This window comes from Lutjanus erythropterus, chromosome 7 (genome assembly GCF_056507025.1).
Source record: "Lutjanus erythropterus isolate fLutEry1 chromosome 7, fLutEry1.hap2, whole genome shotgun sequence".
Lineage (NCBI taxonomy): Eukaryota > Metazoa > Chordata > Actinopteri > Lutjaniformes > Lutjanidae > Lutjanus > Lutjanus erythropterus.
This window is the reverse complement of record NC_139323.1, coordinates 25,754,354-25,826,442: the sequence shown is the minus strand read 5'-3', so window position 1 is coordinate 25,826,442 and position 72,089 is coordinate 25,754,354. Positions and strand designations below refer to the sequence as shown.

The 72,089-nt window shown below is 37.6% G+C and overlaps 2 protein-coding genes and 1 long non-coding RNA gene across 4 annotated transcripts in view; 2 read left to right on the top strand and 1 right to left on the bottom strand.

The window, feature by feature from the left end:
* The window catches only part of LOC146324075 (uncharacterized), a 92,757-nt gene extending 72,554 nt beyond the window's left edge, over positions 1-20,203 (bottom strand). Inside the window, exons 1-3 of one of the 2 annotated variants that reach the window (XR_014771183.1) lie at positions 20,063-20,203; positions 19,338-19,398; positions 6,604-6,743 (exon numbers count right to left, since the gene is read on the bottom strand). This is a non-coding gene — a long non-coding RNA (uncharacterized LOC146324075). The remainder of the gene's footprint in view (positions 1-6,603; positions 6,744-19,337; positions 19,399-20,062) is intronic. The other variant, XR_014771182.1, reaches the window with a different exon arrangement.
* Positions 20,204-26,155: 5,952 nt separating this feature from the next.
* On the top strand, positions 26,156-46,273 carry adgrl4 (adhesion G protein-coupled receptor L4). Its single transcript, XM_084723315.1, has 16 exons — positions 26,156-26,267; positions 26,726-26,875; positions 31,216-31,365; positions 32,819-32,968; positions 33,371-33,441; positions 35,215-35,394; positions 36,280-36,463; positions 36,631-36,747; positions 38,243-38,442; positions 40,335-40,514; positions 42,130-42,333; positions 43,937-44,157; positions 44,708-44,774; positions 44,912-45,003; positions 45,184-45,352; positions 46,125-46,273. Exons 1-16 carry the CDS (start codon positions 26,222-26,224, stop codon positions 46,185-46,187), a joined length of 2,244 nt encoding a protein of 747 aa, XP_084579441.1. The 5' UTR covers positions 26,156-26,221; the 3' UTR covers positions 46,188-46,273.
* A 3,624-nt stretch (positions 46,274-49,897) lies between these two features.
* Positions 49,898-66,763, top strand: vtg3 (vitellogenin 3, phosvitinless). Its single transcript, XM_084722246.1, has 27 exons — positions 49,898-49,937; positions 50,516-50,536; positions 50,631-50,782; positions 51,703-51,954; positions 52,069-52,230; positions 52,329-52,477; positions 52,570-52,720; positions 52,878-53,035; positions 55,523-55,688; positions 55,796-55,921; positions 57,411-57,629; positions 58,429-58,646; positions 58,754-58,851; positions 58,932-59,056; positions 59,173-59,262; positions 60,425-60,544; positions 60,683-60,872; positions 60,996-61,083; positions 61,253-61,438; positions 61,796-61,934; positions 62,032-62,200; positions 63,937-64,046; positions 64,138-64,224; positions 64,445-64,651; positions 65,437-65,582; positions 65,787-65,925; positions 66,034-66,763. The coding sequence occupies exons 1-27, from the start codon at positions 49,898-49,900 to the stop codon at positions 66,139-66,141; spliced, it is 3,816 nt and encodes a 1,271-aa protein (XP_084578372.1). The 3' UTR covers positions 66,142-66,763.
* The last annotated feature ends 5,326 nt before the right edge of the window (positions 66,764-72,089 follow it).

Sequence of the window (72,089 nt, the reverse complement as noted above, 5' to 3'; positions counted from 1 at the left end):
TCTGGATAACTTATCCCGATAGAGATCACATTTTAATACCAGGTGTAAATGGAGTGCAATGAACCCCATGTGATAGATTTAATGAGTAAACCAAATGGGTCTGAAATGGTAAATATTCTCTCTGTGTGCTTGAATGGCTATGTGGAAAATTCAAAATACGAATACAAAAACTTCTTAGTAACCTACTCTGCTTGAAGACATTGGCACAGAGTGGACAATGTCCCTCTAATTCATGCTTGTGCTTATTAAATAATTCACAACCCCTCATGTAATTGCACTTTTTAAAATCATTAATTCATAATAATTGATGACCTGAAGGGCCATGTCTGACACTATTAGCCCGGTGAATTCAAACACCTTGGCTGCCTAGCCTAGTGCAGCTTCATGGACCACTTTTTTTTTCTTCATGCCAAATTATTACTTTTGCTTTCCACACAGCACCCACATGCACTGAGAAGCTGTAGAACTGTCTAAAACACAACATCTTGTTTATGAAAACTCCTCATAACCTCACGTTCACCTCTGAAACTGAATTATTTGCCATCCAAAGTAATAAGTTGAATATTAAGCTTACTCTTTTAAACACATAATGCTGCACAATCAATTATTTCACAAAAATCTGGTTGGATCTCTCCTTTAGGAAAGAGACTGTTCTGTTGAAGAAGACAAGCCAAATACAGTACATTACTTACTGGAGGGAGCTGCAGCTCATTGCATGAGTAGACCTGAGGTAATAGTTTTTCTTTTCCTCATTTGCCAAAACAGATACAGACATTTTGGAACAGAATCCTACATTTCATTATTCAGATCTAGATCTGGATAAAGACAAAGAACAGCTAACCAGATGCATGCAGAGAATAAAACTATCCATCTATACAAATGTATACTGTTGTTTAAAATGTGGAAAACCCCCAAAAACGCTGGAGGTGAGGGGATTTCCTGTTTTTTATTGAAGCTCTTGCCCCCTCAGTTGACTCTGTGTGTCCCTACTGAGATGGGTTTATGAGTTTTACTTTGGGCCATAAATGTTCTGGCCAAAGCATTAATAATACATCATACTGTACACACTAGTTATACTTTATATGACAGAAAAAGAGTACAGTGGCAGTGGCAAAATCAGAACTGTCTGAATATGTTACGGGCATCATTTTACAGTCATTCAGAAAATAGATGAATTTTCAGCTGCTCTACATTTCTTGTTACAGCGATTTAATATTTATAATCGAAAGTGTGTCACTTTCGAGGGTTTTACTATCACTGTTGATACGCAGAACAGACAATTTGTTATTCTGAGATAATGCTTTTACCATGCCAATACCCACCTTGATACATCTCAGCAGATCTTTTCACAAGATACTGTAAAATATGCCCTTTGGTATAGCCTGACGTGCTCGCATGGTGGATGGAATCTATGGTGTTTTGAGTACCTCTCCTCGCTTCCTTAGGGGAACGATTTATACATCACACAATGCCAGAACCAGGAGAAGGCCTGACAGCCACAGAAATGGGAATGTCAGATATCTGACTGAGGTTTTTATGCCAGTTTTCTGGTTGTATTGAGTTCTGTGGTTTGGGCCAGGGAATACTGAGGCCTTGGAGAGATTCAATACAGACATTTTGTTGATGTTCTCAGAGATGGTCCGCTTGACATTTTGACACTACTTCTATTAGCTTAGACTATTTCCACCACTGGCCTGTCAGTCAAAATGAGAGAGATGCCAGAATCTCAAGTCTGAATATATAATAACGGTTGATTAATCATGCGTGAAGGTCCGTCAATTAATCACTATGGACCTTTATCAAATAACTAATTTTCATAAAATAATGCTAGAGTCAAATGAAAAATCTTAACACAATAGCTGTGTTCTGTATGACTAGAATTGGCATTTATGTTAGGGTAAACTGCCTCAGATAAGTAAGTGGGGGAACTGTAGCTCAAGAGGTAAAGCGGGTCGTTTACTTATCACAGGGTTGGCAGTTCAATCTCCTCTCCACATGTCAAAGTGTCCTTGGGCAAGACACTGAACCCTGAGCTGCTTCCCAGCCAATGGAGATGCACAAACCAGTGCATTCCTAATTGCCGGTCCCAAGCCTGGATAAAATGAGGAGGTTTGCATCAGAAGAGCATCCAGCGTAAAAAGCCTATGCCAAATCAAATATGCGGTTCATAAAATGATGCTTTGCTGTGGCTCCCCCTAATGGAGAGATGCCAAAAGAAGAAGAAACAATAGTCAGTAAGTCAGTATGACGCAAATGAGTGACATCCTTTTGCAACCATTGGCATTAAATTGGGTGAAAATGACAAATATGTGAGCAGGGACCAAAATTACCACCAGACACAAGCCAAATATAGCATGCATTAAGTTTTAAGTTTCAAACACCTGACCTGATGAAGACCAAGTCGCAGGACTCAACAATAAGGATTACCTGATTTGGGCCAGCGAAATGCCATGTTGGGTTAGTAAAATTGTTGGCATATCCATGAATTAATAAAGCATTTTACATTTACTAACTTACATTTACATTTACTGCAATCACTAACAATAAGCTTGACTATCTTTTATTTTTCCATCTAATTACTACCTCTATCCTTGAACACCACATTATTTTTTCCTTTTTGAATTACCATCGCTATTTTTTGACCAAGTGCACTTCTTAATTTGGCACCCTGTGTTTGAGGTGAAATTACATCTTTAAGGAGAAGTTCTGTGACACACAAAAAGGTAAAGACGGATTTGTATATCACAATAACTATTCCGTCATATTATCCAAAAGGACTGAAGTAAAGAAAAGGATTATGCTATGGGCTCTCAAGAGGTCTCATTTAAAACATTCCCACATAACTTAAGTGCATTCGTACTCCTAGTGATGCCTCTACAGTACATGCCTCTGCAGAACAACCCTGCAGTCTGTGGAAGCCAGTTCAGGGGATGGGGGATGGTGGCCATGGTGGTGTATACATAGGGGCTGGAATTATATGCAAGACCACCATTCTAAAGCATTTAACAAAAGGGCCCATCTAGTGGCGTAGCATGGCATTGAAATGGCAGTCTTGGCCTTGCATTGTTTGACACGTCACAAGATGGCAACACAGTATCTCTTTAGCTCCTAGAGGTCACGGAGGATGGATGCACCACTAATCTCTGACACTCACTCTGGGATGGGGAGGGGGGAATCGACACAAACTGGGGCTTTAGATAACTTTGCTATCCACCAGTGACCTCAAATGCAGAGACATCTCTGGGCCCACTGTGCTCTGTCAACCAAATCCTTCTTACTGCTTGGTGGCTTCAGACAAGGAGACGTTGCCCGCCCCACAAGGATAAATCCCGGCCAAGAACAGACTATATATTAATCTGATATTGTCTTTTTATTGTTTGGGGAATAATGCAGTGGAAAGCAATGATTGATCGGAGGGCTTGAGAGACTTTTATATTGTCAAATCGGTCCACTTAGAGATCCGAGGATGTTTCTCCGGGGGTATGATCTCACAAATCCGAAGAACAAAAGTGTCATCATGTACAAGTGTTCCTGAGTGTTTCCTCTCAACACAGAACAAAAAGTAGTAACACTGAAACCTGTCCATTCACTGTTAATGTATTATTATCGATGATTCCATCAATAAAATACATTGATCTTTTTAGGTGGGTTAGTCAATTTTGTTCATATAGCTTCATTTATTAGTGGTTATCAAATAAAAACCAAGACTTAAGTTAATTGTAATCTAGCTCTTTCAATTTAACGTTTTCTTGTTGTCTTAAATCCAAAGATATTCAGTTTACTATGATAATAAATGAAAAAAAGCTGGAAATCTCCTTATTTAAGAGGCTGACAAGAGCAAATAAAAATACTTTTACTTAACATATTTTGATAGTTTAATTCTTTGTTACCACTTGCCACTCTAGCAACCAAGGCAAGTGAGTTGCTAGATTTATTTGCCCATCATGGCATTTACCTCACCGTGGGCCCTGTGATATCAGAAAATGTTTCTTTCTGTGCTGCTCATACACCTTTGGTTATTATGCAGATTTAGGCATCAAATTAGTGAGTAGAGTTCACAAACTGAGCCCACGAATGTCCCCAGTACAGACTCCAGTGGATGGATAAATAGTGACCCAGCTGTATCTGCTACTGCACCCCATGAGGGAATATTATCAGAGAGGTTTGTGGTTTCATTGATTTCAAGACTGCAATCATCCCCATCTGATGTAGTGGGCTGTGGGAGGATAAGTGAGACCAAAGTCTGTGGACCAGCTCTGATTGACAGTGGGACAACTTTGGGAACTTCAGCAACAACAATCTACCAAGTGAGTTTAGAGAGTTATTTCCTGTAACCACAGGACACCAAATCATTGCTGATTTGTTCTAAACAATTGCCTAAAACTGTGTCTAATTACACTGTGTGTGAGGCAAAAAGTGCCCTCCAGATGTCCCTATTTGGTCTATTTATTTGTCTTTTATCTTTAAATGTATGTTTTTTCTTTGCTTTTGGTTTCTAAAAGCTGTTGTTTTGTAATTAGTATTCTGTTTTTAAACTGGTTTACATTTTCTTTCTCACTTTTGTCCAACCGAGCACATTCATGGGATGACCCCATTTCAATACTCTTCAGCATGCAACAAAAATGCATAAAGTACAAAACATCTCTAATGGCCCTCACTGGAAATTATCTCTGTACAAGTCTCTAATGGTGCTGTCAGGAGTGAGTTTCAAACCATTAAGCAATTTGCGGTGAATCAGGGCACACAAAAATAAATTGAATTCACACTTGCTGTGGTTGAAAGTTCTCAAGACAGATGGAGGGGAATATGCTTGTGCTGTTTTTCTGAAAGAATAGGCTCAGGGAAACGAAAGCACTACCATATATGGTTTTGAAAAAAGTCTTAATGAATGATGATGTTAACTGCAATGCCCTTTCCTCTTTTTAACCCACCATGACAGCATAGACATTTCAATCGACTATGTGAATACTAAAAGCAAAAAAAGGGAAAAAATCCATTGTCTCTCTTCATCCTTCATTCATCATGTGCGTATTTAGGTTTTAGGTCAAATTTAATACTGAAAATATGCCACAAAAGCCCTCAAAACTTTTGGCGCCTTGACGTCTTTATGATTACAGAGGGAGTTTATATATAGAGTACATGACATCCACCATGAAAATAAACATGATGAATTAATCAGTTGTGCTTTAATGGGTAAGTATTTATGGAACTGGATTCCAAAGCTTACTACGCCTGTGTGCTGTGTTGTGCCAGACCTCAATCCACAAACCTCTGGGAGCAGCGATGAGGATCCTTATTTGTGTCCTCTGGCATTGTTGTACTATTCTTACCGCATGTCACTAGCACAAAGAGAAAAGGCTTTGGAACTTTCTCTACAGCCTAATTTTCATTCAGAATAATTACTATATCAAATGTTGCTACAAAAGCTGACCACACAAAATACTTATTCTATGAAACTGTAAAAGAGATGACATGTTTAATTTTCCTGATGCAGGTTTTTTTTAGATACATTTCCCCTCCAACTGAGCTACTCTATCAACCTTATTATTTTTGCTATCAATATTAAACCGTATTCCTAGATGTCAAATTAAATGTTGTTCGAGAGAGGATATTGTTAATAATAAATTATAATAATAATAATGCAACAATTGATTCATTATTTATCACTCAAAATACAGTCTATTATTGTGTTAAACAAAAATACAGATTTAAATGTCTCGTAGCAGCACATGCATTTTTTAAATTTATGCTTTTTAGGTGGGAATTATTTTAACACTGCAATTATGACAAAAAATTGCTCTGTAATTTTAATTATTAATTTAAATAAAATGAAATAATATTTCAAGTTATTATTAATATAAGAGTAAGACCACATAATACGGTTAAAATTTCATACTGTTATTATTGTGACAGATTGAGACATAATTAAAAATTTTAGTGAGGATGCCCATTCCATTTTTGCATCACAATTTACATTTTCACTCAAAAGAATCACCTTAAAATCATCATGATGTGAGATTTGTTGGGGTCTGTAGCTAACAAACATGTTTTCTTACATCTGGAGAACAAGATTTAGGCCAGACCATCTCTGCAAACATTTTCCTTTATCAAAAAAATTGCAGCTTATGAGATTTGGGTATTGTAATTGGCCATATAGCGATTTCGATTAATTGTGCAGCCCAATATAATAGAAATAAATATCAGAAAAAACACTATGGAGGACAGTGAAAAATGAAACACATGGTAGCCTTTTTTGCAAAAAATATTATGTCAAGGTGCCCATCCCTTTTCCAAAATCGCATGCATGCACACACGCATGCACGTACACACAGCTAAGAGCAGAACACATTTCACCACCATCCCCTTTAACAACACAGCACAACAGGAGCAGCCCAAACGTCCTGCCTGCATTTTATCTCCCTATTAAAGACTCTGCCAGCAGCTCCTCACTAGTAATGAACTTCCTAAACTAACAGCAGTCACCCAGCTATGTGACAATATCACCAGTCAACACAAACAATCAATCGCGTCTGCTGCAATAACATTGAAAGGAAGTGCCTCCAATTTATCTTTATTAAATCAATAGGGATTTGATAGCCTTACCTGCAGTGGAGTGCTTTGCCCAGTGTTGGAGCTGTAAGTGTCTAGTGCATTGGGACAGGGGGAGATCTCTGGTTCACTTGTTGTTTGTCGGGGATGGGGTAGTTTGCTGTGTGGCTGGAAGCGACACTCCTAAGGGCCCACTGTGAATAGAGGTCAGGATAATAGACACAGTCACACAACAAAGACTGATAATCCTGTCTCGCCCCACAGCTCCCGTGTTGCAATCAGACATTTTAAGGGCAGTTAAGTTGCAGCGAGGGGCGGCTGAATGAACCGCGGTTAGGAAAGACTCCCAAGCTCCCATTATGGACAGTAACCGGTGTCAATTCGCAGCAATTAGACCACTCAGATGTGTCAGTAGACAGGCCTCAAATTAATAAATAAATAACGTCGACCACAAGTGCTCGCTGATATAGCCTTTTGAGTCATTTGAGTCTCCCAGTGGTCTATTTCAGTGCAGAACACTTAGTCCTTCAAAAAGTGACGAGGTGTACCTCCTCCTCCCCACTTATCCTGCATGACCTTTGAGTGAAAATAGTCCTTAGTGAGCAAGATGCTTAAATCTGCTTCCATTGGTCATCAGAAACATTTGTTTAAGGTGGCACAGATTCTTCTAACATAACAGCAACCAAGACCACTCAAGGACAAGGACTTCATTTGCAAAAACAGATAAACACGTCTTCCTCTTAAAATGAATAAACCAAAACCAGTTTCATTGATATTGCCTTGAGTCCACAATAAAAAAAGACGTGAGTTATGAAAATTAAACATTTGAGATATCTTTTCAAAAGAACCCAACACCTGTTTGATTGGTATTCCTTAGCGAGGAAAATAAATAAAAACTGAGATATCTGTTTTTGCGAATGAACCCTTGACTTCTTAATTCCTGCAGTTCATGAGTCGAATCTGACATGATCATTAGCTATAACTTGAAGCACTTATAATGCAACATTGAAGATAATCAATAAATGATGGCACAAGATACATATATCTCCCATTTGATATCGAAAGCTGTTGAAATGTTATGGACCAAGGTTGTTGCCTTAGGCCTGAGAGTAAAGGGGAGCAAAAGAGTAGCCTCAGGCTCACCACTGTGTTGCCTCTACAAAACAATGTTTTGTATGGGTTTTTTTTTTTTTTTTTTTTGAGGATCATCACAGTCTGGGGGACTGTGTCACTATTTGTTTTGTCTGAAGTCTTGTGAGGTCAACACAAGATGGAAGAGTTATTTCTTTAAGTGTTTCACTTTTTGGTTATAAAGTATATTACAAAAGTCAACAGCTCCTAAACAATTTGGTAGGGAGAATATGGTGACAACTTTGCTCTATTCTAGTTTGTTGGTTTAACAAGATGCTTGAAATTTACTGATGCTACTTGTTTTTGCAAAAAAGAAGCCACAATACTGTTTATGGATACTTTTTCCTCCTGTGTCTCATACAGACCAAAGCAAAAGGACACAAAGGAGAGCTTCTGAATTTGACTGGGAGCACTCAATCAAGAGGAAGTCATTACTTGGGAATAAGGGGTAGCTATGCTTTGCTGCCCGACTTCTGCTGAATACCTCACCTTTCAGCAATGCATAAATAATGTGCCAACTGTCTTTGATCTGTTGAGGGTGATAACTTCACAAGCACACGGACACCTTCCACTGATAGATGAGGCTCTGCCCTGTCCAAATATGTGTCAACAAGCATCACTCTCACACAAATGTACTGAGGAGGAAAATGAGAACAAAGGGAGTGCTCAAGATGGACAGAGGCTTTACAATGGCAGCGGACAAGAAAAACATGTGCACTGAAATTTCAGAAATGAAAACTAAGAATTTAAATGAAGAAACTAAACTGGTGATTTTAGACTGGGATTCTTCTCATGTACCACTGATTATTTTCATTATCAATTACTATAAGGAAGAAGTGCAATTAATTTTCTTTTGAATGTCAAACATTTGCTTGCTCCAGCTTCTTACATGTAAGGATTTGCTGCTTTTCTTTGTCATTAATATTGGTAGGCAAGGTGAAGAGGCTTTGGGTTTTGGACTGTTGGACAAAAGAAGCAATCTGTAGACATCCCTTTGGGCTCTGGAACATTTTGGTGCACATTTTATAGACTAAACAATAAATCATGAAAATATTCAGCAGATTAAGCAATAATGATAATAATCATTAGATGCAGCCCTGATATGAAGATTATTTTCTTGAACAGTCGTTCATCTGTTAGTCTTTAAAATGTCTGGGAATAGTGAAAATCGTCCAAAACAAAACATTGCAAAACCCAAAACTATTCAGTTTATAGTACGTAGAAGATCAAGCACTTATTTACATTTGAGAAACTGAAACTGGGACATTTAACCTTTGTCCTTAATGGACTTGGAATGTCTGGCAGAACTGATGATCAACTATTTGGCAATTAACTTTTTCAATGAACAGTTTATATTTCAACTTTTGTATTTATTTTTTAAAAATAGTATCAAGATCCTTGGGGAGTAATACCATTATTGATATATTTGAGTGAAATGTGTGGTTAATTGTCTTCTTTTCTCTGAGCAGAAACAAATCACATTAATGGCAGCCGTCACTTGCCTCAGTGGCCGTAGAGGACACTTCAGACTGTGATTCCCCCCAAGAAATCACAGAAGGCTGTAAAAGCCTTCTTCTGGGTTAGCAGGACAGATTGTGTGACTGTTCCTGGACAGTCAGACACCCTGACACAGCTGAAAAAGGAAGAAAAAAATAACATAGTAAAGTGAGCACACAAAGCTCTCCTCTGAGAGGTCAAAGCGAAGAAAAGTCCCCCTTTCAGACAGAAAGAAAAACAAAAGCCTGTGTGACTTTCAACACGCCTGCCTGCTTTAACCAAAGTGCCCAAACTGTGTGAAATGAAGGGTCACCATGGAATAATGGTGATATTAAAAACTGTTATAATTGCCTCTCATTTCCATTTCAGATTTAGGCTGTGAAAATATGACCATTAATGGCCCAGCCCTCACTGAGGCAATTTATTTAATCCTTATTCACCGCTGTGAAGTGGTGAGGAAAGTGAAAGTCACAAAGAGACTGAAAGTCTGTTTTTGCCTCATACGTTTTTTTTATATTTCATGATACAAATACTCCATTTTTTAAGTCCAAAACTATGCAGCAGAATATTTTGTACAACCAGTCCATTAGGAGCTCTACTGCAAAGTCCACAAGAGCAAATGCATCTTTAGTTCTCTCTACATAGCAGGGAATGAGGCTGAAAACAGGTTGGGTTTAGCCCAGGGAACTTATTAGCAGAGCCTCCCTGGTGGGTGAACTTCCAGGGAAAAAGGGAGAGAGGCTCTTCTTCTTCAGAGTTGGCTGTAATGCCATGAGCATCCTCTGCTGGTAAAGAAACACTTCAAACGCCCAGCCCCTAATGAAACACACCAGAGAGGCAGTATACTAATTAATACACAACCTGCATGAATAACCCATATGTGTGTTTATTCTCAGTGTTCAATCTTACATTATAATCATATCTTACACTGCAGATTACACTAATGAACACATACATTAACTCAGGGGAATAGTTGGTTCAATTCTACTCAATATTGTGATGTATGCAGATGACAGTGTGTAAAACATCTATTTTTATGCAGTTTTCTTTTCCTCTAATGTAGACTGCATCTGCAGAGGCGGGGGAAATAAAACCAAGCATTATGTATGAGCACTTTAGTTTGAATGTGCTAACAGAGTAAATAAAGTAAGTGGTCGAGATTGCATTGCCATATTCAGGTAAAAACCTTGTAACGCCAATCCCAGGGCTTCCTTCATGACTGCAGTTAACAATGACTTTATTATTGATTAATCTGGCAATAATTTTTCTATGCAATGAATCACTTGGTCTCAGAAATTTGCTTGGATCAATTTACTATCACAACCTGCTTTGCAATGATGCTTTCATTTTTTCGTGTGTTATAAAGTTCTGCTCAAAATGACAGAAATAGCTTTCTGTCTTTGGGTCAACAAGAAGGATAAAACTAATTTAGCTGTTAGACAGACAAATGGCATGCAGATGCGCACATCAAGAGCACATACACTTATATACAGTGAACTTAAGTTGGGACAGCAGGGAGGGACAATCGTTATGCACTATGGTCCCACAACCCTGACAAATAAGTTAGATGAGAGCCTAAGCATATAACAGCTCACAGCATATAATGACTGTGTGCACAACATGACCAGAGCTGACAGTGTCGCTGTTCACCAAGTATGTTCAATACTAGGGCTGCGACTAATGATTATTTTCGTTACTGGTTAATCTCTGTTATTTTCTGGATTAATCAATTAGTTGTTTTGGTTCAGAAAACATCAGAAAATGGTGAAAAATGTTGATCAAGTCATATCCTCACATAGCTTGTTTTGTTCACAACCCAAAGATACTCAGTTTACTGTCATAAAGGACTTAAGAAGCCAAAAAATATTAACATTTAAGAAACTGAATTTGGACTTTTTTTCTTTAAAAAAAAAAAAAAAAGAAACCTCAAAACAATTAATTGATTATCAAAATAGTTGATGATTAACAGTTGACAACTAATCAATTAATTGACTTATCATTGCAACTCTATTCAATACTGAAGAAAACTCAGACACATCACACAGATACATAGAACCAAATACAAGGAGAAGCTCATGATACCACCATACATAGTACATTTTTTGTTGTTGTTGTTTTTCAGTTTTTTTATATTTAAAGTTCAACAAAATCTGCTGTTCAAAATGTTTTTTTGGTTTATGGTGTTTCCTAAGTCAATGAGTAATCATGTTAAATAATCTTGATCAACATTGAGCACAATAATCGTGATTATGATTTTTGCACTAATCAAGCGGCCCTGCACAAAATAGTTGCTGAATCACCTTCTGTTAATCAATCACTGCAGATCTAGTGTCCTTGAAATATATGGATCTCTGGCATATATTGATCACATAACCCGCAGTTCTGAGTAACTCTGCACCACTGTCTAATCAACAAACATGTTTGTCAATCCAAAATTTTGATTTATTCTGATCATCCACAATACATGGTACATTGTCACATTATTATGATTATAATGTTTTTCTCCGAGAGAATGAACAAGCATGAATCAATGATCATTGATCATCATGATCATTACTACTTATTGTGAATCATATCACTATTGTAATATCTATGAAAATAATAAATATTTTTTATCATATTTTTCAGCCCTATTTAAAAATATCTCAAAATTCTATTTTTTGTTGGGCTATAATTTGTAGAATTAACCCAACACTGGCAAGATGTGGCAAAATATTTTCAGCAATGCCAGGCAGTAAGCGGTCAGCTTTCCAAACAAACCAAATGTCTTGCCTGAGGGTCCAAAACTGTTCAAAGCAGAATCACATTACTGCTCTCACTCAGTGTCAAGTCCCAGCTCACAACAGCTTTGTAAAAAGAAGTCATAACTTTGGCAAAATATTCCCAAAACAATCCTGCTTAATAGACAGAGAATAGTTCCAAAACTTTTAGTTTTAATATTTCATTTAAAAAGTATTGAACAAAGATATTCCAAACTACAAAGAAAATATTACTTGTGGTGTTTTGGTAAAGAATAGATGATATCTGTCTGTACACCAAAAACAAGAACAAGACAGACTTGGAGTTTTGCAGCTGTTGTAACATGTACTGTATTCCCAAGATCCATGGCAGAAAAGCAGCTTGAGCCATAAAATAGATTGCTGGGCCGATGAAAAACCACCATGCGGGTACAATAATAACTCATTGTCCACAGATACATGGGTTGTAGTGGTAATCTTCAGATCTCCTCAGTGAGGAAATATAGATATTTGTAAAAGCACTGAAGGGATTAGGCAGGGTTTTCTACCTCCTGCGGTACATGGCCTGAGTCATGCTGGGAGCACCAGGAGCTCTGTGGAAGTCTGTTAAGGATGGAGAGGATTTGACCTAGCTGCTGCATTATTCTGATATGACCCAAACAAAGCCATCAGCATGAGACCGGTGTAGGGGGTGCAGTCTGTTTCTGTCTCCTACCCTTCCTTTTTACAATGAAGATGAATATATTGACAGAGAACTTACAAGGAAATCTCAGTTATGTTTAGCAATGATTTGAGAATCATAATGAAACTGTATTGCACAATAAGTATATTATTAATATTTTATATACAGCATAATTTAGAGTACACATGAGGACTGTAATTTACTTATAAAGACTATGAGATGAGAGTTATTTTAAAAAAAAGTACAGCAGTGTTTTGAACAGGCTTTTCTCAAACCTATTAGTTCACACTGCTGATGTACACATACAGCTATTAACCCTCTCAGTGATTCTCATGAGTTAATTCCTAATGAAAAATAAATTGAGTTGCTCCCTACACTTTCATAACATTTCCTCCTCAGAATAAATGGGCTCCTTTATGAGAAAAGACACACTGTTGTTAATGATTTTATAAGCAGGGAGCCCACCTGACATCCTGTTTTCTATTACTGTTCTTTATTCAATTTGCAGGGCGCGCTGCAGGTGACCTAACCTATAAAAGGGCACTCCAAATTAAATTATCAGAGCTTCTTGAAATTTTATAAATTCAGAATCGGCCTCACAGAGGGATCTCATACCAGAAACTAATGGCTTCACCTTTAGCTTTGCATAAATCAATTGCACCAAAGGTTAGAACACATCATGCCAGAATGTATCAATGCAGTTTTTAACATCATAACATGTAGTAATTTTGGAAGTGTGAATGGCAGGTGAATGAGGTCATATGTAGGAAAGTTTGCAGAATTGTGTGTCCTTCTACACACGTATGACCACTGAGTCTGTCTTGTAACTAAGACTATCATTATTAGGGCTGAAACTTATTTTTATTTTTATTGTTAATTAATCTTTGATTAATTTCTCAATTAATCGCCTAGTTGTTTGGTCTATAAAATGGCAAAAAAAAAGTTGATCACAAGCCAAAGATTACATCCTAAAATGTCCTGTCCCATTAATTTAACAATCTATTCATAATTACTTAATTGTTGCAGCTCTGATGACAATTCACAGCTTAAAAAGCTGTTGCATTATCAATATTAATTAAAAAATGATCGTAATGAGCTTTTAGTTTTAATGATAGATATTCAAGTCAGAATCTGAAATTCTCTCTATGTTTTTTTTTTTTTAACTCTCCACCTCTGTCTAATTGTGGCATCCTGCGTGTGCGCAAAGAAAAACAAACACTGACATTTGTCAGGGCATTAAATTAATGATCCGTTGATCACGAGTTAAGATTCAGTAGTCTAATAATGGCAATAGTCATGAGTGCTAAAAAAAAATATTAAAATCAAACTGAATACTGATCTTCAAGTCAAACCATTAATTTAAACAACTGTGACACCCCTATTCAAAACTGATACAGGCTTTGAAGTCAAAACATGTACACAAAACAAATAATTATAAAGAAAATATAAACATGCTTATAATGCAGACTTAAACAAATTAAATAGAATGCAGAAATAAAGCTGAAAATAAATAAGTGTGTCAATTAAGCAGGAAAATAACCATTTGCAAAGAAAAGAGAATATAAAAGTGGATTTTTCATATTATTTAGATGCAATTTACTGTTATGAATCTCCACTACAATTGGACTAAATGCATTTGCCAAAATTGGTTTTGATTATATGATTTTGATGTTTATTCAGCAATTATTTCAACTCGAATGCTGTTGAAAAACTAAATATAAAAGCAATACTGATCATTTTATTTGGTGCAGCTGTGAAAAGTGACAGAGTAAAGCTTTGTCACCTCAATAGGATCCCCTTTATCCTTGAAAGAACACGAGTTCCTTCCAGTGTCATTTGGTTCCAGTCGGTAACCTAACAAGAGGTTGGTGGCAGGAAAAAAAGGCCCAATCAGTAACACTTGTTGCACCTGAGAACATGGAAATTTTAGACTTCTGTGTTTGAGAAAATGGAAAACATTGTCTTGTAAAGAAGTCGGGAATATGGATAGGATCATTCAACTGTGTTCAATCTGAGTCAGGACAAATTCTTTTATGAAGCAGTCAAGCGTGAAGGAAATTCATTTGTAAATTGCACCCGATCTTTGGAGAAATTGCTCCTTTTTCAAATTCAAGTCCAGATGCAGAATTGACACAGAACGAAGTCTATTTCATATGTACATCTGCACATTGACTTCTGAGTAAAGTATAGAGCATTTCAATGTTAGCCAATAGTGCAGTGAGCACAAAAATCAACTGTTAACAAGTAACTTTCCACTTTAGTAATATACTTCCCTTCTTAAAAATCATGCCAATCATTAGGACATATTGATCGTAATGTTCGGGACAGAGGGAGGAGAAACAGGCATCACCAAAAAAAATGTGTCAGCAGTATTTTTATTTTGCCTAATGGGTATGTACATTTTAAAAAGCATATTTTATGTCTACCAGTAGGCCATCATTATAAAATAAGACATAATAATATTATAATTCCACTACAGCAGTGACTTGAAGTTCTCTAGGTGGAAAAAAAATTACCAGTTAATCATTGACCATAAATTAAAGCTAAGCCTTGCACTGTTTGCTGATCCTCAGCCATACCTTCACCAGCAACAGTGACACCATTGGGGGTTTCCTACATCAATCGTGGCTTCACTACCCTCTTGTACATAATGATGTCACAAGGGGTCTAATCACCAAAGACTTTACACATTTCTTATCCAGATTGTGCACACGTCAATTAAAAATATTTTGCACACTCAGAATGAAGTCTCACCTGATTGAATTGACGTTAGGACCCCCTCAAAAATGAGATGCTACATGTCAAGGGGCTATCCTTCAATAAATTCAAATATGATGCTATGTCCATTTCATGAGCACAATCTACACCTTTACTTGAGTCCACTGATTCAAGCAAGCAAATAACAACATAAATGATATGATATTTCACACACGAATAGAACAGGTGGCTATCTATAATAGAGTGAAGCTGTTGTCAGTAGGGAGAATGACTCATGCTGATTAACAAGACATTCATTCCCTTCAGTCAATAAGCTTGTTACCTCGTTAGACCTTCTCCTCCTCCTGTAAAATTAGACATCACTGCAATATAGAAAAGCAGCCTCCAGACAGAAGTGAACAGTTGGCTATTGAGTTTCCTGAATTCCCATTAAGAAGTTAAGAAGTGTACATCAATGTTTAACCTTAAAGAGAAAACCGCGATGCACTGATTACTATTCCCACCTCTAATTAAGTGGGGCATTTACTTTTTCCACCCCCACTCCCGCAAAAATTACACACCTGACAACAAAGGGCAGACGTGACCCCTGATCACCCTTAGTAATTATGCAGTTTGCCTCTTTTAATTGTAGAACATCATTTGCAACAAGTTCTCATCCCAGTTCGTCAAATACCGACCCTGCTTAAGGTACCCTTCAGCAACTGTAGATGCTGCCAGAAAGCCTTTTTAACACGTGGTTAACATTGTAAAATGGTTCCATTTTAGTCAGGTTGAGGCAACAAAACTATTTGGTTAGATGTGTGAAAAGATTGTGGTTTGAGTTAAAATAATGATGTTATGTTATATACAAACGTCTTAGGCTGCAGGTAATGATTATTTTCATTATTATTTAATCTGCTGATTATTTTCCAAATTAATTGCGAATTATTTAGTCTACAAAATGTCAAAAAAATATTCCTAACAACTTCCCAGAGCCCAAAGTGACCTCTTCAAAATTGCTTCCCTTGTCTAATTCACAGTCCAAAACCCAAAGACTCCTCATTTATTGTCACAAATGACAAAGAAAAGCAGCAAACCCTTACATTTAAGAAACAGGAACCAGAAACTGGCTGACATTTTTGCTTGAAAAATTACTGAAATTATTAACCAATTATAAAAAATGTTGACAAATTGAAAATTTAAATTAGTCAATCAAAATTTTATTTCAATTACTGATCAATTAAGTGTTGCAGTTCTATGTGATGCAAGAGATCCTAGTCACAAGATGAAAGTCTCATGACACAAATCATGTGATGGTGGAAATTCTGGCTCTTTTTCTACATTGAAGCAATGTGTCTCATACAGTCTCCAAAGGGTACCTTGTGAGTCCGTATGAGTTGCCAAAGGGCATAACAAACATTTGGTATCTGACAACTTGGGAATGAGAAGAGACTGTCATTTGTTAATTATTGGCATGTATACCAGCAGATGAATATTCTATGTGAAAGAGGTTCCTTTATAAGACAGGACAGTGAAACAGAAGGTTAAACATTCAAGAAACACAGCAGTGTTTCCTCTACATTCATTTAGGAGTGGCGGCCCGCCACTCCTTCAAATTTCTTTCTTTTTTTTTTTTTTTTTTTTTATTGTTGACGCAAATACACCACCGCGGCATCTCTCCACCTTCAAAACAGACTCCTGTCGGGTACTTGCGAGCACTAAGGTAAACTGCAGATAACTATCTTGCTCAGTATGGAAATATACTTGTGCGTGCTCATTTGCATGATGCTAGCGTTGTTTGGGGGGCGCGGTCGTCAAGCACGTCAAGCACCTAGGCGACAGGGCAGAGTCAGACAAACGAATTCCCGAATTACAAATAAACAATAAAGCAGTGAATTACCGGCCGGAGAAGAGGTAGACGTAAGTTATTAGCTTGAGATAACTCGACATAGATTTTACAAGTTAAACAGACGTTCACAATATGTTGACGACCAGCTAACGTTACGTAACTTATTGGTATTTTAAGTTAATTTGGCCTGGTGCCAACTCAGTGTCGCTAATGTGAGTAAACTAATTGATAGTATTAGGCTAACGTTAATATCTACACACCATTATGTAACAACTGACTGCATTTTTCAGATGAGTTTATTGAAATATTTCTCTAAGAAGAGAAACGGAATGCCTGCCCCCGCTGCTGAAAAAAATCCTAGAGGAAACACTGCACAGAATTCGGAAAAAAACACCCTCTGTGTGACTGTACTTGCAAAGCCTACCAGTGTTATTAACTCAGTACCAACTTGAGTTTGACCCTGTGAAACTAATCTAAGGGGCATCAAGCAATATAAGAAAAAAAAATAACATTGAGCCACATTCTTTTTTTTTTCTTATAAAAGAACTGCAGTCCTCAGCTGAGTGTTAGCTTTTCATTATGGATTTTGTGTTGGTCATTTGCACAGTACACCAAGTCCAAACCGCAGACCGAGACAACTGACCCCATTCCACTCCAACATAATCACACACAGGAACTTTGATCTGACGACCCATCCAATTACTCTTACAATTACGACGAGTGGTTTCAAGCGTGTTATCAAAACCTGACAGATATTTCCAGGGACATCCACTTTGACTCGAGAAACAATTTAGCAAATAGTAGCTTCACTGGCCTTGAATGCTCCCAAGTAACAAATGGAAATGCATGGCCTCGAAAAAACCTTGCATCTCTTAAGCTTAACTTGGTTGAAGAACGACTGCTTGTATGCTGGCTGACTGTTTCTGATATTACTCTGTAAACAGTATGAAGGCTTTTGGACACTTGTGGCTCAAAAGCTATTTGAAAAATCAGTGAATCAAAGTTTTGAAAGTCCAGCTACTTCCACCAAATCATCCATACACTACAAAGGTATATTTCAGAACTGCTGAATATTTGATTTATTATTACTCTGTAAGTGCTGAATGACATTTGCCCATCATGTCCTTGGTGGCAATGCATGGGAAAAAGGCTAAGCTTACAGACTTTCTATGTCATTTCAGTCTAGTCAAATGCCTTTAAACTACCGTTGCAGCAACATTTAAATTAGGACTTTAACAAAAAAAGATAGTTCAACAAGGTCAACAAATGGTAAAACTGCTTATTTAGAGTGAGCTATAAAACATTAGGCCCTTCCCAGTACCAATGAAATATAACAGCTGTGTTGCACATTTAGAGGCTGAAGAGGAAAATGCTGTCTGCTGCTCCATTCCGAATGTCCGGATGTGAGAGGAAGCAGACCCTAACCTGTCACCTGACTAAATCTAAGGGAACAATACAGTGTGTGGGTGGTGAAGACACACTTACTGCAAAACAACACGTTAACATCGCGAGTTGTGATGGACTTCCTGTCTGCCTGCACATCAACAGTAGAGACAACAACAAGGCAAAACTAAACTAAAGGTAAAACTAGACAGCTTAACTATGTCATGTTAGAAAAAAATGCTGTTTCACGTTATATGCTAAATGCCATATGAAATCAAATAGAAAATATCACTAATTTGTTCACTTACATAACATGTTCTTATCTTCTAAATTTCATGAATTGTAACGTGTATCTGAAATTACTCACTCGTTCACTCATTCACTATAAACACTTGGGCTGCAACTAAAGATTACTTTCATTAACAATTAATCTGCAGATCATTTTCACAACTGATCAATAAATCATATAGTCTGTAAAATGTGAAATGTGAGAGCCTAAAGTAATGTTTCCAAATTGCTTCTTTTCAACAAACAACAGTCCAAAACACATTACACTTAATTTACTATCATAAATGACAGAGAAAAGCAGCAAGTTCTTACATTCAAGAACCAGAACCAGCAAATGTTTGACATTTTTGCTTGAAAAATGACAACAAAGGATTAAATCATTAGCAAAATGTTGGCAATTAATTTTCTTTCAATTGACTTATTGAGTAATCAACTAATGGTTGTAACTCTGATAGACAATAGCGTAATGGGATAGTTCAGATTGTTTGAAGTGGGGTTGCATGAGGTGTATTAAAGTACTTACAGCAGATGGCAGTCATCACACCTGTAGTTCAAAGAGGCAGCGAGAGTGTCCATGGAGGAAGCTAACAATACAAAACAAAACAATATATTTTAGCCACCAACAAAAAGGCCCACCTAAAAGAATTAATATGAGTTCACTTGTATGCTTAATCTACAATACAGCTATACTGATATGAAATAGTGGTGTAAACACAGGTGTTACCAGTGATATTAAAGTAATTAAGGTCCTGTTCAATAACAGCAGCACCTTGGCTCTCTGACCTGAATGAAACTGAACTTTAATTACTATCCCATGTAACACCTGTGTTTACCCAATTATTTCATGTCAAAATGATTGCTGTGAAAAAGGTCTCTTGATTAAACAGATAAATACCCCTTGAGCCAAGCCTCACTATTCCTGTCATAATGTGAAATCTAATACTAGCAACATTATTTTTGACAAACAAGCATCTGTTTGTTGTGTGTGGTTATACTGTCTGCTTACTGAATTTACAGTGGCCATGTTACACTGTTAACTTAATTGAAATTAAGTTAATTGAAATTAAGTTAACATGACTAACTGCATGGGTCTAATCCTGTTTTACCATCACAAAGAGCATTAACCTTAACCAGTGGATTTTGGCAAAGTAATCTAACTACATTACCTCACTCCTTTTTTAGTCGTACAAGTTATTCACACACAGAAACACTGGTCAAGTTAGCTTTTACAGAGTGTTTTAGATTTACCACCTTCTAACACGATGTTCAAACGTTTCTATTCGGTCCGTTTCTGCTGTTAAAACAACAACAACAAAAAACATCCCTTGATGTTCTCCACTTCATTTCCTCTGTGGCAGGAAAACACACGACAAAACAAACAAACAAACAAACTCAAAACTCCCAAGCCCTGGATTTTGTGGCTACATTTCTCTCATACTAGTATCCGGTTGCATTTTTTTACAGTCCGGGTTACGCCAGAAAGTGGAGCACTTAAAAGCCGTGTCTTGGCGCAACAGTCGTAACTAGTTATCTTGGTGACATGGCTCCTCCTCACAGCTAGCTAGCTAGCTGATTAGTAAACGGCTGTAACGGCTAAAATGATTGCAAGCAGAGCACATTCTGGCATTAGACAGCCACAAATAACGTTAGCTCTCCAAGTTCCTAGTTTCACTGTACTGTACTGCTACTGGGACTAAAAGGTAAAAAATATTTTTTTCAAAACCTTACCTCTGTCTCCTGGTTACTAACTGCAAACAATTCCTATATGGTGGAGCAGTATGTACTTTCACAAGGAGATGAAGGTTAAATTAAAGTGGACGTCCTAGCACTTTTAATAATGCTGCGTTTGGACAACGGGAAAGGTCGGAATTTTCACGAAACTTAGAAACTTCCCATCTCAAAGCATTCCAGGTGCACAACGCCAAAATAAAAATCACGGATGACTGAAAAATTGATGAGCTTCTTAGTCAAATGTAAACTCACTTGAGCCCTCAGCAGTGCAGTCTTCTTGCATAAACGGCACAGGGGAGGTAAAATAACACGTGAGGTAATTATACGCTATTTTACACCACATAATAACTCTGGCGACATATGCTGGCGTCAGTTTGCGTGCAGAACATGGTATGTAGGCTATTATGTTGGGCTTCCGTAGACGGATTTAAGTTAAAAAGTTAAAACTGTGACATTATAATGTGTTTTTTCTTGTAAGAGGATGGAAAAATCCGACCTCCGAGTTGACCAGAACGCAGCATTCTGTAAACTGTTAACACTGTGGACTGTCCCTCATCTAAAACGGTCATGGTTCTGCAAAGGCAGAGCACTATTGGTCAGCAGCTACAAAATCCACCAAACTTGAACTCAATGCAAAAACATTTGCAAGGATTTAATTGTTACTAAATCATTTTGCTGCAATTTTTTTTAATGTATGTGTGACGCATGTGTGCAATATTTAATACTTGCGGTTATGCATGTGGGTCCCTGTATGACCCCTACAGAATCTTCAATTTTGCAATTGAAAATGCTCTTATAGTTTATTTGGACTGATATGCATTTTTACGCAGTGCACAAATTTCTGTCTAGGCAGTAACAAATACTATCAATTAAATCCTTCCAGTGGGTGAGTTTTCATCTCACTTTCTTTAATGTTGCAAAAATATTGCTATATTTGCAAGAAAATTATAAAACAACTGGAGTAATTATATTTACAATCTATCATCTTACTGGCTGAAATTGTTGCTTTTGAACTACAAAGCAAAAATTAGACAAAATTACATGGTTAACCTGTCCCTTTCATTTCTTTATTTATTTGTGTTATCTTATTAATAATTAGGTAATAAAAGACTTATCATGTCTCTTATTTCCTAGGGTGCAAAGCTTTGGTAAACACATATTACTGTTCACACAGATTGGTCAGCTACTGTACTGTATGTTGTTAGCTGTTGTTTGATTTACACTGCAGTAGGCCTATGAGTATTGTTACATAAAAGCAGCTTTAAAGGACTTTAAAGGAGGTATATAATCACCTGAAAATAATAATTGTTGTTTTGATTTCCTTAGAATGAGCCGTCTGGGGCACAGGTCATGCATGTATTAAAGGAGAACTGGATTGGAGATGGCCCTGCGTTCCTTCCTATGACAGCTGCTCAGTGACGTCAGGTTCCAGGTATAAAATTACCAAGATCTTCAGTATAAGCTTTTGCATCTTGCAGACCACAGAGTAAGTGCTAGACTCTGCTAGGCATACTGGCTAACTTTGAATGATTTGATTGTTCAGCTCATCTAGGCTTTCCAAACATTCCTAGATGGAATGGATCCGATCCTGATATTGAAATTAGTCATTTTGCAGGGGTTTTGACCCTCAAAAAAATCTATCCACTGTTTTACAGTTGTTTATTTCACAGTGTAAGCTTATGGGAAAATATCTTTTTGGTATGACCACTACGTCAAATTAATTTTTAAGCCCGTCACTCTTCTTGGGGTCTTGGTGCAAGTCCTCTTCTATGAAGTCCACCATGTTGCAGCCCTGAATGAACAGACAAACCAGACAGTAGCTCTAGATATGGACTATTGTGTTTTGCGTGAGTTTTGCAGCCACTGTAGGTTCTCCTACATGTGTGGACGGGGAAAGTGAAGTGAGCTGTTTCCAATCTACAAGCTAACTGCTAAATTCCACTAAATCCTACACAATGGCCCTTTAAATGTATGTAAGAGAGAATCTGAGGTCTCTGAAAGTGCAGTTCAAAACACCAAAACAGACAAAAAAATGCCTTTAAGGTTTCTTTTTTACTGGTCAGCCAAATAGCTTGTAAAAGACTTCTGAAATTGCTGTGTTTTGTTGACTTTATAAGAGGATATTCTTGATCCTCTTATCTCCCCCTGACCAAATGCTGACAAATAAAAATGACAAAATCTAATTTTCAACCAAAATTGAAGTTACTGCCTTTTACTCTTGCAATGCCTCACAGGTGTTATTTCAGTTTTGGTGAGAATATTTCCACTGAATGAAGCGCAGGCTGTTTTGTCAAAGCGGCGTCACCTATACTTAAGTGTAATGTAAATGTTGTAGGGTTCTCCACTCCCACAGCAGCTGGCATCTCTGAACCTGAGCAGACAGTGTGCTTTGTCTCTTCAACCTTGTGTACTGAAATATTCAAGAGCTCCAAGTTTATGAGACAGTTGCTGCCATCTGTGCCCCACCGTTCAGTCCTCCCATCATGGCTGAACATAAGGCCAACATCAGAGCAGATATGTGTGAGAAGTGTCAAAATAGATTCTCCAGTGTAGTCTTGTATTGCAAATCTCAATATCGCCTGAATAGCATAAACAACACTCTTCGTTTGCTCACACACACACACAGAAACCCACGCAAAATTCTGCGACTGCAGAGTCAAAATTTCCATATCCATGAGAGAGGAAAGGAAAAGAGGAAACATTTACACAAGACTGCCTCCACACAGTTGCAGCGATCTTTTCTCTTAGGTGTCTTTTTTACAATGTCATTGTGGAGCAAGCAAGCTCCTGAGAGAGCTTTACGAATTTCTCCCTAAATGAGAGATTTCCTGAGACAAAAAAGCGGAGGAGGAAGGGTGCAATCAGTCCAGGTTTGTTCTAGACAACATCACTTCCTTCCTTACTATTAGGAGAGTGTCAGAGCGAGACATTCAGATGTGGTTTTCACCGAGCACTTTCCCAGGACAGTAATGCAGCAATTCTAATGGTGTCATTCAAAGCAGCTGCCTTTCTCAGCAATAAACTAAACGCCTTGCCTAAGCAATTCAAACCGCCTCCACAGATTGCAATACAGTCAACAAAGAACTTATCTTCCAAGAGAAACTATTCATCAATGAATGTGTTTGTGTGCCAAAAAGTAGAGGGTGCTTTGAAAAGACCTCAGTTACACCTGAATGGCTACTTCTTTTTTTGGACTATTGTCGCTGTTTCACATTTGAATTCACCTGTTTCCTAACTGCCACTGCCGGTTAAATTTCAACTTAAAACATTAATTCTGAGTGTTGATATTCCTGGGCGTGGCGGATTAGTGAAATTATAAATATCTGCACTTGAAATGGAGATTTTTGAGGCTTTGAAGATGGATGAAAATCTTAAAAACTGACATGTGCCATTAGGTAAGCTGCTCCTCACAGCTCTGTTTTGTGTGGGTCAGTAACCCAGCAACTAAAATGAAACTAGCGCCCAGCCCTGCTCATTTCCCACCCAGAGAATGGGGTCATTAGTCCATGACAGGTGTCAAAGAAACAGAAATAAAACACGTTGGTTTACCTCTTATCTTCAAAGGCACACTCAGTATATAACTGCAGCACAAAGGGTGTTAAAAGTCTTTTTATATAGCCATTTTTGTACTGTGTATCAGTTACTTCAGCCATGCTGATAGAAATACACTGTCTTTTAAGGCACTGTGCGTAGAAATGTGAAACAATAGCAAACTGTATGATATTTCAGCAACTTTATAAATGGCACATGGTATCTTCTGTAGGCCACTGTTTCAGACGGGGTTTCTGCAGGTTTCAACAAGTTAAATTTAAGACTTTTAAAGAAAAATACATAATTTTCCCCAGGCCTACAGTGCTATTTATCCATATAGATTTTTTGTTGTTAGTTGCAGAGTTTTGGAGATATCGACCATAGAGTCGTCTGCCTTCTCTCCAGTATAACAGGGCTAAATGGCGCTCAGCATGTGTTGCTCAAAGCACTGAAAATACATTTTAAAAATTCAAAACCAGTGTCTCTTTCCAAAAAAAAAAACTCGGACCAAAAACATCTAGGTCTATACAAAGCACTACAAGCCAGAGGTAAAATAGGTATCTTTGATTTCGGTGTAAACTGTCTCTTTAAGACCATTATGAATGCAATTTAAGACCTATTTCACACCCATAGTGACAAAAAGTACATGCACAGTTTGCATTAGTGGTTTAATGTTTGTTTCATTGTCTAATTATTACAGAATGATCAATAACCTACAATTCTTTTCCCAAAACACATTTACAAGCGAGACTGGTGTTAAAGCCAACTTTATTACAGTAATGTTAACATCATAAATCAATTTCTAAGGCATTTTAAGGCGTGAAAAATTCAACTTATTGGAGTTTAGACTTTGTGAGCACCTGTAGAGACCCTGTTTAGAGGATGTTTAAAAGAAAATCAGAGAACAAATGCCATTGTTAAGGCTGGACTCGATCCATTGACTATTTTCTTTCACTTTCGTTTCTTTTCATTTGTGACTCATAAGGCAAAATTTAGTCGTTAGAAATACTAAAAACAGCATTGTAAGTACACAGCGAACACTACACTAAAGAATCTCATTACATTTTTTAAAATATAAACTTAAATTCAAAGGCTTCAGTCAGTTTGGCTCAGTAGCAAAGGCCTGGGAGAATTACAGCTAGGCATGGGTGGATCTATTCCCAAAGTATCAATACTACCGACACTAACCTTTATTTGTAATACCGATAGCGCCAATAAGATAGAAACAAAAAAAAATGCATCCATCAGATGACACATTGAGCATGTGAATGTTTGTCTTAGTGCTGCAATATTTACATCTCTGCTGCTGATTTGTGCATGCGTGCATAATGAACATTTCTTCATTTTCCATAAAAAACAGTTTTGTGTTAAAATGTGATTAAGTAATTTACAGAGAATGGTAGAAATAAATGCCTTGTGTTGGGCAAATTATTTATTGGTAACATAACAGTACTACAGTAGTTAATTATAACATATTTAACTCCCTTTACATGATACAGTTGCACATCAGCTGCTTTCACACTAAAAAATATCAATATCAGTGCAGATATCAGTGATTCTGACTCTGGTATCATGTGATATTGGATCTAAACCAAATTTTGTGACATTGCCCATTTCTTATTGCAGGTATTTAGACCTGTCTGTCTGTGATGAACAATGAGACGGTCATTAGAAGACACACGGCACTGGAATATGTGCATGAATTTGTGTATAGTTCTTTGCGGAAGGGAGGGGGTCGTCCTTCCGTGTTGGTTAGCCGGTGTTGTTTTGGCCTGTGTTTACATAACCCACTGTACGTGTTCAAGTGAGAACAATGGCATGGAGGCTCCCAAAATGGCGACATAAATCACAGTGTCAACCACACAGCAGAAAAGTGACTGAATGCTGCTAAAAAACCTCTTTTATATCAGGTGTACTATATAGAGGAGGCAAATGACAAAGTGTGCTGCTGGGTGCTTTGTGTTGGAGCGGTTGGTGAAGAAGGGAGGGTGAAGGCTGGCTGTGTGTTTTTGAAAGCAGATTAAAGATCAAGACAGGAAGGGCCAGGTTTAGGGAAACAGGAAAACTGATGCAAGGAAATGGACTACGTCACCAGCCAGCCCACCACAGTCTGTGCTAAAAGTAAAATCCAGACCCAGCGCAAGTATGGAGTCTTTGCTCAAGTCGCCAATGAAACTTGTACTTTTGACAGGTACGTGGGCTTATGTACCCTCTAGCATGTTAGCAGGTGTCATACAGGGAGACAACAGTGGATGTTTCTGTTTTTATGGGCTGTCCATTTTAACGTTGGTGGGTTTAGGCTGTGTGATTGGCCCACATTCGAGGCTGGTATAAGATTTGTAAATGATTTTAAAAATTATTCACATTGTTTTGTCATTTACAACAGAATTTTTGTTGCTGTATTCTCAAATTGTGTCCGCTCAGTTCAATGGATTAGTTCAATGGACTGTGTGTGGTTACATGAGTGGCAGGTTTAACACAGCCAGAGATAAAGACACAATTTTTACTGGAGCACACACTAAAAGTAGCAGCAGTGGCGTCACAAAATGGTTTGAAATATGACTTATTTTAAGTATTCTGACACTTGTATTTGGTACTTTTAATATAACTATTTTAACACTCTTTTGTTTGGTTCTTGTGTCGACGCAGCATGGCTCTCCAGTCTGATGGATCCATGCAGCCTCTCTGACATTTGTGATTCTTGTCACCAACTTGCAACATGCAAGTCCCTGAATGGATCAAACGACGCCTGCTTCTGCAACCACGGATATACTGGAGATGGAACGACGTTTTGCAATGGTGAATATACACATACAAAGCCACCCGTATGTTACTGAGTATTTTCAATGATGCAAGAGTGCAACCAGCCTTGTGTGTAGCTGTCATGGAAGCCTTGACTATTTTAGGAGGCCTTTGTTGTTTCTGGCTGTTCAGCATGAGCAGACAGAAGCATTAAGCCAACATGGGACAAATGTGGGTTAATTTAATATTTTTAGAGTGTGGGGGTTGACTGTGCAGTGCAAAATAACTTGGATGTAAGAAGTTAAAAATATCTCAGGCATTAGATGTGGTAAAGCTTCTTAAGATGCCTGTTTGTGCCACAGTTTACTCTTGTTTCTAATCAAAATCTAAGAAGGGATACATATAAATGCAAATAAAACAGTGTCTGAGATGATCTGATCAACACAATCAGTATGTTCAGGACAGGGTTGCTCTTTTGCAACTGCTTGTCTATTGATGTGGTTAACCTCAAAAAGTTAAACAATTTTTAAAACATCATGTTGACTCACATAATGACCACACTCACTTTACATTATGCCACTTGTTACATGGCTGTTTACTAAAAAAATATATAATTTGACACAAAATATTGATTTTAAAATGACTTAACAGATTAAAAATGATTTCATTACCTCTGCTAAGACTGGCTTTGTACAGTTAAGCTTTCACACAACTACTTGCAGGTTGTAAATAGCATTAAACAGAATTTCCATGCAATGCGATGGTTATGTTAAGAAATTTTAAAATAATCAAATTCTGATGCAACACAGTTTAAGTTAATTTCACTAAAATTAGCCAGTTAGATTGTTTTTTTCTTTTTAATAATAATTGTTTTCTTGTTACATTTATTTGAAGCGAGAAGTGTCATTCTAATTCTATTATTAATTAATTGTAGTCCTCCAAAATCTACAATCAGAACTGCATCTCAAGCAACAGTCTGTTTTTCATAGCAGAGGTCTGCTATTCAGAAATAACGTAGGATGACGCAAATGACCAATCGGCACAGAATATTCGCAGAGGCTATGTAATAATATTCCAACAATTAAATCATAGTCGATAAATATCAGATTATGTTAAAGTCTTTAACTTAAATTCTTGGGCAAATCACACATAAAAGCCAGAGTATGTTTGTGAAGTTTTTTGATATACTAGGTATCGTTCAGTCGGACCTACGAAATATTAAATCATCCATCTTTGCTCACTACATCTTAACCTTTTCATAGAATATAAGCTTATATACTATAGCAGCCGTGAGAAGCAGGTAATTATCAGTTATCATATTGGTTGATGTAGAAACTGAATTTTTCCCATCTAATTTTGGCTTGAATCATTATACTGAAATGTAATAATTAATTTGTCCATTTCAAAATATAAAGGCACCATCTGTGTCAGTAATTTGAACAACTTTGTGTGTTTGAGTTTGTATTTGTTGCTGTGGTGGTTTGGAATTTGCTATTTTTGTATTCTCTATAGTTGGCAGCTAACCTCATTGAGAGCTAATTAAATGTTGCGGCGTGAAAAAAATATCTCCTCGATGCAGCTTTATTCGTAACATTTTTAATGGCCAGCGTTGCCTCTCAGTCAGCATTGTTGCTCATGTTTTGTTTCTGGGCTGTTTAGAATTCCTGGAACCCTTTTTGTTTCCTGACCAAACATGATCACAATCACATTTTCCAAGGGCCAAAAAGTAAATCAAAATGTGAGGAGTACAAACTTTGTTGCGAATGATTTTAAAACAAAAGGGCACAATGAAGTTCAGGGTTAATGGATGTGGTAGTGGTTTTAAAAGTAATTGCTTTCATTTGGTGTGTGACTTAATTTAATGCAAAAAACATTAAATAAAGTGACATAAATGAGTTAATGCTGTGTTACCTTAACACTGAACTTCTTATCAAAGTTGCTCATTGAAAAAAACTAAAAAATTAAAAATTTAACTCATAGAAGTGTCAAGCTGATCCCTTCAGAGTTTTTAAACATTTTTTGAACAACAAAGTGACAAATTGTGTCAACTGAATACTTGAGGATAAAAGTGAGACATCAAAGTGAATCATAAAATATGTGGATGCAATGTTTGTGCAACAGTGTCGGTTTATGCATCCCGTATGTTTTGGAGGTATTTCCCCTTTGGATGCAGTCGCCTCCCTCATCAGAGCAAAGGATTTCCCTTCCCGGACAGCTTTTGTGCAAAAGGTACAGAGGGGAGGAAGAACGCAGCGTCCATCATACCCTCACAAATGAGAACAACAGTGGAAAGTCTCACCAGGTCATTTCCAAAAAACTGGGAGAGCAGAGGCGGAAGGTGTGTTTGAAAATGCAGCTGGAACAGCACTTTCTGTAACATGTGGGCCACTGCCACATCCTCCCAGCAAACCGCTCTGTGTCTGCTGCTTTTTAAACTTGGGCAACAAAGTGAAAAATATTTAAAGTAATTTGAGTTTCTCAAAATCAAATGCAGACAGAAAAAAAACAGGAAGCCAGGACTTTAATCAACTAACTTAGTGGAGTCTGAGACACAAAATCAAGTTCAAATCAACACCAGGACCCAGGAATAGGATCAAGTTTTTTTGTAAATCGTAATTTAACTGTGAAGGACGAAAATCCCCTGTTTGACTGAATGCAGAAATATGCTGCGATGGTGTTACTTTTCTTGGCATTAATACATGGATTAATATAAGAAACCCCCATAGTTACACGAGAAATAATCCTACCAATCGCTCCAGAATATATGGTTAAATACTTGGTTTCTGTTTTTGGAAAACGGTTGCCCTTGTTAAGAACTCCTGCCACCATGTCCTAAGCATGCCAAGGCAGTTTTGGTGTTCTGTGGTGTTATAACTCAAGCAGATATAACTTATTGCTCTATTTTAAGTTAAAGGATTAAGATGAGTTTTTTGCTGTCAAAAAAGAAAGGGCTTTCTGATAGTCCAGCCATTTTGCATAATGTTCAGCGGGCAAAGAAGAAGACATTTGTTGTTGAAGAGGCAGAGCAGAGATGTCAATTTCTTAACCAACGGCAAACCAAAATGCAAATCAGCCACAAGACTTGCAGCTTTTTAAGTAACTGCCGAGGCAGAGTTTCTGGCACGACTTCACCTTCTTCTGAGGTGCCAAGAGGTCAAAACTCCAGCAGAACTTATAGTATAGAACAACTTTATTGTTAGACCAGCGCATTTCAAGTTGTGGTCGTCATCAGGGTCAGCATAAAGCACATTACAAATAACATTTAACTAGGGCATTGATTAGTTGTCTTTTATATATGTATGTTTTAGTTGTTTGATTTTTTTCCTGCTTTATAACTACCCTGTTTAAAAATTGTTTGAAGGCTAAAACGCATCGCTGGAGTTTTGACCTCATTAGCTTTTTTTCAGATTTTTTTTTTTTGGCCTTTTTGCCTTTATTGACAGTGACAGCTGAAGAGTTAAGAGGAAAGGGGGTAGAGAGAGGGGATGACGCGCAGCAAAGGGCCTCAGCCGAGTGTCGAACCAGCGGCCGCTGCCGAGGACTGATAGCCACAGTACATGAGGTGCAGCGCTACCAACTGAGCTAAAGGGGCGCCACAAACCTTTTAGCTATTTGTGTAATGAAACATAGATTTTTGATAAACTTGCACTTTTTTGTGTAATTACTCAACCACAATTATCTCCAAATATCTTCAAAATAAACTTGCTACATGTTGAGGCATCTTTCTATATTTTACATAAGGGCCTAATGGAAAATGTAGGAAATTAAGAAGAAGGACGTGGTAGACTGAACAAAAGTAAGAAGAAAACTATTACAGAAACTTCCTACATGTTCAGGCGTTTTTCTAGGGTATATTGAGAAGCCTTATGGGAATTGTAGGAAATGAGGGATACATGATAGACTCAACAGAAGTAAAAAAAAATACAGAAATAAAACAAAAACATTACAGTACAATTAATACTGTAATTACTGTAGAAACTGTAATAAAGAATAAGAATACTTTAAATAAAGCAAATAATATCATTGATTGATTGTCACAGTCCAGAAGTGTCCAAAGATGAAAAAAAAAAAACATAGATCCTTGCTGAGTTAGTTATTTTTTGTAGAGCTAAATAATTTTTCATGAATTTTTGTTTATGACGGCTCATTTTGTCAATATGTTGAAGTTTATATACATCTAAGTTTTTAGTCATTAGCCTCAGTTGGTATAAATCACTGCAAATCACAGCAACATGAAAACAGCCAGTCAAAATCTATAAATGTTTTATTTTCTTTGCTCATCCAATTAGCTTTTTTCAAAGGAGCCAACAAAAATTTAAGCCTTAAGCCTTAAGTTTTACTTCACTGTCTCTTGCAACTAACCCAGTTTACTTTCTATCCTCGTCTTTTCACCACAGATGACAACGAGTGCCAGAATGTGACTAATATCTGCGGGGACAGGGGGAACTGCACCAACACAGCGGGCAGTTACCACTGCACATGTGTGTCTGGATACACGTCGACAGGATTGGGCAAGTTCCAACCCAACGATGGCACAGAATGCATCGGTAATGTCTGATTCATCTGCTTGCTTATAAATGTGCAAAAATTGGTTTTGGTCGCACACTGTAATGATCAGAAACATATTATAAACTGCACTGACAGAGGAGCTCACGTGCAACTGGGCAGGATATCACGTACGTGAGTGTGAAAGCAGTAACTACACAGCTGTGAGAGCATCAGGACTGTGTATGTGTGAATGTTTTTTTCCTTTCACTGTACTGAGGAGGATAAACATGTTGCAGAGATGATTTTTTTCCCCCCCTTCGGCTTTTCACTTCCTTCCCATCTGCTGTTCTAAGTAACCACCTGAGATCTTTTGCTCCATTTGCAACAGAAGAACAGCACCTTTAACCCATGCTGTCGCGTAAACTATTCCTGCAGATTTCCAACTGGGTGGCACACACTATTTCATACAGCGCAGAGGCATGTAGCTGATTTTAGAAGCTGATTTATGAATATTCAAATGTGTAATATGCATGCAAGAATAGCAGTTTCTCTCCCAAAATCGATTATGCAGTGTATTAAATGTAATGAGTGGGAACTACTTATGCCACATTCTGTATTTTTATGATGATAAATCATTTCACTTCACTTTCAGTATCATTTTCACTCATTTTGAGGTGGAAAAATTTTGGAGACATGTCTGTTTACATCTATATTTAGTCTTCAATTAGTTATGTTGAGAGTGTCACTTCATTCATATTCACTGGGTCACATCAAGAAAGATTAATTTAATCTAAGAGTAGTTCTAAAAAGAGTTTAGCAAAATTAGGTTTGAAATAAAGAAATCCGGAATTAAAATTAAGCAGAACTCTGGTGCATTCAGTTTTCAATGTCGTAAATACATAAGTTCAACTGAAATTAAATAGTTTAATCAATATGGAAATACCCAAATTAAAATAGATACATAAAAAATAAGTTTGAGTGCTTTTGGGACCTAGTAAGTACAAAACAGGGTGATACCATTAACTTCCCCCTGCTCTGTATTACTTAACATAACATTGCATTGTTTGTTAGCCAGCTAAATAGCAAAATAAATAAACAAATAAATAAAACATGATGTAGTTTGCTAGCTAGCTAAAAACTTAACAAAACATTATATTGTTTGCTAAAGGTGGTTAGCCTAGTTAGCCTACTTATGATAACCCAGCAGAGAATTATTTTGCTCAATCCGTCTCAAAAATGAAGCCATTTAAATTTAATACTGGATCACATTTTAAACTTGAGTTTAAAGCTTTGGTGAAACAAACAAAAAATATCTTAGTTAAGTGTAAAAACTAACCTGCTGTTTAGCGAGAGGTTTAAATTTCATTTTTAATTAATTTAGTTTAAAAGTTTGGTGCAACATGATTTAAAATTCAACCATAATTTAAGGTTTAAAAATGAATCCCCGGTGCTGCAGCCAAGCCATTGTGTTTACCTCTAATCTGAGCCGAAGTCTTCATTTGCATCTTTCAGATATTGATGAATGCGAGTCTGGACAGGTCTGTGGACCAAACTCACACTGCCATAATACGAATGGATCTTTCTATTGCACCTGTCAGCGTGATTACATCCCAACTTCAGGCACTAAGCACTTTCATCCAGAGAGAGGTGTAAGATGTAAAGGTCGGTATGAGGATGGAAGAGCACACACATCCATAAGCACACACACTCCTGCACTGATACTTACATCCAAGGACATACATCTTTCTTCATCTCTCTCACACATGAACACGCGCACACACGCACACGCACACGCACACACAGCACAGAACTCAAATATTTAAAACATTTTTTTTTTTTTACAGAATCTATTATGCAATACATCACATAAATGGTGCAATCTTCAATTTTCTGATGTTTTGAGCAATGTCGATCACAAAGACATCCATGTGATGTTATGCCTGTGCAAGTTTTATGAGTTTTATGCAATTCAGACTTCGCTCTAACAGGCTGTTTCCTGGTGAAATTATGGAGATAAATTAAGCAATCAAAGAGAGAGTTTAGGTAATTGTTGTTGTTTTTCAGAGCATCCCCAAAAATACTGCCATGACAACATCGGCTGCATCACACAGACTGTCAACAAAACACTTGAATATGTAAGTACCCCCTCCTAAGGATTTCAACCAAATAAGATGGATATAGATGTGATGACACTGCCCTCTGTTGGAGAGAAATGACACAAACATGAGGTGAGACAGGCAGGAACTGCATTGTAGTTAGGTCACATATCATCCGACTGCCACTTGCACGATCAGCCGTTTCAGACCTGCAGTTCTGGGCCCTCCATTGCGCCACCTACAGACAAGAAAAGTAACAGCAGCAGTGGTGTAGGACTGACATACCAATGTGCACCATCTACAGGCAAAGAAAGTAATAGTTTTAAAGACTTTTACTTATAGGACACCTGCAGGCAATGGGTGTTACAGTTATAGAAATATGTAGGTGGATGCTGAGTCACATCATTGCCATAATGGACTGGCTTGTAAACAAATACATGTACGTTGGGGGATAAAAAGCACTGTAACATTTATGAACTCAATTCAATGCATCAAAGATTTAGGATCTACATGGAGCAGGAAAAAGTTGCTGTTTTTCTGTTTTACTCCATGTTGAACCTTTGAATATTAAAACTCCTCTGTTGAGAAATACAATGTTGTAACGCTTTTTATCCAGAAAGACTGCAGCTTTATTCACTTTAATTTGTTCACTGGTCATTCTTGCCCCAAACAATTTGACAACGATGTTGATATACGATCCAGAGGCCTACATCAGTTTGATCACAGAATTTTTTTTTATAACTAGAACAGAGTCAAGCATCTTATTTTCTCCAGGATTATTCTCCTGGTTACTTCAGAATGAATGAAATTTAACACCAGTTAGGTGACATTTGTACAGACAGTTAACTCACTGGCTCAGCAGCCGTAAACTGAAAGTTAATCTCAGTTCATTGATATTTAGTCAGGGAAACAAACATTGCACTTTATTTTACTGTACATTAACAAGTTATACCAAACTATACTTTGTATTAAAATAGACAAAACTAGAAATAATGTGTTAATTATTTGACAGCATTAGACCCTTTATTAGATTTTCTTAGAGGGTAATTGGGGACACATTACAACAAAACTGTACTGTGTACTGAAGTGTATTATCTCTCGTTGTCAACCACAGACAAAATATTCCTCTACCTCTATAATTTTGTCCTTTAGATCTGGTTCACATGTTTTTAAATGTGAAAGTAGCAGATATGGCATTTCACTTTAGGTTACAGTTCTGTTGTAATGTGTCCCTAATTACCTCCTACAAAGTACAGCTTGTCACAACTTATTAGTGTACTTTAAAGTAAAGTGCGACCAAAAAAACATTTGCTGCTTTGCAGCCTCAGATCGCACGTGTAGAAGAGTAATTTCAGGTTATGTATAGTGCGTGAAAGTGATGTTCCATTCCTAATTTAGTTAACAAAAACAACAAAACAGCAGCTGTGAAAAAAAGAAAAGAAAAGAAACTGCAACTCTCATTGCCAGCAGGTTGCACAAGTGTTAAAATTTCATTATCTGTTTCTTTCATTATATGTAAGAGGTGATATGAACGTGTCTAAACTGCTCCTATAACCTTTCTGCCCTGGTCTGAGAATGACCAAACAGCTCCTCCTTGTGGAATCTCCAACTTGCTAAACATGTATGTGCACAATATGGAGGCTGTCAGTGAGCTATGTACCAGATCCATCTAAAGACAACGAAAAGAAACCTACAGTACATCAGTACATTTATAAGAAATCATGAAGGACTTGATGTAATATGAGATCATTGCAAGAATGTCATATCATTAAGCAGTCTCTGAGCACAGATGCTTTTTTTGCTTCCTCCTAGATGAGCAACCTCACCGAGCCCCAGAGTGTGCTGAAGGAAATTGCCAAGCAGACGTCCGGTGAGCTCACCTCGGTGGAAGTGATCGCATATGTTGAGGCCCTGAGTCGATCCGCATCAACACTGGCTGCAGGAGAAAAGGATTATGCTGTCAAACCATCCGTCATCAACTCAACTCTTACAGTAAACTTTGTTTACCATTCTTGTTTTTCACTCAACGTTTGGAGTTCTGCCTGAACTGCAGTCATGCTTTGAATCGGTTTAGGAGAAAAACAGCACTGCATACAATCTATTTCCTTTTTTTCATGTGCTGTGCAGTCCTGTCAAGACAATTAGAGACTGTTGTACTGGAGTAGATAAATATCTGTGATTGGTTACTATGTGCACATCAGCAGCAGTTATTTCAACATCAAAAGAGACAAACATATATTAACCTAATGTTTTAACCATTAGGGATGCACCTGAAACCAAATTTGCTATTCAGGAAAGCACAAATAATGTCATGGAAACAGATATTTCTTCTGTTCAGATTTGCTCATTATTATTCTGGAAACAATCATGTCCGAAGTGTAAGTCAGTAACTTCAGAGTAGTGCTTTTTACTTTTATCACCAAGTTTCTATTTTCAATGCAAATCAGAATCTTTCCAGTTAAAGGAGGGTTGGTGAGGTTCAGTTCATAAAACTTTATTTTAGTTTATTTTTTTACTTGGAGAGAGAGAGAGAAAGAGATGAGAAGTACTGCATGAGGATGTGGAAATACATTTCATAACTAATTATATGATGATATTAAATCAACTTGATTCATTGAAGGCAAGGCAGTTGACTTGCCAGTGAATATTAGGTTGTAAAATACAACATTTGCCTGATTTAACATGAATTTTGTCATAAGCCACGCCCATGTCTTGTCTTCTATCCAAATACAGATTTAGAGATAGATCATTTTGTTGAACAGAAACAGATAAGGATAGTGATTACTCTGTACAGCTCTAATAACCATACCTAATTACAAACTATACAGGCATGCCAGCTAGACTATTATGCACACTGAAAAATCTCCTTTTCAACAGAAATTAGTGAAAGCAGTGAACAACTTGGTGGAGAAGGATGAGCTGGTTGCCTGGAACAGAATGAAAGAGGAAAGTCGGGAACATACCATCACAAAGCTGCTGCATACAGTTGAAGAAAGTGCTCTGATGCTGGCCAACAGCTACAAAACTCCAACGGAGCTCGAAATCAAAGCCACCGAAATGGGTGAGATAATTATTAACACTAACGCTCTCATCGACACTTACATTACATTAAATTGTCCTGCCGTTTATTCCCACCTGTGCGCAGGAAAGTGAGGTTTTGCATAATTGTCATTTTCTTATTTTTAATTCCTTCATATACCTGACTTTTTTTGCTCTCCTCACCCACAGAATTAAAACTCTTCACTTTTGATGCTCGTCACACAAAAGCCAAACTGTCTGCTTCCATGGCAGGAGATCATATAAATCTGACTCCAAAACTGAGACCTACAGAGGAGGGCAGAAACGGTAAAGTAACCCACTTAATGTTTAAACGATGGTCAAATCAAAAATGCCTTTTCAAAGTTGTGACCATCTGCATACTTGGGTGAAAAGGGAGAACTGTTTGGCCATATGTTGCCATATGCCACATATGCTGCAAGCCAAAGAAAAAAGTAAGCACTCACATTTTCTTACTTCTTTCTCTAAACACCAAATATAATGCTGTAAAGACTTTTTTGTGCCAATGCTTATTGGGAAGTGGAGTGGGTGGATTGTTCTAACACCAAAACCAGTATAGCATATACATATATATATGTGTATATATATACCTCAAAATAGCCTCTGTGTATTTATACATATACACTCAAAAATTTACACAGCTGGGTGGTAACAGATTACATATTATCCTAATTATATAATCGGATTATAAAAAGATAAATATCATCAACCCAGATTACATTTGAAAAATGTGACATTGAATTATCGTTATGTTTTCAAAGATTACTTCATAACATTTTTGATTACATCTTTAAAATATGGCAATTTTAAAAAGGTGAAACTTTTTTTCATGATGAAAATGCTTTATTAAATGAGAAATAGTGTCTTTTGTGGGAGTTTCTCAGACAACACCTTCACAAAAAAGAACTCCATATAAATATACATTTTATTTGCACTGAAAATGTTTTAAGGTGTTTAAAAAGAAAAATGTATATGTGTTTTTTTGCTACATTCTGTTTTTAGTGTAAGGTGCAATATTTCTGATGTTTGATTTTGAAGTAATCCAAGAGTAATACAAAAGATTAGAGTTTAAAGATTAGATTACTTTTTTGGTGATCCAGTGGATTACATTACTAAATGCAAAAAAATGTGATGTATTATGTACTCAGTAACTAACTACATTTCAGAGTAATCTGACCCAACTCTGCAGGTGTACACACTTTTTACTCTGCATATTCTAATGTAGTCTTGTAGCAAAAACAAAAGATCTATTTAAATATTCTTTTTAAAATGAACTGGTATCAAACTTTTACTCGTATCAGCTGATACACAAAGTTCAGGTATTAGAATCTATATTGGTAAGGAAAAAATGTAGTCAGAACATCTCTACTTGGAGACATATATTGAAATTGGATCCAATAGAATCTTATTTTGGGACAAGTCAGTCACCCATCCCAAAATTTGCAAGTCCATCTGGTCCTTATGGCAACAATTACACAAGTAGCAGCAGGTTGGGTCAAAATTATTTGGATGTGAACATGCAGAAACTGCCTCTGTGTGAACTCTAGTTTGTATTTCAATCAAATCCAGCATTAATCTCTGTGTTGACTCCCTGTATTATGTGACATTTAAGTTACCGTCAGCGTGGTAAATTGTTAAATATAAACACTGAGCTCTACACAGTTGGTCAGACACTGTTAATTGACTTGCTTCACTTAGCCCACAGTTTGATTAAAACTGCAGTTTAAAGTTTGACTCCCTCCTGCCTTTGTGAAACTTTTTTTTTTTTTTTTTTGTCCATCAGGAAGTGTGTCAGTGGTATTTGTGCGATATGACAGCGTCGGTGACATCCTGAAGCCGAGCAGCGACCCAGGTGTCACCGACTACTCGCGCTATGCAGGAACAGGGGAAATCACTGTCAACTCCCAAGTCATAGCAGCAGCCGTCAAACCTGCTGACGTTTACCAACTTGACCATGTCACCTTCACTCTGAGACACAACGAGGTAAAGACTGTTCAGAGTGCTGAGGCTGCACGGCTACATTGTTTTCCCACTTCTGCACTCTTAATGTATACCTTCAAAATGTATGCTGATGCGTGTTTCTGTGTAAAAGACAACTTTCCAGTGAGACTTTTTTGTAGGATTTTCTTGAGAATCGTGACCTGCTTACAGCTGGTGGATCTTTGTTATTCTTCCTTATCCTATTCCTTAATTGCTTTATTTAGTTAAGCAACATTTTAAGCAACTAAAATACCTCTCTATTTTTATTTTATTATTATTTCATTTTCTTAACAAATCCGAATGCAATCTGTGTGAAGGTTTTCTTCATTTCCCTGCTATCTTAAACTTCCACCTTTTCTGTCTCATATGATTACTTTATAAACATTGGCTCCAATAGGATTCTTCTCAGTTTCCAACATCAATATCCCATCATATATATCTTTGTCAGACTGCAGCTATCATTACATTCTCTTTTTCTGTGAGGAATAGCTTCCTTATTCCCTGACTGACTCTGGCAGTAACTTGATAACTGCCTGAGTTTCCATTAGAGTCAAATTTAAGCAAACTCACATGGGAGGAGTAGTTAGTGCTTTGTGTAAAGTTTTATGAAATTTTAAGATTCGGCTCCACGTATTTCTGCAATGACCTCTCAGTTAAGGGGAAATGGAAAAGGAAAAGGTGAATAGATGATGGAGGAAAGCGAGTAATGAAGGGAAATAACCCTAAAAGTTAATGTACTGGTATTTTCTTTTAAGATAATTAAAATGTATGAGAAAGTGAAATCATTATTTTTGTTGGACCCTCGAGGCTTAAGCCTAACAAAGGAGGTGTTGATTTATGTTGAGCAGTGAAAATCCTCCGTAAATTGCCTTTAAAGAGCAACAATCAATAATTTGGGCTCCATTTTCATGCAGACGCTTTCTGCAAGTGAAGTGGTATTTTCCCGTGACATACTGGAGTGTTTTGTTTTTTTTCTTGCACCTGTTCAGTATTTTTGTGACACATTTATTTGAAAGAAAATTTAATGACTCAAGGGTCTAAATGACTAATTCACCTTCATATAATAAAAAAAACAATGTTACACCAACTGGGCTGCATACAAATCTGACTGAATGTAAACATGGTTAAAATAGAATATAGAATAAAAGTACAGACAGCTTGAAAAACACTAGACCACACTTTAACCCATTAATGAATAACGGCTACATTTAGTACATTAACAAAAAGTCCCATAGACTTTTTCTGTTCGTGATGGAAAATCAAAATTTGCCAAGACATGTGGCGACACATGACAAACTCAAATCAAATTTTTGTGCAATTCTAGTGAAATTGCACATAATAATTTATGGAAAATCTGTCGACGTCTGCTTTCAATATGTTCATGTGGTTTCTAATGGTAAAAATCTGCCCTTGTCCAGCTTATTCAGGCGTCTGTACATTTGTACGTCCCAGTGAGATTCCTTTCTCACAAAAATACCTGCTGTGAGCTACTGCTCCCTTGGCGCGTTCTGTGCAGCACACATGACTGCACTTTATGCCCTGTGCCATTAATTTTGACCCAAAGTAATGCATGATAATTCTGAAGTTTATTTTAAGCCAGTCAGAAAATTGTGAGACAATTAAAATAATAAGTGAGGCCGATGCAAAACACACCAATAATTGGACATTCTATGAATATGACATGAGTGAATGTCTAAATTTCAATAGAAATGCTTCAAATATAATTTCTGATGCGCTTTAAATTGATAAAAATTCATTTAAAGTGAGAATCTGACCTGCACAATCTGTTTTAACCCCCTGGTGGTGTGGTATCACGAAGCAATGCAGTACAAAAACTAATAAAAGCAGCAGCATCCACAGTTAACAGCGTCTTTGTTCCTCTCCGTTCCCTGAAGCCCATAGACACTAAAGCTGATGCGGTGAAGTGCGCCTTCTGGGAGTACGAGCCGGACAGCCTGCAGGGCCGCTGGGCCACTCACGGCTGCAAGACCGTCCACATCACCACCAACGCAACCACCTGCTCCTGCAGTCACCTCACACACTTTGCCATCCTCATGTCCTCTGGGAGAGCCAATGTGAGTGATCATACATTAAAAATACAACTGTAGCAGTGCAAAGGTATTTCCCTTTTTTTTTTTTTTTTTTTTTTGCATTTTTCCATCAGGGCTTTAAATTATTTCATAGAATGATTTTAGGAAAAAGGTTGATCATGGTGAGCACATTCATTTTCAATGAGGGCGAGAGCTGAACCTCGTATCTGGATTCTGCAAGAAATATTTTTAGTGACAGGGTTCTATTTTTTATCATGAGAAAATGTTTTTCTTTAATCTATTTTATTCAGGAGATACAGAATATTGAGCTCATTGAGAATACTGAGATCAGTAATTATGATATTTAATTGTCCTTATATACACTCGACGTTACTGAATAAATATTCTGATGTTTACAGAAAGTTGTTTTCAACTAAGAGTAAAGTACTGATGGCATCATACTAGATGTTTTACCTTCTTCATAAATGATTTACTCTTTTTGTGCTGTTCAGTGAAAAACATCAAATAGAAGTACACAGAGACGTCTGTATCTGTATCTGTATCAGTTCCACCAACAAAATGATCTGTCTCTGTATTTGCACAGAAGAGCAGAAGTAGGTTTGGTTTGTACTGCAAGTCAAATTATATCGGGCAAATGATGTATTTTCTAACCTAATATTCATTGACAGTTATTGTACCTTCAAAGCACCAAGCTGAATTAAAATGGGTATATAATTAATTCTGAAATATGTTCCACGTCCTCATACTGGACTTCACATCTCTAAGTGATTTTCCCCCAATTAATAAGCAACTTCGGATAGAAGAAATATCTGTTTCCTTTGCATTATTTTTACTTTCTTGAATAACATATTGGGGTTTGGGTGCATCTCTACCATCTGTGAAATGTCAACTTCTCGTGAACTAAGAAAAATAAGACATATTGCAGCTTTGTGACAAATAATTCTTTGTTTTTCAATGATTTATTTGTCCTGACAGGAGAATGTTCTCAACTTTCTTTTCTGTCATAAACTTACAGAAATACTACACCTGAACACAATGAATGTTTCATTTACTGTGTACGTTTAGCCTTTGTTTAGATGAAACTAAATGTGCCTGTGTGTGCACTTGTTTTTTTCCTAATTCAGTTTTTTTGAAGGCCAATACCATCATTTTGTGTTGAGAGCGCTGACTGACAACATTGTGCCAGCTTTTACAGCACCTGATTTGTTCTTTATTAAATACAAAGTCTTTTGAAACTGGAAACCAAAAACAATGAAAGTCTTTTAGGGTTTGCAGCTCGGAAAGGCAAGGTGACTAACTGCACAGAAAACTCTGGCAGATATCCGCCCACATTTTAAAGAGACGCTTCCCATTGTTGTATAGCACTCGACACTGACCCCAAATTCCCAGATAAAGCAGAAAAATGAAAAGAAAATTGAAAAACATTTTTTCCAGCGTGTTCTTTGCAACAACAGCTAGGTGAGATCTGATCCAGCAGGACCAGGACTGGCCCAGTCTGCCCGCGGCCCAACACACTGGCTCGACCCTGGTCTATTCCCATGTCCTATCGAATGATTCCAAGCAGAAAACACAACAAATTACAACTTCAGCATACCATGAAACTGTGAATGAAACACCTCCCTTTCCATTTGCTTCTCAGCTGGTGGCCCACTATACCGTCCTGACCCGGATCACCCAGCTGGGGATGATCATCTCCCTCATCTGTCTGTCCATGTGCATCTTCACCTTCTGGTTCTTTAGCGAGATCCAGAGCACCAGAACCACCATCCACAAGAACCTGTGCTGCAGCCTCTTCATGGCCGAGTTCATCTTCCTGGTGGGGATCAACATGAACACACATAAGGTGAGGATGCTGTTCGTGTGTGTGTCTGTGTGTGTGTGTGTCTCTCTCTCTCTGACACACTATTCTGCCATTTCATTGATTAAAAACCTTTTTCATTTGAGTCGCAAGAGAAGGTGAATTATTTTTGAGAAGCACTTTATTATACACTACATTAATAAAACATAATAAGCCGTACTTTGTACCACATTAGTCAAAAAATAGAAATAACATGTTCTTTATTAGACAGAATTAGATTCTTTCTTGGACACTTATTAGACTTTCTTAGAGGGTAATTAGAGGCACATTATAACAGAACTGTACTGTAAACTAAAGTGTATTATTGACCCATATTAGACTGTGGAGTCAGCTGTAGACAAATTATTCCTCTACGTCTATAATTTTGGACTTAACTTGGTAAATTTGGCTCACATGTTGTTTTTAAAATGGCAGATATGTGATTTCATTTTAGCTTACAGTGCAGTTCTGTTCTGTCCTGTAAGAAAGTCTAATAAGAGTATAATAAAGAACATATTATTTCTAGTTTTTGTCTAATCTGATACAAAGTGTGGCTTGTTTTGTGTTATTAGCATACCATTAGGTGTGTTTAGTGTCTAATTAGGGTGTAATTACTGTCAGGTTTGGGGAGTAATGGATTACATGTAAAAGGATTACATAATCTGGATACAAAAAAACTGTATTACATTACAGTTACAGAAAAGAATAAATAATTGGATTACAGGTAAATTTCGTAAAAATGGGGATTATTAAACAGGATTACAAATTTAAAATGCATTTTAAAATAAAGAATGATATGCTACTATGTGCAGTGCACAAACATTACAACACTTTGTGAGTCTTGAATCATCACTCTTCTTCGTTTCAGTGTTAGCAGCTAATTTTACAGTCAGTTCATTATCGTGGCCTCTTGTGAAAATAAAAAGCTGCACTGGGTGGAAATTTCACCATTATTTTGTTTTTAAATAAAACAACATAACAGTACAGTGACAGTTGTGTCTTCAGCTGTCATCATCCAAGACTGGACATCTAATTTAAATAAATATAATGTTACAGGAAGGACTAATCGCTAACATTAATTATGTAGAAATCCAGTTAACTAGCTAACCTGTCACTAGATGTGTTTAGGTAAAAACTCAAACTTCAGAATATTTTCTGTCAGATTATCTTCAGTGTAAATGTCAAGTGTGATTAGTACACTCAACCATGAACATTAAATATACATAATTACTGCTATTAATCTAATTGTGCATTTGTGTAATCCAGAAGTAACGGAAATGAATCCAAGATTAACAAAAAAAATGTAATTTCTTTAATACTGTGATACTTGGATTAGATTACTAACTATCTGAATAAATTTTTGTAGTAACCCTCCCAAGCCTGATTACAGTCTAATAAAGAACATATTATTTCTAGTTTTTGTCTAATTTAATATAAAGTACAACTTGCTGTGTCTTATTGATGTACTACTTAAAATTGTTACAATATTAGCGATGCAGCTAAACAAACAAATATATGTGCAGAGTGAAACAGGAACAAAATGACAGTATTTCTACACATATAAACTTGTAAAATCTGTTTCTCTCAACTTTTGTCTGTTTCTCGGCAGCTTTTCTGCTCCGTTATTGCAGGGCTGCTGCACTATTTCTTCCTCGCGGCCTTTGCCTGGATGTGCATCGAGGGCATCCATCTGTACTTAATAGTGGTTGGCGTCATCTACAACAAAGGCTTCCTGCACCGTAACTTTTACATCTTCGGCTACGGAAGCCCGGCGGTGGTGGTGGCCATCTCAGCAACACTGGGCTCCAAGTATTACGGCACAGATAAAGTGTAAGGGAGGAAAATACTTGAGCTTTTTTTTGTACAGACAAAGGCTTTTTTACAAAGACCTCTTTTTCAACTCATTCAGCATTTTTCAGGGAACAAAGATAAACAAATTACATTAATTATAAATACAAGGGGACAGAGATTAAATTTGGCCTGCGGGGACAAAAAAAGAAGCTGAAGATGCTTGGAGAGAGGAAGGTAATAACTGAATTAGTCTAAAATAATTCTGAAAGGTTTTCGGGTACCACGGAGAGTTTGAATAGAAATCTATAAATAAAAGTCTGTTGTGTATTAATGCAAAAGATAATTAAAAGATTGAAGTTATGCAAAAGAAGCGCTGATTGTTCATTGCTGTGAGCAGAGGTGGCTTTTTCAAAGCAATTGTTTTTGTACTTGTAAGATAAGAAGGGTATGTAGTAGCCCATACAATATTGTCATAATTAAGATTAGGCCAGATTAGACTAAAGTAAAATGATGAGGGATTATTGCAACAAAGAGATCTTCAGTTGGTAAAAGTGTTTGTTAGATAACACCTCCTATATTTGTATTACAGGTGCTGGCTGAGCACAGAAAACCACTTCATCTGGAGTTTCATTGGGCCGGCGTGTTTGATCATTCTGGTAAGATCGGATGTCTTTGTACCATCCTAAAAAATGAGAGTATTAATTGAAATCATCAAGCAGGGATTGTTTCAAAGATAAATATTCATTTGATGGTGTTTGTTTGTCATGTTTGTTTTGGTCGCTCTCCACTAAAGGTTAATCTCTTGGCTTTTGGAGTAATCATCTACAAAGTGTACCGGCACACTGCTGTGAAAAAGCCTGAAATCAGCCACTATGAAAATATCAGGTAGGATTATATGTACTCTTGTTGAGAAGGTCAAAGGAAAACAGAAAATCAAGCTGCAAGTTCTTTATCTGGTGGATTATTCTGGTATCATGTGGCGTCCTTATCAAATTACACTTAGTTTGTTGTTGTTGTTTGTTGCGTTCGCCGACGCTCTGTTAAAATCAGCATTGTCGCCCTCAGGGCGTGCGCCCGTGGTGCCCTGGCTCTGCTGTTCGTGCTGGGAGCCACCTGGACATTCGGAGTGCTGCACATCCTCAATGAGACCACCCTCACTGCCTACCTGTTCACCATCACCAACGCCTTCCAGGGGATGTTCATCTTCATCTTCCTCTGTGTCCTCTCCAGAAAGGTAACGGTTTGGTTGGGCTTCTTTGTTATTTTCTCTCCTAAGTTTTTTTTTTCCTATTTATTTATTTAACATTCATCATGTGACTGTAGTTGAGCTGTTCAGATCAAGACAATGGGAGTTACAGGGGAACTCCAGACAGTTTACATGACATAGTCACATCCAGCATGTGAAAATGATTATGTGTCCTCTGGGTCTCAGGAGGAGCTTCATTGGGTCCAAAAAGTACCCCGATCATCACGGTCATCTTACTTTGAGCACGGAGACAAATTATTTATAACAAAAACACTGCAAACTGAAGCTGAAGCTCTGAAGATATGGGCATTATCCAGGTGCATTATGGGAAAAACAAGGGACCAAAAATTATGATATTTTAGCCATTATTTTTAAAATCTATCTTTTGCAAATCCCACAGGTTTATGGAAGTGTCCCATTAAATGCCTTGCTAATGAATATCAACAAATAGGAATTCTTTTATAATTTTGCTATTTAGGAAATGCAGGTAAAAGATGCAAAATGCAAAAAAAGAAGAAAATGAAGAGGAAGAAGATGGGAATTAAATCACTGCGGTGGTGAAATAAACGTAGTAAAAAGTCTGAAAATTAATCAAATGGAAATACCCAGGTTAAGCTGAAATACCTCACAACTGTGTAGGACTTATACAAATGTTCTCAGTTACACTATACCCCTGATTTTATTCTACTATTTTGTATCATATCATATCATATAATGTATGTTTTCATCTAAATCCCTTGTAAATTGTGTGTTGTTTCAGATTCAGGAGGAGTACTACAGGCTTTTCAAAAACGTGCCATGTTGTTTTGAATGCCTCAGATGAATTATTGTGACCAAATCCCGATCATCTGCACTTGTACAATAATAGTCGACACCGCAGCTCTGCAGTATCCCGTAACTCAAGCTTTCATTTTTTTTTGGAAAATGATGTGAGAACATGTAGCACTTGTACTTTCTAAACATCTTTGTTTCCCCTTTTTAAACGACTTCCATCATTTATGCACATTTTTTGTTTGTGTTCAGGATCTTTCTGTACAATGCAACTCTATCAACATGTTCACAAAGACATTCTTCTGAGAGTAATACAGGAACCAAAATATTTTGTATATTTTCTGTTTAATTTAATGCCTTTGCAGTTATCAGCATTACACACCAATTAATCTACACAGTTTGTTTTCTTTGTTCCTTTCTTGTGTTTGAAATTGATTTGTAAATTATTAAAATGAATGTGGCAAACTAACGCATTTCTCTGCTTCTCGCTTCTTTTGTGTGCAAAAATCAATGGTCTTGTTTAATGCATTCGCTACCTTTCTGAACATCACACAGCTAAGTGTACAGTCAATTATGGATGAATCGCTGTGAGGACCGTGTTCGTTCTCTGACAGTCAGGAAGGCCGATGGCTCCATCTACTGGATATAATGAGGAACACACTCTAAAAAGCCTTCAGTCGCCTCAAATCCAATCCAGAGTCTTTAACTGGTTCTGCTGCAAACATATCAGAGGTGAGCCAACACCATACAAGAAGATCTTATTAAAATATATCTTAACAATTAATGAATGAATTAATGGGAACAGCATGGGAATCCTACAATAATCATATTACTGAAATACTCAAACAGCTGTATGTACTAAATATTTACTTGTGTGTCACTATATAGAGCACACTCTGAAGTCCAGTCTTCAGATTAACCTTTCTGCTTTTTGCTTGGTTGTCTAAAAACTGTCCATGTTTATGTTTTCTTGCTTGTGTGCAGAGACACTGTGTTTACACCGACTTAGTCTTAAACTCTAGGGATTAATTTGTTGGATGCTGAAACATTTACTTTAATCTGTGGAAACATGTTTTTCCACAGACAAATACATGTGCGTAGTTTTCCTTCTATTTTGTACTCAGTTTTGTGAACTCATTGAAACAAGAAGCGCTAGTGTTGACTTGTTTTTCACTTTCTTTCAGTCGCTTGATTTCAACCCGGCCTGATCATAACTAGAACAGACTCTGACTCTACCATCTCTATACAAGTGGAAATTAATGACACACAGAAATCTGGTGCAACCGTGCTTTCATTTCTTATAAATGATTGGATGCGATTGCATGCTGTCCTTTTATAAATTAAATTCAAATGAATATTAGTACCAGGTTTTGCTGACAAAGATGATACTAAATCAGCTGAGATCATGACATGACCAATGGTGATGTTTTGAGAACCTTTAAAATGCCAAGTATAAGTATATAAGTAAGTAAGTAAGTATGATCAGCAAAATGTACTCAAAATATTAAAAGTAAAAGTGCATAATGCATAAAATATTCACTGTGGCTCTTATTGAATTATATATGTATTACGTCATTAGATTATTATGACCCATGCATAAATGTAAAAGCAGGATTTTACTATTATATTTGGTTGAGGGGGAGCTCATTTTGAACTATTTGATTAGGATGGCAAATAATGATTATTTGTCATTATGGATTAATCAATTGATTGCTGTTTATTAATTGTGCCACTGTACTTGTATATACACTGTTAAGTAAATTAATTTATAGTAGAATATAATATTTTATAACTCCTTCATATGTGTTGTATGCAAAAGTCTTAATTTGTAAAGTAACTAAAGCTGTCATGTAAATATGTTAAAGTAAAAAGTACAATATTTCCCTCTGATATGTGTTGGAGTAGGGAAGGAGCATGAAAAGAATCGAGTTAATTACAAGTACCTCAAATTTGTATTTTAGTACAGTATTTGAGATTACTTTCCGCCATAGGTCATTATTAAAGTTGATCTTCAGATATTGTCTTTTTGTCCTCTTTGTCCTGTAATAAACAAAACAAGTTTCTTCATCCAGTTTTAGGACAAAGCTGTGATGTTGGCGCCCTCTGCTGGCTGATGCGGAGGTGACTTGAGGCCCGGAACTGAAAGAGGCATGATTGCTGAGAGAATCCTGAAGTGCGATGACACAAGGGACCCATGTGTTGTGCAATCTGAACATAACCCTAAAAGACAGCGAGAATAGACACTTAGGCTGATTGCTGCTTGATGTCATCACCCTCAAACTGCACATATAAAGAGAGCCGTCTGCAGAGCGCTTTGGGCTGAGGCAGATTTTAAAATCAGCATGAAGAGCAGTGATTCGTCACACTGTTTGACTTTGTTGTATCCATGAGGAGAGCTTTGCGATGCCATGGGACAGCGTATAAATTTTAAGACCGGGCGTTGCGCTGATATTCAAAAAGTAAAAGAGTAAAGCAGCTGCATCTCCTCTTTCTTCCTTCGCTCCATGTGGCTGAGTTTCACTGAGGGAATAATGTGGATCCCACTGGGTTTATCCCTTCATTCAGCTGTGAAAAACTTGTTTACATCATTTTCTGAGTGATTAAAAATGAGGTTTTAACTCTGATACTTATACAATACAAGCCGTGCTTTGAGTTCTGGGTTTATGTGGGAAAAAGCAAGCCACAAATTTCTCCCTTGACTTACACAGATATAAAAATGATGACCTTTTTCATGTGATATGATCTCAGTTTTAGCTGTGACCAACAGCTCTATTGGTTGGTCAATCCACAAAAAATTCTCCACCCTTTGATCGCCACAGTTTCAACCCATAGACACGTATTTATAGATGCTACATTAGCTTTTGGATCATATGTCAATACCACTATAACACTTTTCACTCAGCCGATTTCAGTCAAGGGTTGTCTGATTCACTCCATGTAGATCACAAAACCTTTAATATGACCTTAAAATTGGCTCAGAAATAAACATTATAGTGTTTTTTAATCCAGACAAACCGCAGCTTCCCTGTTTGCACGTATTTGTTCACAGGTCAGTCTTGCCAGAACCAATATGGTGGCGATGCTGACATGTTGCAGCAACAAGGCAAAGTGGTCAGTGCTGCGTCTACATATTCAGTGTTTGGTTTTTGCCGTAAGAGGCTGAAATTTGGCACGGAGGTCAAACGTTAATGTGTGTTAAGATGAATATTTAGCCACATTTCCACAGCAGGAATTCTCCCGATAGACCAGGAACCTCTGGAGTGCATTTCCATCATGCAGGGACCAAAGTCTAAAATAAGTTCCAGGGATATTATTGTTTTAAATTCACAAGATTTTGTGGAAAGGCTTGCGATGAACCAAAGGACGGTTGATTAACTGCTCAGGCCAATTGGCAAAAAGGGGGTGTGGCAAGTGGGAGCGGCCTATAACAAAAAGGTGGGTAACTTCAAAACAGAATCACATGATATGACCAAACTTTATAGACAACTTTCCAAGCACAATGAAAAAGTAACAGGCCACAGCTGCCTATTTACTCTTCACAAGACTATAGAGACGGTTATCTTTCACATATTAATTGTGTCACTCTGACATTGTCACAGGTCAACACGGCTCGAGTGCAGATGACATGTGTTTACATGAAACCAGTCCAGACCTCTGTCCTGCTCACAAGGCTCAGTGCAACCAGTTTGTCCAGCCCACAATGGTAAGCACTGTATATAAAGGATAAATCTGAGATGTTGGCTCTCACCTCTCAGCCTCACCATGCGGGGCCTCCTCCTCTGCTGCCTTGTGGCCCTGGCCAGTAAGTCTTCATTGATTCATGCATGTTATTTTATTTAACTTCAGTTTCTGAGCTTTTGCAAATGACTCATAAGCCTGAGGCTGATTAAATTACTTTTCTGTTTTGTTTGTGCTGCATATTTGCAATGTTAATTTTAATTTAATGTACCATTCAACAAGAAAGTCATTTAGAGAGGTAATATATTATTAATCTATTTGCAGTTGATCAATCATAAATAATCAGCATGAGTGATTTGTGCATGAATAACAAAAACTGACTTTAAGAGGTGAGCCAGGCATCATTTATTGAGTAAAGTGATCCTTTATTTCAGTTTAGTTGTTATTCATGTGTATTTCATTCATTCATGTGGTTTATTTATGTTTTAGTTCACACTGATGGTTAATTTTGTTCTTTTTGATTCTAGTGTTTGCTTTTTTTCATGTTCATGTTTCATGGTATCATGTTGGAAATAAGAGTTCTTCCTTGGAATTGAGTGTTTTGTAGATCATAAATAAATCAAATCAAATAAAAAAAAATGTGCTGATATATTTTTAAAAAAAATCTAATGCTGACACTGTGTTTGACTTTTATTCTTTTAGCATGTCAAAATCTCCATTATGGTGAGTCTTTCATAATTATCTGGAAAAAAACAGTAAAAAAAAATTTTTTTTCCATAAACAACAAATGAAATGACATTTTGGAAACATGTTCCAGAGCCCAGCCTGAACCCCAAGAAAACCTATGAGTACAAGTATGAGGGAACGGTGAATTTTGGGCTCGGCATGCCAAACCTCGCAGAGTCTGGTGTGAGGATGACTTGCAAGGTCAAGATCATTGGAGTGTCTGCACAAACATTCGTCCTTCAGGTGAGATATGTTGTTTAACAGTGTTAGAAACACTGTAACTGAGCAGTGCAGCATTAACAATGACAGGTTGTTAATTAGTTAATTTTATGTCGGAGTCATAAATCAAGTCAGGTAATTGGCAGTGCATGATTTGTCATTGATCATTTATTCATGTATCATAAATTATTTGGAGAGGTCAATTTAATAAACATCTGTTGAAAGGTTGTGCAGCATTTTGGAGCTTCTAATCTGCTTAAAAATAAATGGTGTAAATAAAGTTTTTTTTTTTTTAATAAACCACCTAATAAGTTTAAACTTTTGAAATTCTTAACAAATGTGCTGACATCAGTTCAGAAATTGTAACATGCAACACTGTGTTTCTATACACTTACTTTCCTGTACGTTTATGTCATCTTTTAGTCATAAACAGATGCTGCCTTCAAAAACTGTTGGAAATAGTAAAATTACAATAAAGTAAGGTTTAACAATCCAGTAAAACAGAAAAGACAAACATCAGTTCCTGCTCACAACTGTTGGGTTAAAAAAATTCCACCTGTGTTTCATCTGACATTTAGAAATGAGACCACACTTTTTTTTAGTTTGAAGAAAACATACATGATGAAAACTTGCTTTGTGTCTCTAATACACTGTAAGATAAGTCATGGTTGCTTATTTTCACAGTAATGAAAACACTGAAAACTATGATGAAGTTTAGTATTGGACTCAGTCTCTACACCCTCATACTTCAAATTCAATATTTGACTAGTTTATTTAACTAGTTTGTTTGTTTTGAATCATGACAAAATCACCTCAACTTGTCTTTTCAATTCAGTCGACTTAAAATTTTAAGGCATCCCTCACACTAGCTTTTACAAGCTAAGCCACAAAGTTTATTTTTACACTTTGGGGAATAACTGCTTCTGTCCTTCTCTGATTGAAAGGTTTCGGATTTGGTCTTCGAGGACTTCAATGGCTTCCCAGGGAAAAACAGCTTTAATACCTCCCTGAAGCTCACCCGGCGAATTGCCGCCCAGCTCGTCAAACCCTTCATGTTCAACTACGCCAGTGGACACGTCAGTGACATCCGCGCCGCCGCTGAGATTTCTGACACCGTTGTCAACATTGTGAGAGGCATCCTGAGTTTCCTCCAAGTCACTGTCAAGACCACACAGAAGATCTATGAGCTTGAGGAGGTCAGTCAGTTACTGCTGAAAAATAAACCACTGCCTGCACTGTCATCATTTATTTATACTCTGCATCAGTAAAAATGTGATGAAAAATGCAACAAAGTGTAATTTTGTTTGTAGGTTAGCATCCATGGCACGTGTCAGAGTAACTACGCTATTGAGGAGAACCTGCAAACAAGGGACATGACCATCACTCAGGTGGTCGATTGGAACGGCTGCAAGGAGAAAGCAGCCATCTACATGGGGATGGCTACAGCTGTGCTAGATAAAGTCTCTAAACAGGTCTGATTATCTCGCTGCAGATGCATCTGATTCTACGCTTGTGAATTAAACAGACCAAAGTCAGAGCTATTTTTGTTTGTGTGTGTCCTCCAATCTAGAGAGGGGAATCTGTCATTTCAACAGTGAGATATGTTTACACAGTCAAACCAACAGCAGAGGGAGGTCTCATTACCAGGGCTCATGGCCTGGAGCGACAGCACTTCAGTCCCTTCAATGTGAAGGGCGGCAGCTTCAAGATGCAAGCGATGTAAGACAAGAAAATATCTGCACATTATGCCTGCTGCTCCACACTGCATGTCTGAAATACAAATCGTCTGCTTTAAATAACTTCTCCTGCAGGAAGGAGATGGTGCTGCTCGGTGTGACTGACACAGGCAGAGCCGTCACGTACGGGCCAATGGAGAGCAAGGGCAGCCTTGTTTACAAATTTGTCAATGCACAAGTTAATGTTCCCATCATGATGCAAAACCTGGATGACCCAGTACCAAAGGTAATAATATATGTGACATATTCCTGCTACATTTTTTTTTTAACATCTTTTCAGAAAGTAGCAGGAAAGTTCAATTAGAATAAATACAGAAATAGCAGGAAACTATTGAATTAAATCAACTACATTTCTAAATACTGTGTTATTTTTCTCTTTACAGGCTATTGAATTGATAAAACATCTGGCTGAGGCTAACAAATACGACATTGACAGTGCGACGACTGAGGACACTATCAAGCTGTACCAGCTTCTCAGAGTGATTCCTTATGAAGGATTAGAGGCCATGTGGAAACAATTTGCTGCAAATGAAGAGCACAGGTGAGAACTTTTTATATTCAAGTGTGGTCTGATGAACTCTTTCTCATTTTGGACGGGAACTAAGTACATTTACTCAACTGTTTGGAGGTACTTTCACTTTACTTGAGCATTTACATTTTAATTTGTTACTTTTTCAAATTTTACACAGAAAATCCAAGAGTTTTTTTGAACTACCAAATGGTTTCATATATACAGTATAAAAATTAGCTCCAATTCAAACATCTACAACATTAATAGTTAATACTACAGTTATAATAACCAGATAAAACACTGTGTAATATGGTAACATTACAAAAATACTTTTTGTTGCTAATACTTTTATACTGAAGTATTTTTTTTTATGAAGGAGTCACTGCTCATTTTTTTTTTTAGCTAATTATTAATTATGAAGATGAAAATGGGGATTCACTAAGTTCTTTAAAATATTAAGAATAAAACATAATATATTTACATACAGATATCACAATTAAATTGCAAAAATACTGTATATGGTATTTATATATATGGAGTACATTTAAAAAAAAAAAAAAAAGGCACACTAACAGCCACAGCTTGTTTTTTTGGTGCCTTGAAAGTGACTGACAACCAAATGTCATATAGGTTATTTAATGATTTTTGGACTCGTATGTAGCATAAAACAATCCCACATACACCAAAGCATTTATAGCCTCATTTAAATTTCTCATTCCTTGATGTGTCTTTAAAGTAGATAGAATTAAACAATAAATACACACAAATATGTGCATTAAAAACACAAAACTCAGAACACAACAAAATGCAGAGCAATACTCATGGTTGGGAGCGTTACTTTAAAAATACGTTCTGATACAGATACTAATTACTGGGTAAAAAATATAGTCAGTAATGTAATCCAAGTATCACAGTATTAAAGTAATGCAACTTGACTGCTTTCCCTTACTTTTGGATTATCTCAGTATAAAATATGGCAACATTTCTCAGCCTAATATAGTTACTGATTAACTGATTAATCGGACGATTATCTTTTCAATTAATCGATTTGTTGTTCGGTCCTTTAATGGACCAAACAGAAAATGGTGAAAACTGCAAGAGATGACATCCTCAATTGTCTTCTTTAGTCCACAACTCAGAAATGTTCAGTTTACTGTCAGGGAAACCTGAAAATATTCACATTTAAGAAGCTGAAATCAGAAAATCTGAACACTTTTTACTTAAATGACTCAAAATGATGCTGATTAATTTACTAGTCAATCAATAATAGATTAATCATTGCAGCTCTATGTGTCTGATGTTTGTTGTTAGATTTATTAGTTTGTTCAGCTGTTTATTCCTTTGTTGTGCGCAAGTGAAGCATTTTTTCACTGTGTTAAAATTCTAATAATCCCCATTTTTTGTAAATGTAACTGTATTCTGATTACATTTTTTTAAATCTGTAACTGTAAAGGACTACAGCTACCTTTCTTTGTACCAAGATTATGTAATCCCATTACATGTAATCCCCCAATCTTGACAATACAAGACACAACCTATAACACAATAAAGCACCATAAAAGAAGATGCGCCAGATTATTCATGACTGAAGATGACCCTCTTCAAACAGTTTGAGCTTAAAATGATCCAGATCAGGATCCAATTTGAATTCAATAGGTAAGGAAGTGCACATGTTGATCCCTCAAACAGAAAAAAAGCTGTTTGTCTACATGAGGATTTTCGTAAATCACCTCACAGTTGTTGTCTGATGCTCTGAGCCTGGAGCTCTGAGTGGAACTACAAGGTCACTGATCATTCAAATGCAGCTATTAATACTTTGACAGAAATCTTAAATTGCTCAGATTACATCTTTTTGAAGCTGTTGAGCACATTCAATTGCAATTTTTCACTTTCACCAGCAGCATTTTAAAGGTCATACACAACAGCAAAAAGCCACGTTAAAGAGGCTGGGTGGCACATGGGTGTGTAATTGTTGCCTCAAACATGGTCTTTCACTAACTCTCCAATTTCTTTTACTTATTTAAACCCATACCCAGTAAGTTATTCATATTAAAGTTGTAAGTACATTTATTCAGACTCATTGAGAAAACTGCAATAATGTTTGAAAGTGAAAATCCTCCTTTAAGCAAGCTTTTCATTTTCGTATTACAAGATAGTGAACGAAATGGTCCAGGGCCATCTCTAAAATCTGATACTGATCCTCTCAGCTGAATATCTAATTGAAGACTATCCTCCTGCTTAGTTCAGGGAGGATTTAGTCTGGCACTTTATCATTGATGAATGATTACTATCATGATGACAGAAAGGTGATGACTGAAAGACCACTTTCTTGCTCATTAAGATTAAGGCTGTCACTGACACCTTGTATTTTATCCTGTACAAGTGCTATTAACCTGACATCTGAACTTGTCCTTCACACTTTTATCTTTTTAATTTTGCTCTCTTGATTTATTCGAAGGATAATTCTTATCTTAAGTGTTGCCCGATTTATCCGTTTTCTTTTCTTCCACCTGGTAGACGTTGGTTTTTGGACATGATTGTCGAGGTCAGTGATGCCAGGATCCTGAAGTTCCTGGAAATGAGGTTCCACGCTGGAGATCTGACTGCAACGGAAGCTGTGGAAACACTTCTGCTGTCGATTAACCATCTCCAGCCTATTCCTGAGCTGGTTGAGATGGCCAAAGTGAGTTCATTAAGGACAGAGAAATTATTTGCATAATATATATTTATGATACCATGCAACAAAAGCTCTCCAGATCATGTCAAAATGTCTCCGTCTCTCTTTCGCAGATGCTTCTGAACTTGCCTTTTAGTAAATCCAGTATCTACCTGTGGCACACTGTGGTGCTGACATACGGCTCTCTGGTGTACAAACACTGTGCCTATTATACACCTTGTCCTGTAAATGCTGTTCAGGTAATCAAACTGAGTAATAAATTACTTTCCTTTGATGAATATTTGAAATTCCAAAGAGAAACATTTAACAGCATTGAACCTTTCTTAAGCCCTGCCCTCCTTAGTGACTGTTGCTACACCTGTCAAGCATGTCTTCGATTCCGTGAAGACACAAACAAAAACAGCTTCTCATTCTAGCGAATGTTAATTAATAATAATGAGATAATAATGCTAATGCTGAAAGACTGAGGCTAAAGCTACATCCCAGCAAACAGTTGTCGTTCATTAAAATGATACGCGTATATGAATACGATAAATGACAGAAATACAAAAATACATTTAATATGCTTAATGTCAAAAAAGGAAGCCCAGGGATTAGATTAAGTGCAGTGGACTTTGAGATGGTTCCCCAGCCTGATTGCCATTGCCCCAGGAAGAGAGCCAGGATAAGAGCTAAACTAATCCAGCTTAGACCTAATGGTATGTTCACACTGCTGGCGACAAAGCATCAGGCTACAAGTCATTTTTAATGGAAGCTGGTGGCGTGAAGCCAGAAACTGATGTCCAACCCTTGCTGTGTGGCGGTTGTGGGGCGACACAAATGAAAGTTGAGCTGACCTCAACTTTTTTCAGCACCGAAATGAAACCGACATGTCAACCAACCATATGTCTTTGTTTCAGCACTTCCATATCTCCATATTTCCATATCTTCCATAATTCCTGTGCTGTGGAAACAATGGCAGAAAAACTGATTCTTGTCGTTAGCCAGTTTCTAGCTTTATTTAACCCCTACCCCTTTTTCTTACTGTGACATGAACAAAAAAATGCAGTTGATGATCCATATTTTCTGACTATACACACAAGCGCTCACCGATGTCAACCAGCGCACTTCACTGGCGACGAAGCAACACTGTACCTCGCCATATCTGGCTGTTTTGCAGCTGTGTCGTCAATAATGTGAACATATGGTAAGAGTTGACGTCGGACCACTCTGATTCTGCACCAGCTCACATCCCTCTCCTCAAAATCCCCACATAACAAATCCCGACATAACACCTGGGAATAAACCACGTGTTTGGCAATAGCAGTGGGATCTAACACCAGTTTGCCTGGAGGTAACATTATGCAGGTAGTAAATTAGTTAGGGCTAAGCTAACTGGACATGCTAGCAGCTTACGTTAGAGCAGATAAAGACACAGTTGAATCCCTTCTTCATACATGTGCTTTATGTTTTTGAAAGACAGAAAAATCACTCCATCCGAGTATATTGAATATTGCTCTTCATAGAGTCCCATGCACACTGCTGCAACATGAAGAGAAATGCAAAGCTTGACAGGCCTGTGGCGCCCCAGTTATGGTTACTTATCCATGATCGGACCGTTCCTGTTTGGAGGCATGGCTTACCCAAGGGTCAATTGGTCTGTGGTGAGAATGTGTGAGGATGAAATTAGAATGTAATCAATAACTATTTGTATAAACTGACTGTATATTTGTTTAACATCTGCACTAGCCGCTGCTGGACATGGCGTTAGAGAGTCTGAGGAAGGGCAACGAGGCAGACATGGTCCTCGCTCTGAAGGCTCTGGGGAACGCAGGTCATCCAGGCAGCATTAAAACCATCATGCGTTTCCTCCCCGGTGTCGCTGCCACCCCTGTGAATCTGCCACCTCGTGTGCTGAGTGCTGCCGTGCAGTCTATGAGACTCATAGCTGCAAGAGACCCTCACAGTGTAAGAACATAGGGCTACACCCGCATCCGAATACATTATTTGGGAAAGCACAAATAATACAATGAAAACAAGTATTGCGTCTACCTGAAGTAGCTTGTTATTATGCAGGAAAAATAATGTCTAAATGTAATTTATATGAGTACCTTTTTTGACAGCTACTTAATTTTAACAATACAGTACAATATTATCATAATATATTACCAATATTGATATATACCAATATTAAATCAACTTGATGCATTCATTTCAAGTAGACACCACTTCTGGTCTTCTATCCAAATATAGATACAGACATAAATAATTTTGTTGGTTGAACAGATACAGATGCCGACACAGATACAGATACAGATTATAAGGATAACAAGGACACTTTAGATACCCTTCTCTTGTAGCTACATGCTGTTGTTATAGAAAATATGTTTTTGGTAATTGTGTTCCATAGTGAAGCTGAAAATTAAATATTTTGATAAGGTCACACAAAGCATTTACACAAAGCAATGTACTATTCTAATGCTGGAAATCATTTATTTTCTTCATTGCAGCAAGTTTGAATAATTTTCAACAATCATGTGAAAATGGCAAGTCTGATTCAAGCTATTGTTACGTTATCTTTATGTTGTGGAGCTACATAATCTTCTATGTATTCATATCTGCAACATTTACTGTAATCTGACTTTCAAAGTTCATCATCGTCACAGAAAATAATAGACTGTGTTGGAACAGAACAGAAATTCCCTCAGCAGCAGGTGGTTGAATGTGCTTTCTGAGCTGCATCTGATTATCATACTTCTGTTTTCAGGTCCAAGACATCACCATGAGTCTGTTCCTGCAAAAGAACCTTCCCACTGAGATACGCATGCTGGCTATCATGATCCTTTTTGACACTAAGCCACCGATGGCTCTGGTGTCCACAGTAACCACACATCTACTGGAGGAAAAAGACCTCCATGTTGTCAGTTTTGCATACTCCTACTTCAGAAGCTTTTCCAGATCCAATACACCAGAAAATCAGTTTCTGTGAGCAAAACAACACAGTTGCAATAATCAGTTGGGTATTATTTATTATTGTTTCTGTCACATAATTTCCAACTTTCAACTTTTTGTTTCTGTGCTCACTACGACAGCTCAACTGCTTGCAACGTTGCCGCGAAAATCCTGGCCCCGAAGTTTGGTCGTCTCAGCTATCACTACAGCAAAGCAGTGCGCATGGATTGGTTTAATGGTATGCTCAAATACAGGTTCTTGCACTCTTGGATTTTTCTGGAACTTTTATATGACAATTTACTATTTTCCCCAATACAGATGATTTCTTAATCGGTACAGCCGCAGAAGTCTTCATGTTAAGAAGTGCAACAAGCATCTTCCCTACTGAAATCATGACAAAAGGAAAGTTCTTTTTCATTGGGAGGATTCTGCAGCTACTGGAGGTACAGCATGACACATTAGCATTGAAACTGAAGATAATTAATAATTGAAAATGAAGATGAACGTCTTCCCAGTCAGTCATGAATAGTAATTGTCTTCTGTTCTTCTTATGCTAAAGTTGGGTATCCGTGCTGATGGACTTAAGGAGCTGTTTAGTGCCGGCATCCCTGGTCTTAGTTTTAGCGACATTCAGTCTGTTTTCAATGTGGTGAGTTTATAACAGAGACTTTCAAGGCTAAATTCATTATTCATGAACGTGGACTCTATTTCCCCATTTTTTTGTGTCTAAGTGACTAAAGGGACAACAAATGGTTAACAGCTGGTCCTCTACTGAGTGAGAGAGCTGCAGGCAGCAGAAGCAAAACTGAGCTACAACTAATCCCTCTAAAAATGCTTGTTTTGCCAGTGACGGCCTCAGATTGTATGAAAACATTATGGAAAAGTTTGCTACAGAAATAGACCTTTTTTTAAGAGAAAGATAGGTTTTGTTTAACCAGAAACCGTTGTTTTATTGCTCTTGACAAACTAACTAGACACCCTTTGCAAAACTGTCATTTTTTCGTCGTCATTTTCATTCAAACGCAACAGAAATAAAAGAAAATTCACCACAAATGTCTTGGCTCATCTTGGCTCTATTCCAACAATCACAACTCTGGTTTGGTCGAAACAAACCCTTTATTCATGTCATTAGATGTGAAAATATCCAGAGGGGAGCAAGATGGGGGTCCGACATCAGAGAAGCAGCAGGGAGAAACAGCACACAGCCAGAATATTTTTACATCTAATGTGGTGAACAAAGGTTTATTTTGATCAAATCAGACTTGGTGATTGTTAGAGCAGTGGGAAGATGAGCCAAGATGTTTTTGGCAAGTTTTATTTTTTTCCTGTTGCCTCTGAATAAGGATGACAGTAACGATTTTAAATTATACTTTTGCAAAGGAAGTCTGATTAGTTTGGCGAGAGCAATAACACAACACTTTCTGGTTAAATAAAAGGATCTTACTCTTTAACAAAAGGTCTCTCTACGTTATGATCCTTTCCATAAAGTTGTCTGACACTTATAGTAACAGTCTGAGACTGTCACTGGTAAAAAAAAATGTGGTAAAAAAGCACTCTTAATGGACTTACTTTGACAGTGCCTGGAGGGATTACGTTGCAGCTCAGTTTTGCTTCTGCTGGCTGCAGCTCTCTCCCTCAATATTGGACCAATTTCAAAAATTGTTGTCCCCATTAGTCACTTAGACACAAAACATGGGAAAATAGGTTCCAGGTTCAGAAATACTGAAGTCACCCTTTAAGGCAGTATCATAGCTGTGCTATTATTCTTCAGCTTACTTGTTTGGGTGACCGTTGTGCTGTGTCATTTTCAGCTCCAAAACTGGGAAATTCTCCCCAATGACAAGCCCGTGGTTTCTGCCTATTCACGGGCCTCCGGACAGGAGTGGTTCTTTGCTGATATGAGCAAAGACTTCATTCAGGACATCATCAGGGTGAGAGGATAACTGAACAAAGAAAAACACACCAAGAACCATCCATTTATGTTTAAGCCAGTTCAGCCAACAAAGAGAACCATATTTTCATGCCGTGTACAAAGCCTGTTACATGCTCTCCTCTGATCCTACTTGCAGGCTGTCAGTCCATCTGCAGGGAAAGAAAGCCCTGTGTGGGCTGCAATTGAGAATCTGCAGAGAGGAGTATCATGGCATCGGACTAAGCCTTTCTTAATCTTTGAGGTCCGCTACTTCCAAGCTACCACCCTGGGTCTCCCACTAGAGATTAGCAAATATTATGAATCCGTCAATGGGATCACTGTTAATGGTGAGGAGTCAAATCCTACAGCCTAAGACGACCTTCATGTGAAATTAGTACTGATTAATGTTTAAAAATTTTTATTTTATTTCATGTAAAACATTATTTAAGTACTTTCTTCTTCTCATGTAGCTAAAGCGGCAGTAAATCCACCACTGACTGAACATCTTGGACAACTGCTGAACTCTGAAATTTCACTGGAGAGTGATGGTTTTGTTGGGTAAAATATTTCATGTCATTTAATTTAAAGAAGATATACTACCAGCATGTCAAGCCAATATCAGTTTTATTTTGTGACATTCATATCATCATTGCCAAATTGCCTGTGTTTAGTATTTACATGTATACTATGGAGTTAAAGCTATTGCAGCAACCTCTTCTTTTTTCAGTTTCACAAAGGATTTCTGGGTTTTCTATGGGATCAACACAGAGCTGTTCCAGTGTGGTTCTGAGTTTAAGAGCAAAATGCCCGCTGCCATCCCCTGGAAGTTTGCTGCTAAGATCAATGTCAGAGAAAAGAAGTTTGAACTTGACTTCCCTGCAATTAAAAAAGAGTTTGAAATCTTTGCAACCAGGTATATTTTAGGGAATGGGGAAAACTATAATTCATTATCCTCTGCAATTCTGAATTAATTCACAAATTCAAAAATAATAAAATTATTGTTCACCTTTGCTGTTTGTAGAAACTATTTGGACTGTTCTGCATGAAACCCTGATCACCACTGACAGCATTTAGCCTGAAAATAGTGCCTCTTACCTATTTATTAATTCGAGAAATCAATTCTGAATCTTATCATGATTCCAAAAGTTTCCAGCACCTAGTATGTATTGTGGTTATGTTACACAACTGTGCTTTAAGTTTTACACATACTATACACAATGCCGCCAATGTGCCAAGTCTAAGATTTCTTATTTTCCTTTTCAACCAACAGATCCAACGTGTTCGCAGTAACCAGGAACATTGAAGAGCCAGCTTTGGCTAAAATGACTCCAATCATTCCCAGCGCTATTGACGCCAATCAAGAAGTCGTCCACAGGGGCCCCGCGGTTGTGAGGCCTGAGTCAGATGAGGTACAGTCAGCACCTTTAAGAGATTGCTGTAAGAGTTGAGCTAATTAAGACCCAAAGGGATCTAATATCCTCACGATTTTTTTTTTCAATCCAACAGTTCGTGGCACCAAACACCTGGCATCCACAAACCAAACTGTGTGCAGAGAGTAACATTTACGGAGCTGGTATCTGTGTGGAATCTGAGCTAAGGAGAGAGTATTACCATGAGGAATACCCCCTGTACTATTTCCTGGGATACACCCAGGTGGCAGTCAAAGTACTCCCAGGTATGCACAGCAAATCCAACACATGACACCATACAACACTGTGCACATTGCAAACCTACTGTATATATGGCCTCAATAACAAATATTTGCTAAACTTACATGAGACACAATTCTCAGTGAAACTTTAGCGCCCAGTTAGCAACATTGCTGCTACGGTTGCTGCTGCCAACAAGTATTACAGCAGTTTATTAGCAGGCCAACACCTACAGTCCACTTGCTGCTTCAGGAGATATCTGCCAAGGAAATAACAGTCTTTGCACCACAGATACCACGGCTGCTCTGACATTTTGCAATTTTGACATTGTGACTCTTATCTTTATCATATTATAACATAATATTGAACTCTTGGTTATGAACAGTCAATGTGAGGCCTAGTCCTTAAAGATAGTTTGCTGGCTTGCGTTATTATCTATATCAAGAGCCTTTTCCACTCACAGCTGGGAACCCGTGTTGATAAAGTTTGATTATTCTGACCTGATCGAGCTGCAAAAAGGCAGACATAAATGCAGCTTTAGCTCATTAAAGTTATGCTGCTGCGTTAATTCCTGAAGACGGTATTATAATTTCCGCACGTATGTGAGGGTCCACTAGGATCTTCTGTGCATCTGTGGAACATGACCACCAAGCAGACTCCAGAAAGTAGTACAAACAGAACTAAAAGGCGTCTGCAGTGTCTGCAGTTGTCCATGTGTGCCTCCATTCAGGACTGTAGTAGAAACCATAGAATAACTTAACACAAAGCTGATAAGCAGCGTTTACAACCCCGCTGTTTCACCTCTGACCAGGGGCATGTTCAGTGTGCTGCGTTCAATGTTCAGTGTTCTGAAAACAGTGTGCACTATTTTGCATTTTGCTATTTTTTTTGTTGAACAACATGTTTCTTGAAATGGGGTGTAACAGCGACATACATATAAACCTGCTGTATTAAAAAAAGGCAGTGCAGTGAAGTGCACCTTCATACACCAGAGGGTGTTCAATGCAGCACCATTTCCTTTCAAATAAATCTTTTAACAGGACTGAATGTGGCACAGGTGTGCTCTGTGCACCTATAACCACACCCAGCAGTGATGTCACAACACACATCACCGCAGCAAGGTGAACCAATGAATGTAGGCAAAAACAAGACTTTCAGGGGGCAGTAAGTTCCTTTTAAATTGTTTATTTTAACAAATTATTTTTTTGGTTTTGCATGATTATCACAGCAAAATAATTCTATGATGGACAAGGCTGTGGGTCTGCAACATTCACTCTCAAAAGAGACATTTTTGGGCCAAAAAACTTCCCCTAAAAAACTTTTCTGGTCCACAGCTATTAAATTATCTTTTTTTCCCGCAGAGACTTTTCTTTTTTTTGAATTTTGTATCTATAGCAAGCCTAGGGAGACTCAAGAGTAGCCACCATAATGTATGATGCATATTTTAGTTGGCCAAATATTAAAATATTTCTTCATTTGGTGTATAGGGTATACATTTTTAAGGCCAACAGTTATAAATGCAAATATAAAATGCTAAAAAGAATTTTAGAATGGAAACTGTTATGAACCATTTCGATATAATTTTTTGTCAAAGCTACTGGGAGCCACTGGAGAGGGGCAAAAGAGCAGGTTGCTGACCCCTGGACTAGGCAAAGTAGAGGCTGCATTGCATTAGATTGTACAGGTGTTCAGGTTATTGGGTCTGCCTCTATACATTTCCTCTCTTAACTTCTTGCTAACATAGCCTGTGCACTTCTATTAGCCCAGGCAATCAAAGCAGTTGACAAAATCCACTTTGAGGTTAATGCTGGCCCGAGCAGACATCCAATGAGCACACGCCAACTGCTTGAGACTCTGAGGAGACTTTCCAAGGTATTTGGCTACTCTTGCAATGTTATTATCTCTGCACCTGCTCCAGTGTTTCATCCAGTCAAATTCTCCTTTCGCTTAATTGTGTTTACAGGAAGCCACCCAGCGAGTAAGTCTGTCCTCTGATTCAGCCTCCAGTGTCAGAGGATCTCCTAACAGCCCTCCTGACTACCTGATGGAAGTACGCTAAACATGCTCCAGAGAGAGCATATGTTTATATGTTTATTGCACAAAATAGGTGCTTTGTACTGAACATTTAAAATGTTTTAGCTGTGCACCAGATTTTACCCACACTTATGCCATTACACGTTGCATAAGATAATCAATACTCTGCACGTATTGGATATGATGCACACAAGCCCATTACAGTCTCAAGGACTGCTTTTTATCTCATTCAATAGGGCTGGAACGCAACACCTGAAGCCGCGTTCAATATCAAAGCCTTCGCCATGAGTAGAGACCAGAAGCCAGAGGGTTACGATGCAGCCGTGTACTACACTCCTGAGCCAAACATTCAGAACGCCCAGCTGATTGTTTCTCAGGTTGGAGAAGAAACCAATTGGAAGATGTGTGTCGACACCACTCTGGATGGCCAGGCCGAGGCAAAGGTAGGTATAAAGCACACAGCAAGGGCAGCCAGGATATTTACTTTTATTCTTATCCGGGTGTATCAAATATCTTTTCTATGATCACATGATGACCTGTATGTGAAGGGGGTTGCTCATTGTGATGAACCCACAGAGCATTATTACCTGAAGTGGGGCAGAATCTTTCAGGTCATTGTTTAGCTGTCTGGACCAGAACTTTACTGTTCTACTGCCTGCTGCAGCAGAAAAAACAATTGTACACAACCTGTTCAGCACCAAATAGGAGAAAGACACAGTTAGTGACTAGCTAATGAATACAGTATACCATTAAGCAGCTGAAGAAACAGCTAAAAGAAGATACTAGACAACTAATGATTATTCTTTAATTTAAGAATAGATTAATTTAAGATGTATCATGTAATGCAGCCCTGCTAATTGGTTCAGATACACATTCTACAAATAAAGGCTTCATCTGCAAAAACAGATGTTTTTTTTTTCATTCCAATGAATAAAAATCAAACAGGTGTTGGGTTGGTTTCATCAGTCATGCTTTTTTTTTTTTATTGTACACTCAAGGGCATATCAATGAAGTTGGTGTTGTTTTATTCATTTTAAGAATGGTGTTCATCTGTTTTTCCAAATGAATTCCTCAAATTCACTGTATGATGGTTAAATTTCCAATTAAAGCTCATACATATGGTCTATGTGAGGCATGTTATTATACTGCATATTGCATACTAAGGCTGAAGCCGAGGTTTTTGTTTGTAGACGCTCCCTTCGTGATTGATCTCATGTGTTTGGTCTAGGCACACATTAGATGGGGAGCTGAATGTCAGTCTTATGAAATGTCAATGAAAGGTGCAACTGCACATCTGCCTGGTTCCAAGCCAACACTCAAGGCCAAAGTACACTGGACCAGGATACCTGAGACCATGGCAGCAATAGGCAGAAGGTGAGCCTCTGTGTATAAAGATTGTGCGTATCAAGAAAGATAAAATGTGAAAATGCTCAAGCAGAAAGTGGAAAATGGCTTCGATTCATATTTTGAGGCAACTTACTCTGCCTTACAGAGCATGGTGGCAACATTTTTTCTTGTTTACGATTATGACACCCACTGGCAAGTGTTGTTAAAGGAGCTTTTTACCTCTTTACACAGAATTGAAAGCTACATCCCGGGCATGGCTTTCCTTCTCGGCTTCTCTCAGCAACATGAGAAAAATGCCAAACAGGAGGTTTCTGCATCAGTTGTTGCCACCTCAGCAGACAGCGTTGATATGAAGATTAAATTCCCAGAGGTGTGTAGCTATACATAGATGCAAAACTTCTAAATCCTGGCGTTGTATTTAACTCATCTTGACTGCTGTATTTATATGGATGTGTCATTTCTTTTGTCTTTCCATTAGTTTACCATCTACCGCCAGGCAATTCCAGTTCCACTGCCACCTGCCAGTATTCTGGGGCTTCAACACAACATCACAAACACAACAATAGACAGCCTTGGACGCGCATAAAAACATGTGAGCTACATAAACCAGTTTGATTAAGCGTAATTGAATGTTCATACTACTAAATTTCTGTGTCTTTTTGAATATCGTGTAATGCTGCGTGGGCATGTGGGCATGTGTGCGTGGTAGTGGAATGTTTTGACAGATTTCTTTGCAAAGCAGATGAGCAACAACCAAAGAATTGTGCCATTTTTGCTTGGTTTATAAAATACGTTTTGTGCAGCAGAACGACAACAAAGCCCAGATGGGAGCCAGATGCCGCCTTTCAAAGTGATAACACTGCAACCAAAATCTCACCACCGTGATGAAAGTCAGCATCATAAAAGATGCATCAGTAATCCGTCAGATGTCACCAGTTTGGAAATAACCTGTAAAGGTCCTGATTTATTCATCTGAAAGCATGTTAATATTTGATCACCCCATTTTGACGAAACATTGTGTAAATTCATGCTTATGTTCCAAAATATTGTATCTTCATAATACTGGATTTACTAAAAAAAAAAACTGTTTCAGCATGTTTTGTGCTTCTGTTCTGATTCTGTCAGTATAAATCCTTTGTTCATCCAAACATTGTGTTAAATCTGTGAATCCCATGATTATGATGCAGAACAGCCTGTTTTTTTCTTTAATGAATCTCCACAAAGTTAATTTCTTGCTTGTTAGTGCAATAAGAAAGTCAGAAGAAAAGAAAGAAAGAAAAATTAAACAGACCAAAATCAAGTAGGAACTACCATCTTTCTGCAGTAGAATCTTCTGTAATCCCTTTCTTTCTATGAGAAACTAAGTATTTCAAGCATGAAACTGCTCACAACAAGGTCTGTGGATTATCTTGAGTGACCTGTGTCATAATTTCTATGAGGACACACTGATGTTGAATTTTTGAAATGTATTTTTTTTTTGGCACTTTGAGCACCACAAGCCGATTGCCATCTAGTTCCATTATATTGGAGAGAAGGCAGACATCTCTGTGGCTGATATGTCCAAGACTCGACAACTCACACCAAAACTATCTAGATGGATTAAAAGCACTACAGACCAGAGGGAAAATATGTATTTTTGATTTGGGGGTGAACTGTCCCTTTAAAAAGTAGCTGGATTGTAGTTACAGTAGACCTTTTAATCTTGGATAATTTAGAGCCAAATCACTGATGTATGGCATCACACTAACTGAGGTATAATCTGAGCTCATTAGTAAATATCATTCAACATTGTTAAGTCAGACAACGATCAGCAGTAGTGATGAAATAACTGGAAATCCTCAAAAACTTAATGCAGATGAAGTCATAAAATCTTGTCTGATGCAAACTGTGTAGTGCTCTTTCTCATTTGTTTTTAAAAAAAAAGCAATTTGCATAGCATTATACTTGCCAAATCTAATTTTTCTTGCAATAAATGGAGAAATGGAGTGGAAACTGCACAGAAAACAAAACAAAACAAAAAAAACAAATGGCTGGGCAGGTTTGTCTAGTCCACCCGCCAATTTGGCAAATAAGTAGTCTTTGTTAACAGGTCCTGTTATACTCTAAATATCCCGTTTATTGTCAAAATAATGTGAGTGGGTTTTGGATTCAGTAGACCAGATCATAAATGCCCTTTTTGGAGGGTTTCTGAAAGAGACAGATGTTTACAAGGTCTGTATGACCTGATGTGTTTGTTTGGTCAACTGACCCAACAGAGCTGTTTGCAGATGTCAGTACACAACGTCACCGTGCATGCCCTTAAAGTTCACACAAAGCACTGGGTGCCCTTCGATAAAACACGGACTACATTGTTAAATGTTCAGAGATCTCAGAGCAGAGATGTTACTGTCTGTGTAAATGGATGAAAGATTTAAAGGAACAGTGTGTCAGATTTAGTGGCATCTATATATCGGAAGGGCTGTAGATTGCAAACCAAATGAATACTGCTTGCCTCACCCTCCCCTTCCAAGCGTGAAACTTGCCAAAACGCAGAAAGTTGCATCTAGAGCCAGTGGTTGGTTTTTTCCAGCCTGGGCATCTGCAGAAACATGGCAGTTCAAGATGGCAGCCTCTGTGAAAGGGGATCCACAGCCTCTGTAGATGGTTCTACATGGTGAAACTTTCATGCAACTGGACGCAGGTTGCAAACTGCCTGAATCAGAATTTCAATGTCACTTGACAGTTACATGAAGCAATTAAAAAAATAACCAGTCTCATGCAACAAAATTTAACAGTTAATTTCACCCAAATTATCTGGCTAGATTGGAAACATTTTGAATAATCATTGTTTTCTTGCCAGATTATGTCAAGTGTAAAGTGTCATTGCAACTACATTAGTATCTTTGTATATTGGTTGGTATTTTTTTTTTTTATCACTGGATGTCAATTTGGACGTGTTGTATCACTTTTTCTCGTGGCACTGGCTGGCTACTTTTTTCATAATGGCAGAGCGCTATTGGTGCACTAATGCATCAGTTGGTGTGCTGGTGGAAAAAACACAACCAGTTAAAAAAATTAGTTAAAAATTGGTTGTTGATGTTTGGAATTTGGACTGTTTGATGTCATCATCTGACATGTTACGGCTATTTTGATTGGCTGTTGTGTGAAACTAGTATCACAAAATAGAGTGTTTTGCAACTGTAGCTGCTGAGATTCAAGAGTGTTTCAGAGTGCATTATACCATGCATCTCAATTGTAATTGTAATTTCACCATGTAAAGCTGGCCTAATGTAATGAAAGCACAAGGAGGTGATTATCCACTAATGAAAACATACTTGTCAATACTATATTCCATTCCTGCCAATAAATTCCCCTAAATCTTACACACTGGACCTCTGACAAACATTATCTGGCACTCATGAACTGGGCCCAGCCCAGATCTCAACTTTTTGAGTCGTAACAAATGGCATGTGTCACCAGCCAAAGATAATGATTGCGTCCTAACCAAAGACTGGTTGTCCTAACTACTCCTGGCTCTGCTTCTCCTGCCTACGCTGATTTAGCCAGATGGTGTTGAATTGCAGAGAAAAGACATCGCCATCAAAGGCTGAACAGGATGAGCAAAATTATAATAGCACCATTATGTTCCATTTACATCTCTAATATCCTGCGGGCTTTCAAGTGCTGGTTGACAGACTGATTGCAAATCTGTTTGTGCCTATGTCAAGATCCACATCACCTCCTGCAGAAGATCGGGACAGCCTGACCTTGTGTTGACAGGTGAAATCAGCTGGTTATAAAGCATTAGTCAATGATTGATCAGGTAATTTAGAGGAGGAGGGATAGGCCATCCCCTCCTTTTTATGGCTGCTCACTCTGTGATTGCGACTTGCCTCATTAGGCAGACTACACCAGCCCTGCTAAAAGCCATCTGAGGGTAGCTGATAATAAAACCATGGCTACAGACATTTTTGTCCAATTGTAGCTATTACTCCATGTTTTGTGCATGGCGACAAGCATCATCGAGGCACAAAAAGTCAGTGCAGCTGATGAGTTTTATTATAAATCCCACCAGTTCAACAAGTGACACTACATTATAGAAAATGAGGTTGTACTTTATTTTATAATTTTTTTTTATTACCCACTAAGACAGTCTAATAAAGGGACTAATAAAGAACAGATTAGTTGTAGTTTTTATCTAATTTAATACAAAGTGTGGGTTGGAACACATTATTGGTGGACTGTAAAATAAAGCGCAACCAAAAAAGATTGGGGACTGTTTTTGAGGAAGAATATATCGGATTTGAAAATTTGAAAAGATGAAACAAGTCCACATTTTTGGCACTGACATCAGGCAGCATAATCCTGTGGCATGGATGTGTGTGTGTGTGTGTTTTAGAGTGTGTGAGCACTAGAGGACAGTGTTTACCAGACATTAAAATATGCCTGGCACTGTGCTAAAAGCCTGGCACCAGTATTTGTTCAGTTCACAGCGAGGGCTATGCAGTGGATGTTGACATTTTGAGGATAAATAAACATATGTCTTGGCACGGTCAAAGTGCTCCCACAACTCTTTGGCCTGCAAAGGGAGGACACATTTTACTCTGATATAAAAATAAAAATTAAAGACTGACTGACAATATTCTTTGCATGCTTTTCACACTATCTAAAGGATGATTTTTTTTGGTAATAAGCAGATAGTTGTGGTTTATGTTCAGGGGATTAGCAAATATTTGTACTATATTAAATGGATAGTTCAGATTATTTGATGTAGGTTTATGTGAGGTATTTATTGATAATCAATGTATCACTTAAAGTAGATTGTGGGCAGCAAACCCCCAGTTTGGAGAAGCAGAGCAATGGAAATGAAGCAATATATGTAGTTTAGCCACTTAAAAATGGTCCAATTAAAAAAGTGTACCCTATATTTATAATATTTCACTGCTTTACTTTGCCATTAGACAGCCTATTCTGATTGGAAACGGGCTTTATATAAGCCAAACATTGCTCTGTCTCCAAACCAACCAAACTCCATGGGTGAAACCAATCATTTTACCTTGCAGAACATGGGAGTTGCTGGTCTACTGCTGCCTTGATAGGTTAGTTTATTTGTGTTATTGTGTGACTGTGGAGAAGCCGATTTTTTTTTTTTTTTAACTACTGGGGGAATATAACAACACAAACAAGCTAGCAGATTGAGGCAGCAACTCCCGTGTTCTGACTTCACCTGTGGAGTTTGGTCGGTTTGGAGAGAGCGCTAGTTGTCTTATATACAGTGGCAGTGGTTTACTGTCAGAAAAGTCTGTCTGATGGTGGCTAAAAGTGGCTAAAAAGCCTTTTGTTGCTGACCCTGTCCACAGCAGCTTATTGATCAGCTTCCATGCTGGTGCCCCTCTCTGCTTCTTCTAACTATGGCTGTGCAGATGGGTGTCTACTGTAATTAATACACTGATCAATAACCTCATACACACCCACATTAAATAATCTGATCTGCCCCTTTAAGCACTTAGCAGGGGCACTGTCATATCTCTCATATCTTAGCTGATACAGGTTTCTTATTAGCACGATGAGCTGATTTGGTGTCAGGTGAAGAGGAGCATTAGCAAATGATCAATCGGGTAATTTGGCGGAGCCATAAAGTGGATTGCTTTTTCACCACCACAATGATCTGGCACAAACTAACTCCTTGTTTAATTTAGGTTACGCAGAAACAAGGCTGGGTAACATGTGTGTGGGAACGAGTGACGTTATCACTGACATCAAGCACACCTTGTCACGGACACTTCATGACACCTCCAGAGGGCTCAAACACTCCCATCACGCCTGCTGTTAGACCTCCACTAAGCTCACATTATTCCAGCCTACAATTTCACCATCGCTCTCACCAAATGAGCTTGTTGCCATGTTTTCTGATGTTGTCAAGAAATCTTGTTGCTCTGCACTTAAATAGTCGTGCCATGTTTTTCAGGGAAAGGCACATTTTGAGGCCTTATTCTTGAAAAGCTCAGTGACGCACAACCCTTCATTTGAAACATTACTGTCATCTTGAGAATATGTTTATCATCATCGTAATGGCACATTTTGGACTGTTATGTCAATATTCTAATAATGTGTCATTATTATCATGCTGTGTTATTGCTATTATTTCCAGTAGCACCAATGGTGACAGCCTCCTGGGTGCTTTTGTATAAACAGAACTGCACACTGAGGTCAGATGGCTGAAGTGAGTTTTTCATGCCACAGGCTGTGAGAGCTCCTTGTCTGAAACACAGAGGTTGAATTTCTATTGAGCAAGTGCAGACAGTGATTCTTTGAGGAGCTGTAAGCTAACAAAGAGTATGTTACCTGCCTGAAGGCTACAGAAATATCATTCCATAAAAAATATTCAGTCATAATGCTTATGCTCTATGTTGGCGTACTACCAGAATTTTAAACTTAGAATACTTGCGTAAAAAAGCAATGCCAGATACCTCTTTCATTACCACGGCAAATAAGGGGAAAAAAAACCCACACAAAATTATTCATGTATTTATTTTTCTTTTTTATATTAACAGC

Bases quoted from the DNA above. Each gene is read 5' to 3' on its own strand.
- vtg3 (XM_084722246.1), top strand. From the start codon at position 49,898: ATGCGGGGCCTCCTCCTCTGCTGCCTTGTGGCCCTGGCCA. The intron at 50,537-50,630 runs GTGAGTCTTTCA...AACATGTTCCAG, and splicing joins ATGTCAAAATCTCCATTATG to AGCCCAGCCTGAACCCCAAG. The intron at 50,783-51,702 runs GTGAGATATGTT...TCTGATTGAAAG, and splicing joins CACAAACATTCGTCCTTCAG to GTTTCGGATTTGGTCTTCGA.
- adgrl4 (XM_084723315.1), top strand. From the start codon at position 26,222: ATGGAGTCTTTGCTCAAGTCGCCAATGAAACTTGTACTTTTGACAG. The intron at 36,464-36,630 runs GTGAGATAATTA...CCTCACCCACAG, and splicing joins AATCAAAGCCACCGAAATGG to AATTAAAACTCTTCACTTTT. The intron at 40,515-42,129 runs GTGAGTGATCAT...TTTGCTTCTCAG, and splicing joins TGTCCTCTGGGAGAGCCAAT to CTGGTGGCCCACTATACCGT.